The 71861-nt window shown below is 33.3% G+C and overlaps 6 protein-coding genes and 1 long non-coding RNA gene across 12 annotated transcripts in view; 3 read left to right on the top strand and 4 right to left on the bottom strand.

Moving 5' to 3' along the window:
- LOC115723078 (cyclin-T1-4) overlaps nucleotides 1–825 on the top strand; it is a 6612-nt gene extending 5787 nt beyond the window's left edge. The window contains exons 6-7 of the mRNA XM_030652488.2: nucleotides 87–232; nucleotides 446–825. Coding sequence (XP_030508348.2) covers nucleotides 87–232; nucleotides 446–477 — 178 coding nt within the window. The 3' untranslated portion in view covers nucleotides 478–825. The remainder of the gene's footprint in view (nucleotides 1–86; nucleotides 233–445) is intronic.
- Nucleotides 826–19305: 18480 nt separating this feature from the next.
- Nucleotides 19306–20373, bottom strand: LOC115707845 (uncharacterized). Its single transcript, XR_004009781.2, has 2 exons — nucleotides 19807–20373; nucleotides 19306–19718 (listed from the first exon to the last, which is right to left on the bottom strand). It is a non-coding gene; the product is annotated as an uncharacterized LOC115707845 (long non-coding RNA).
- Nucleotides 20374–20470: 97 nt separating this feature from the next.
- Nucleotides 20471–29416, top strand: LOC115722312 (long chain acyl-CoA synthetase 6, peroxisomal). Its single transcript, XM_030651495.2, has 23 exons — nucleotides 20471–20968; nucleotides 22610–22670; nucleotides 22772–22849; nucleotides 22953–23024; nucleotides 23105–23186; nucleotides 23432–23537; nucleotides 23621–23697; nucleotides 24114–24158; nucleotides 24260–24346; nucleotides 24442–24531; nucleotides 25628–25707; nucleotides 25816–25909; nucleotides 26208–26296; nucleotides 26383–26471; nucleotides 26735–26864; nucleotides 26968–27086; nucleotides 27514–27637; nucleotides 27718–27804; nucleotides 28289–28392; nucleotides 28481–28566; nucleotides 28668–28754; nucleotides 28879–28965; nucleotides 29050–29416. Exons 1-23 carry the CDS (start codon nucleotides 20854–20856, stop codon nucleotides 29146–29148), a joined length of 2088 nt encoding a protein of 695 aa, XP_030507355.2. The 5' UTR covers nucleotides 20471–20853; the 3' UTR covers nucleotides 29149–29416.
- Nucleotides 29417–31407: 1991 nt separating this feature from the next.
- Nucleotides 31408–32956, bottom strand: LOC115722313 (large ribosomal subunit protein eL34). The gene is made up of 5 exons (XM_030651496.2): nucleotides 32719–32956; nucleotides 32479–32580; nucleotides 32257–32336; nucleotides 31759–31868; nucleotides 31408–31673 (listed from the first exon to the last, which is right to left on the bottom strand). The coding sequence occupies exons 2-5, from the start codon at nucleotides 32555–32557 to the stop codon at nucleotides 31583–31585; spliced, it is 360 nt and encodes a 119-aa protein (XP_030507356.1). The 5' UTR covers nucleotides 32558–32580; nucleotides 32719–32956; the 3' UTR covers nucleotides 31408–31582.
- Nucleotides 32957–33340: 384 nt separating this feature from the next.
- LOC115722311 (chloride channel protein CLC-d) lies at nucleotides 33341–40683 on the top strand. 6 transcript variants are annotated; one of them, XM_030651492.2, is made up of 23 exons: nucleotides 33341–33514; nucleotides 33634–33706; nucleotides 34149–34370; nucleotides 34470–34516; nucleotides 34615–34713; nucleotides 34924–34998; nucleotides 35165–35253; nucleotides 35478–35618; nucleotides 35700–35770; nucleotides 35883–35962; nucleotides 36153–36302; nucleotides 36603–36662; nucleotides 36764–36838; nucleotides 36934–37085; nucleotides 37170–37305; nucleotides 37390–37518; nucleotides 38089–38166; nucleotides 38248–38303; nucleotides 38410–38493; nucleotides 38577–38733; nucleotides 38829–38930; nucleotides 39047–39093; nucleotides 40242–40683. In XM_030651492.2, exons 1-23 carry the CDS (start codon nucleotides 33341–33343, stop codon nucleotides 40333–40335), a joined length of 2391 nt encoding a protein of 796 aa, XP_030507352.2. In that variant the 3' UTR covers nucleotides 40336–40683. The 6 variants fall into 6 exon arrangements, with proteins under 6 accessions (XP_030507352.2, XP_060959512.1, XP_030507351.2 ...); XM_061103529.1 differs by having other exon boundaries at nucleotides 39047–39088; XM_030651494.2 differs by having other exon boundaries at nucleotides 33396–33536.
- Nucleotides 40684–49520: 8837 nt separating this feature from the next.
- Nucleotides 49521–51326, bottom strand: LOC115722933 (mavicyanin). Its single transcript, XM_030652320.2, has 2 exons — nucleotides 50953–51326; nucleotides 49521–50033 (listed from the first exon to the last, which is right to left on the bottom strand). Exons 1-2 carry the CDS (start codon nucleotides 51113–51115, stop codon nucleotides 49651–49653), a joined length of 546 nt encoding a protein of 181 aa, XP_030508180.2. The 5' UTR covers nucleotides 51116–51326; the 3' UTR covers nucleotides 49521–49650.
- An 18363-nt stretch (nucleotides 51327–69689) lies between these two features.
- LOC115722344 (sugar transport protein MST4) overlaps nucleotides 69690–71861 on the bottom strand; it is a 4533-nt gene continuing 2361 nt past the window's right edge. The window contains exons 3-5 of the mRNA XM_030651537.2: nucleotides 71671–71795; nucleotides 70803–71094; nucleotides 69690–70700 (exon numbers count right to left, since the gene is read on the bottom strand). Of these exons, the coding sequence (XP_030507397.1) occupies nucleotides 70014–70700; nucleotides 70803–71094; nucleotides 71671–71795 (1104 nt within the window). The 3' untranslated portion in view covers nucleotides 69690–70013. The remainder of the gene's footprint in view (nucleotides 70701–70802; nucleotides 71095–71670; nucleotides 71796–71861) is intronic.

Below are 71861 nucleotides of genomic sequence, written 5' to 3' on the forward strand. Positions count from 1 at the left end.
ATTGCTCTGGATGGTTTGATTTAATTGGCTGTGTCTATGTATCTTTCTGCTTCTTGAGCAAATTAGCTGACATTAAGTATTTTTAGGCTTCGTAGCTCACTGTGGCTTCAGTTCAAACCACATCACATTGCTGCTGGAGCCACTTACCTTGCTGCCAAGTTTCTGAATATGGATCTAGGTACTTATCGGAATATCTGGCAAGAATTCCAAGCAACTCCAGCCATTCTTCAAGGTATGCTTAAAATTTATTTTCTAAACTTATCTTGAGTACACCTTTGTGTCCATATATGCTCATTGATCGGAAAAGAGAAATAAAGAGAAAATATAGCACCATATTGAATGTGTTGGAATTTTCTAGGTAGTGTTTTGTATGAGCACACATTTTAAGCTTTTTTGTTGTTTGCTTAGCATCTGATTAGCATAGCATGTGTGAATGTTGTTGCAGATGTGACGCGGCAATTAATGGAGCTCTTCTAAAATATAAACTGAATATAATTTTCTTACTAGATTTTATGGTCGTGGTATACAAGTGTTTTTCTTTTTGTTTTTTTTGGGGGGGTGGAGCAAGTAATCTATGAATGAAGTACTCTACTTGGAGAGGGCTATGAAAGTGTATTAAGAACTTTAAAGAGTATCATCCTGTGAGGAGGTTATCTACTAGTAGTAGAGTGACAAAAGTGAAAGTAAAATGTTGTCCTTTTATCTCCGCTATTTGTGTACAACTTATTATTTGTGAAATGTGAAAGTTCCTGCAAAATGGGACTGGCCTAATTGTACTTGTCCAATATTCACTCAAATACCATAAACAGATTCTTGGCTTTTTAAGCACTACTAATAGTATACTAGCCTAGTACTTCATTTTCAAAATTAGCATATTAGTATTCACATTATTAACAATAAATAGAAAGTACAACTGTAATAGAGTAATTTGCGGCGATAATATCTAAGTTTATCTTCTAGTTGCAGATTAATATTTAAGTGCCAAGTCACCATTTACATGTCATTGATTGGTCTACATCATTTAATTTATATTTTGTTTTTAAAAATTAATTTAAACATTTAAAAATTATTTTAAAATTAAAAAGTTATTTAAAAAATCTTTTAAATATATAAAAAATTCAAAATAGTTTATTAACATAATTACAATAAAATGATTTATTAAACTACTTGAATGTTTATTTAACTTCATCCATCATCTCAACAGAATAAAAAAAAAATCCATCAGCAATTTGAATTCTTTTTTGAGCCTAGAAACTTTCTAAGCAATACTCTATGAATTCCATCTTCAATCCTCTTTCCTAACTCCTTCCAACATGAAAGTAAGACAAAAATCAAAAATCAAGAACACAAACCCATCTCTTCCTCCCTTACAACTCCAACCCAGAAACTTAAGAACAAACACCCAGAGAAATTTTCTGGGTTCAAAATAACATTCAGATCTGCAGTGAGAGAAGGTAATTTAGAGAGAGAAAGAGTTACCATCCGATCAAAAGGGTTATGGTTTCATAATCCCATCATTTACAGATTTGTACCTAAGAAAAGGAGAAGATGAATACCAAAAGACAATGAAGGTCATGCGTAGATGAAGAGAGACGTCCAACTGTGCTTACGGTGGCAGAAAGGTCTGGCTGGTGCTGGTTTCCGTCCACCATTGATGTCGACGAAGAGAAGGGAGATTAGCAGAGGAAGACGAGCAAGAGAAGGAAAAAGGATCTCTCAAGCTAGTGGTGAGCTTTATTTTTTTTTTGACGAAATTCGAAGATGGCTCGATCAGATCTGAAAGTGGTTGTTGTGATTGAAGAGAGAGAGGAAGAAGAAACTGAAGGAGAGAGAAAGGGTGAGGTTGAATAATTTTAGGGTTTACTTTTAATTTTTTGTAGAATTTAATGATTTTTTAAAATTATGATTTTTTTTATTTATTTAAAAAAAATCTTATTGAATTAAATAAAAAAATGAGTTGGACCAATTATGATGTGCCACGTAGGTACTGATTGGTCACTTAACGGTCAGGTACCTACGGATGCAACAAAAGTGTAACAGAATGTATTTTTACCGCCAAAAAAATTACTTAGGTATTAATCTGCAACTAGAAGATAAACTTAGGTATTATCGCCGCAAATTACTCAATACAATATTATTTTTTTGAGGAGTGTTAACGTCAACCTCCTATTACAATCTTTTAGTTAACTTCTGTACTTGAAAAAATACGTCGAAAAATATTTTTTAATCTTTTTTTCATGACTGTTATGGTGAGATATAGGTTTAGAGATATTACTTTGCACCTTCTCCAAATAGCATCAACAGATGGAAGCAAACATGAACACCTCTTTAGTGTCCACCCCATGAGCATTGAGACCCAAAGAAATTTGACCCAATCCCAACATTGAGTTCTATTATCCTTAATAGGAATAAGACCTCATTAGGAGGCTCTACAAATATGACTAGCAAACTTACGAAACAAAAAGATGTGTTTAGCCATTTCCATTTTAGATCCACACATTGGGAAAATTACATCATCAACATGAAATCTTGTCCCAATCACAACACTAGTTGGCAGTGCATTACACAGGATACACCATCACAACACTTTAAGTCGCTTCGGGATATTAGAGTTCCACAATTTATTCCTAAGTGTCAAAGAGACTGTCGATAATGGTGCATGCTCCGAGGCTTGGAGGAAATAGGCAGACTTAGTGTTGAATATCCCATTATGCTCTTTGGTCCACATCCACTCATCCTTTCCCAGGGCCCCTCGACTTACCCCCTTTCAGAATAGACAATACATTATCATATGTGAAGAAAGTGTGAAGCTTATTAATGTTATAGTGCCCATTTCCATCAATAAGGTCAACTACAACTCTAAATCCATCTCTAGGGAACCCCCTTAGGGTTGGTCATTTCACCTCACCAAAAGGGATCCATGGATCTTTCGAAAAGTCTATAGAGAACCATCACTTATGACCTTACAAGCACCTTTAAGGATAATGTCTTTTGACATGAGAACGTTCTTTAAAAACCAGGAGTTTGAACTCTTAGAATCATCACTGAAGAAATATAAATTCTTAAAATATTTCGCTCTCAAAATTCGATAACAGAGAGAATTATTTTGAGTGAGGATTGACCATCCCCACTTAGCCATAAAGGCACGATTCGTCTCTTTTGATTTTTAAAATCCTAGCCCACCCCTTGACTTAGGAAGACACAACTTATCCCACACCATAAGATAGAGACCACGATTTCCCTTTTCATCTCTCCATCAAAAATCTAGCCCATCAATGCGGGAGGCCATCCGCTTGGATAACTTGGTGATTTGCATGGAATAAACATGTAGCGAAATGCCAACTGATTTAATGAGAGTGGCCTTCCCTGCCTTGGAGAGAGATTTTGCCTTCCACCCTTGAAGCTTATTCGCTAAGCATTCAACCACAAAATTGAAATCAACATCTTTTGCCTAGAATCGAAACAAAGGAAGCCCCAAATATTTGATATTCCTCTCTGGGCCCTTGATTCCAATAGCTTCTTGAGTAGCATGCTTCGTACCAATACTAGTATTTTTACTACAGAAAAGTGAAGTCTTTAGCTTATTCACTTGTTGCCCCGACCAGTTACAAAACGTTTCAAGACAGTCTCACATACCTTTAACTTCCTCAAGATTAGATTTTCCTATAAGGATGAGTTCATTCGCAAAAAATAGATGAAAAAGTTTGGGGCCACCTCTACTCAAATAGATACCACCATTGCTTCAAGTTTAGACAGGATTTCAACGACCTAAATAAATAAGGGGAGATGAGGTCCCCATGTCTAATGCCACACTTCGGAGTGATGGAGCCGCAAGGACTCCCATTGAGATGAATGTTGAGTGAGAGAGTAGTGATACATTGACAAATAACCACGTTGAATACTGTCATATATTTAAAAAAATAAAATTATCTAGATGTCAATAACACATGAAAAAAGTGCACTAATACACCCTATTTTTGGGACCCTATGTGCATGTTTGACATCATAACTAAAAAGCTCTTTTTTGTTTTTAAAAATAGAAAATTATTTTTTGAAAATAATTTGACTTGTTTGGCCTTGTTTTTTAAAAACAGTTTTCAGAAAACAAAGTTACAAAAAACAAGAATTTTGAAAACAACAAAATGTTGTTTTTTGTTTTAAAAACCAATTCACTTTTAGTCAATATTGTTTTTAAATAGAATAATTATCTTTTTTACCCCCTGTACTTATGATACTATACTATTATGCCCCTTAATCTATTCAGCTTGTTATAAATAGTCCTTGTATAATTTTATATGCATACATTTAGTCCTTCTGTTTATTTTGTTTAAAAATACTGTTTGTATTGATGATGTGGTATTATAACAAAGGATAGAGTAGTAATTTCATCTTTTTTTAGAGGGAAAATTGACTATGAGGTGGCATAATAACGGACAATGAAAGATGATTAAAAAATGATTTCATAACCTTTTAAAAAAATTTAATAAAAATAATTTTATTAAAATAATTCCAATCGTTTTTTAGCAGTTCAAATTAGAAAAAGGTGTAAAATTAGGATTCTACAGTATTTGAAGAGATGGATATCACTAGAAAGAACATGAGATTTTTGGAAAATTAAGGTAATGATATTCTATTTTTTGGGATGTTATTTTTCATTTTTTTTTTCCTGTGATTGTAATTTTTATGACTTGTAATTTATTTTCCTAATGGTATATAATTTTTCAACTACTATCTATGTATAATGCCACATTATTAATTTAACAGTCAACTTTAGTCAATTTTAACAAAATTAGATAGAAGGATTATACTATTCCAACTGATATATTTTAGGGGGTATTTTTAACTACACTTATAAATTAAGGGGCATCATAGTATAGTGTCATAAGTACAGGGACTAAAAAAGCTAATTATTCTTTTAAAAAACACTAACCAAACATTACTTGTTTTTAAAAACTTCAAAAACTATTTTTTTGTTCTCATTTCTAAAAATATTTTTTTGAAAATAAAAAAACAGAAAACAATACCAAACATACTCTATATATTTACTGACTCTATTTTTGAAACCTTATGAACAATCAAAACATCTTTTTTTTTCCTTCTTCAATCAGCATAAATCATAATATTTTTTTCCAAAAGTTACTAATGTGTAAATTATAGTAAACAATAACCAAAACCTACAAATTCTAACTAATACTAAAAAAAAAAAATAGAAAACATTGTCGAAAAATAGCAAGGTGGATATCAACCTTATGGTTTCTGTCCTTTAGTTTTTCTTATTTAAATTTAAATTGAGTATAATTATTAGGCACTATTAATATTCAATACCATCATGAGATGATACATTGCAAATGATCAATAATTTTTCATACTAATTATTAAATTAAAATGTATAAGATTGGATACTTAATTATATAATTATATAAATAATAATATGACATAAGTTATGATAAAATTTTGCATAATGTTTAAAATATCTAATCTATCTCACATTTTTATATAGCATAATATTGTAAAATATATTTGCACTAAGAAAATGAATGTGCTTTGTGTTTTGTAGCTTGGATAGGAATCTAAGTAGTATTTTCTTTTAAAGGGAATCCATGTGTATTTATATCTTTATATATTAAAAGTGCATATTTAACGGCAATTCTTAGTTTAACGATTATTTTTAACGGAGCTTTTTTTTTTAATAAAAACAGACGGAACATTAACAGGACGTTAACCATCTCTCCCTGCTCCTCGTTTGTTTGTTAGTTTCAAAATCCAAACTAATCTGTTGAGTTTTGCGATTTTTTGGTAAAGCGATTTAGTGATGAAGCCTAAACCCTAAAACGTTTTCAAAGTCCAACACGATTGAAAGCTCCATTAATTCTTGATGTGAATCTGCTGTAGAGAGGAAACATAGCCATGGCTACGTCCAAAACCTTAACCATTCTTCTCTAAATTTGCCATCGATTCCAATCCCAGAAGCCCGATAAAAAGGTTCGATTACAGCTGCAACAATCGATGCGACTGAACGAGCAGAGAGGTCTATGAAACAAACAACCCTATCAAAATGTGCGATCGATTCCACCTGTGACAATGGGTGTGACAGGACGGGTTGAACCCTTTTCGTTAGTAAGAATTGTAGGCTCATATGTGTTCAATCTCCCATTATTTCCAGACCCAAAATTTGTTTACTGAAAACGAAATCAAATTTCTACTTATGGTTTGATTTGGATTTGGGTAAAACCCACTATTCCTCTGCCTTCTCATCCCCATTTTCTTTGAATTTCACTCTTCCCAAAAAGAAGATCCCTCAAACACATTTCATCATTAGTGCTTCATCAGCTTCAAGAGATGTGAAGCCCCACAAGTCTTCGCATCTTTGAAATCCTTCCCATACATCTCAGGTAGAAAATCAAAATCAAAATCAACAGTAATAGTTCGATTGTAAGGTAATGAACTATGACCCTTTTCTTCATATAGATAGGTCATAATTTTTGGATTGACAATGGAGAGAATGTTAGCCTTTGTAGTGATGTTTAGTCAATGCTTTCTTTCACCCATTTAGGGTTACGTTGAAGTTAGATACAATAAGCCATTCTTCCAAAGTTGTTTCATTTTAAAAAGAAATTATTCATTTTTTTTGTTTGAAAAAAGGACTTTTTCACTTTGTTTTTTTTTAGAATTGAATTGTTTGATTTCTCACATGGTCTTCATATATATCAACCTTATTTCTACAATTTGGATTCATTTATTTTCCCAACTCTATCCCTAATCTTCACTGCATTTGATTTTCAGTCTTTGATTTCATTGATGCATATATATGGATAATTTTTTCTTCCTTGATTTTGTTATTAGAACCATGATTTTAGTGGTCTAGATGACAAGTGTCTTTGTTTCTACGTACATTCTAATTTGGTCAGTTTCTTTTTGATGTATGTTGATGCTACAATGAAGAAAATCAAAAGCTATCCAAAAAAATCAGATAGTTTTATTTACCTTTATTTTCCTTGATGGTGATTCTTTAAAAATTCTATTTCAAAAATTGCAGAATCTTTTTAGTTTTTCATTTTTCATTATCAAATGTTAAAAGTATTCAATGTAATTAATTATGTGGGAAAGAATGTGTGTTGATAATATGGGGTTTTGGAAGTTTTTTTCTAATCCCCATTCTCTTGCTTGTAAAGTATTTAAAGCAAGATATTTTTCAGATGGATCCTTAATTGATTTCTCAATCTCGTTGTACAGGGCACAATTAATGTCCTGCGAGCGGCGCTGGATGCCAAGTTGAAGCGCGTGGTTATCATGTCTTCAATATTAGCCATTGTAAGAAATTATTTATAAGTTGATACTTAGTGAAGAAAAGAAATGTTATTGTGTTGCTGCTCATAGAGTTTCTTAATTTTCTATTTATCTAGATTTCACAACTTATAAGTCATAGAGTTTTTTAATTTTCTGTTTATCTAGATTTCACAACCTATAAGACCCTATGCAGTGAATTTGTCAAAGATAATTTGCTGTCAATAATTTTCTTCTTGTGAATGGTTAACCGAAGGTAAGTTTGATGAGTTCTTAGTTTTTTTACATTATAAATGAGACAATTTGGTAGTTCAGTGATGCTTCTATTGATGTAAAATTATGCTCTAACTGGGTTTTTGTTCTCGAATGGGATAGTGCCATACTGCATATAAATATGATAGTCAAGTTAAATAAGTAAAATTCATCCCTCTGTACGTGTCCCATGTGCCCTCCAGATTACTTTTATTAATGTCTCTATCTATTCATAAAAATATTATCTCTACTCTTAGGTGTTTGAAACTGTGCACTACGCACATAACGTTCCATTTGGGTCTTGTTTGAGGTATGTACTTAACTTTTGACATTATTTTCTTATTAAGATTATATATGTGAAAAACTGTCAGACTTTTCATTTTGTGGACCTTCATTTGCTCTGTTAATATAGATGGAGATTTTCTGTTAAATTATGTACCCAATTAGTGAATAAATACCATATTATTTTATTATTTATGATATTGTAAATCTCAATCTATTATGCTGTCGTTATTTCACCTTTTTGATTTAATATCTTTTGACGTAAAGGGTCATCTTTGAAGATATTGAGAATAATAAAGAGTGAATAAGATAATGGGTATTATATAAGATTATAGAGTTTTAGGAAGTCTCTTTTCTTGATTTTATTTAAAATTATTTGATGTAATTTATTTCTTCTTATTAAGATTATATATTTTATTCATAATTTATTTCCAATTTTCTATTACATTTCATAATTCATAATGACAATGTTTTTTTATTTGGTAACTCGCGATTAATGGACAAAATTTTCTTCGCAGGACTTCTAACTGTGTGTATAGATGTGTTGGAGCCTGTAAAGCCGACACTATGAAATTATTGCCTAAGTGCATGTTTGGCATCATAACTAAAAAACTGTTTTTTGTTTTTAAAAACAGAAAATTGTTTTTAAAAACAATTTGGCTTGTTTGGCCTTGTTTTTTAAAAACAGTTTTCAGAAAACAAAGTTACAAAAAACAAGAATTTTAAAAACAACAAAATGTTGTTTTCTGTTTTAAAAACCAATCCACCTTTGGTCAATATTGTTTTTAAAAATCACTAACCAAACATGACTTGTGTTTTAAAAACTTTAAAAACTATTTTTTGTTCTCATTTCTAAAAACAATTTTTTAAAACAAAAAACAGAAAACAATACCAAACATGGTCTTAGTGTTTTAGGACATCTGGTATATTTGGATAATTGTATGTGTCCCTAGATTAATTAAGGTACAATAGTTGTGCATGTACATGATCATGTGTGCCTTTTTTTTTCAGTATGGTGTTTCACGATCAATATTGACATCTTATTCAAACTTTGATGTCCAGATTTTGTTTTTTTTTTTGCTGAATATATTGTTTAGAGCTTATTCATTTACTGTGTACCTTTATTTTTATAAACCATTTTATTTTTTCTCAGTTTCTGTTAAATTCCTTTTAATTTTTTGGGTAATTTTTGTTTCCACATTATATTTACCTAATTCTTCATTAGTCAGTCAAATGATCAATCAAAGATACTTAATTTGCTAATCAATTGCTCTACCCAAACCAAACAAATACATTTTATTCATGTAGCTGTACAAAAAATCTTTTGGAATTGATTCCATTATAACTTTGATTTGGGATTCAAACTGTTGAATCGTATAAAGATTAAGATAAAGTTTTACAATGTTTTGTTTTAGTTTTTCTAGATTATACTATCTTGTCTTTATTTAATAACTTTTTATCAAAATTAAGATAAAAACCTTAAATAAAACAAACATTACGTGGCTCGGCACGTAACATCTACCTAGTATATATATATATATGTATGTATATATAGGGCAAGATTATGGTAGGACCTAACAAAAGTTCCCTACCGGTAGGGAAACTTTTTTGATCATTGATTTTAGATCGTGTGGTTATTAAGATATAAGGTGTATACTCTTACAATAGGACTGTTTGTATACAATTAAAACTTTATACATATTATAATAATATTTAATTATATATTTATTTTAAAAAATAAAATAATATTAATAATTAAAAAATACAATTTTTTAATTTAAATTATTATTAATTTTTTTTAAGTTAACTCTCATATAAATCTTCACAGTTTTCGTACCAATATTACTGTTGCTTTAATTTTTTTTCTCACTCGATGTATTAAACTAGGGTTGTACATCAGTCGGTTTGGTCAGTTTATCCTATATATTTTCTAACCCAATCTAATATTCGGGTTGCTAAAATTTAAGTGCAACCCACCCAATTTAAAAAAAAAAAATTGTAAACTGACCAACGGTTTGGGCGGTTTGGTCGGGTTGACCAGCCCAAACCGACCAAACTTTTTTTTTTTTTTGGTTTCAGTCAATAAAAATAAAAAAGATAAATTAAAATATCAAATTTCACCAAAGCACAACACAATATATATGACTTTGAAACTAACAATCAAGTATATAACTTTATATTATTATATATTTAATTATGTTATATATAATAAAAACTAAAAAGTAAAAAACAAAATCCAATAAAGTCGGTTTGGTTTGGGCAGTTTACAATTTTTTTTACAGTCCTATATTAAACTAGTGTGTTCTCTTTTTTTTCTTTTTATATTTTTTTTTGGAAATTTTCCTTTTCTTTTATTTATCAATGTATTTTAGAGGTTTTTTTTATCAAGTCATTTTTTTTTATCAATTTTGACTGTTATATTACGTTGTTTTTTTTTTTTTATTATTATTATTATGACAAAGTGATTTGGATCACTCAAGAATTTACAATAAAAACATCAATAGTTGAAGTGTGAACCTCTATTTTTCTGTTATTTTATTGATTAATAGATTTTATGGGTATCTAGATTAGCATCTTTTTCTTCATCGTCAGAGTAGGTGTCGGTGTCGGAAAAATCGTTAGAGCTGTTGTTGGCACCAGAAAAGTTGTCGGAATTGGCATTGTCGCTAGAAAACTCACCGAAAAAATCACCAAGACTAAGTGAGTTTTTCGGTTATTTTTTCTAAGTGATTTTTCCGATGATTTTTTCAGGGACAATACCAATTCTGACGACTTTTTCGGCGCTAGCAGCAACTTCGGCGGCTTTTTCGACGCTGGCAACCACTCTGACAATTTTTCCGGCGCCAACAGCAAACTTCGGTAATTTTTGCGTCACCAATGACAATAAAACTGCCTAAACAAATAAAAATATTAAATATGAGCTTTGAAAACCTAATTTACATACATACGACATATCAAATACCATAAAATTACCTAAAAATTGAAAAATGTCATATAAATTGGTCAAACTTAAAAGTGTCATATTTAAGTAAATAACTTTTAAAATCTCATAGTGAATATAATTTCCTCTTTTGTTATATAATAGTGTATAATATTGTTATTGGAATATTATATGAATTTTTAAAAATTTGTAAATAATTTATAGTATCATAAATGTAATGAATTGTTCTTATTGAAATATGAAGATTTTTTTTTTTTGAAGAAATCTGTAAATAATTTATAGTATCATAATTTGTAAAAATAATTTTGAAGAAATTTTTTAAAAGACCAATAAAAATAGAATCAACCCACCATGTAATTTATAGGTGTCTTTGATAAAGTAGTTTTATTTTTTGTTATTTTTTTTTAAAGAAACAATTGCGTGTAAAGGAGTACACTAATATGAGGTGGATGTTATAAATATTAATAATTATGTGGATGTCCAAATCTTTTATTTATTACCATGAATTGTAATCAACATTCCTCTTTTCCTTAGTTTCCCTTTTTCTTAGTTTCTTAATATCTCACTCTTGTATTTGTATAAATAGGGGTTCACCCCATTGGAATAAACAACTCAGAAATTCTCATTCACTTTCTCTTTCTCTCTTCATCTTCTTCTTCTTTCTTCTCATCTACTTTATATTATTTTATATTATTTTATAACACGTTATCAGCACGAGTCTCTGCCCAAGCTTCAAGCATGAATCTCTGCCTAAGACCCAATGTAAGTATTTTGTTAAAGTTCTTGAATTGTTTCAAAGTCACGATACACTAAATATATATTTATATATACTCATCTGACTGAAACAATTTCAAGAATCATTTGGTTTCCTTTTTCTTTTTATCTATATATCTATATATTATATATGTATGTATATGTTTTTATATATTTATTATTAATTTCATATATATATTATGTTCTTATCATTCATAATATTTACAATATATGTGTGCCTATGATATGATAGAGAAAATCTATATAAATTATACATATATCCAAAAGATTATGTATTATCGATAAAATATTGCATATATCCTAAAGATTATGCATCATCGATAAAATATTGCATATATCCTGAAGATTATGCATCATCGATAAAATATTGCATATATCCTGAAGATTATGCATCATCGATAAAAAATTGTATATATCCCGAAGATTATGCATCCTCGATAAAATATTGCATATATCCTGATGATTATGCGTCCTCAATAAAATCTTGCATATATCCTGAAGATTATGCAAACGTAATATTCATTATATAGTTGATGGATATATAATGAAAGAGATGAATACATATTTATATATATGTTCTTGTATTCTTTGAGGGCAATGAAAAGTAATCTAATATCGATATAGATTTTGACAAACATTTCCTGAAGTAAATGTTTTATATTTGTCAAAAAAAAAATGACTGTATTTATGTGAATACAACTAAAGAATCATTAAAAATGATTATTATTGATGCAATTTTATAGTGGGTTTTGAATATCCAAAAAGAATATTAAGAAAATTGCATTGAAACATCAAAGTATAAGAATAACAATGAGCATGACTAATGTTATTTAAATACATGAGGCATGTATTTATTGTTCAGTATTCCCTGAAGTGAATGATACGAATTGAGGTCAATTACTTTTAAAGATTCCTCGTATTAGTCATGTTATTATACATTGTTATTACTTGCAATGTTGGAAATTATTGAATCTGACATATATTAAAGATTAAATTTTGCATACATCTTGGAGACTATGCAAAAAAAAAAAAAATTGCATTCATATATTCTTTGAAATATCGTAAAAGAAATTGTTGAATAATTTCTTATATTTTTATGGATGAACAAGTAATAAATTTTTAAGAAATTTATAATAATGTTCTACTTGTTCAACGTCATTCCCCGAAGTGAATGTAATGATTTTAAATAATCAATGGCATTATTTGCTACTCAAATATTTCCAGAAGAAATTGGAAACAACCAAAAGATGAAATACCACACACAATCAAAGTGCATGAAATCTATATATCATGTGTGGGATTGAATAATAGTAGTCGCGTACCTGTAGTACGGACACACTTATAATCAAGATAAAAGTATATTTGATTATTGAATAAGTGTGAATTGTACAAATTGATTGTACATTTAGAATATTTAAATATCATTCCCTAAAGAGAATGAATAGACATGAAATTCTATTTCAAAGAATATAGATTTCACATATATTGGCAATGCCAAAAGCAAATTAATATATACATATTTTATTATTTTTTGAAATCAATAGTTTCAAACTATTGTTAGTACATGATATGTATATATATAGTTACTATATAATTCAGTTTGCATATTCCCAAAAGTGGATATATAATTTACTAATATTTGTTAGTGATCCAATATAATCAAAGTGATAAAGAATCACAAAATGATTATTTGAAAAGCTTCCTGAAGAAGTCTTACATACAATTGCTATTTGGAGTAGTAAAATATATTTGTATGTACCTAGATGTATAACTTTTATTTAGTTATAAAAGTGATAAGAAATAACTTATTATATGTACTGGTTGTACATTTAAATATATAATATATCAAGTCATGATAATTAGACTGATGAATAGTCTATTAATAAATTAGACGACTTGTTAAAAAGATACCAGGAAAAATGAATGATATATTATGGTTATATCTATTTGACCATTACAATAACATGATGAAGTTGTCATGTATCTTTTAAATTATACACATCATTGAATTGATGATAGTGATTCCTGAAGAAATATAAAGTTTGATAAACATAATAGTGACTCCTGAAGAGTGTATATGTTTTGGAGAATAATATAATTATATTATTCGTGTATATAAAAATGAAACTTTTTATGATTACTTATATGTTGTAGTGATTTTACATTACCTTGTGAAAGTTTCATTGAAATACAAATTATAGTGAACCTGAAGTTCATGAATTGAATTATTTTGACATGATCAATCATATGCAATAAATTGTCAAAGAATTTGACTAAATTTTGTTGAAGAACCAGAAGATTCTTCTCATTGTTATTTATAAGGCTCAAAAGAAGAATGTGCATATATTTCTACATAGAAAATATTTAAATTATATTTTCTTAACAATCTTGAGCCATTGTTAGATTTTTATTGCATAGTTTCTTATCGATGTGATAAGATTATATAATCATGCATTTACAAAATGTGTAAATTTATGTATTTCTAATTATACACGTATGACTCATTCTTAGAAATGAATTAAGTTCATAAGGATTGAACTTGAAACTGAAGTTTATTGAACCTGAAGTTCAATGTCATATAGTATATATGAGTTTAAACAAATATTGATTCATTGTGATATACTGAAATCCCTACAGGTATATTAATATTATTAGATATCACAATTTTTAAAATTTCTCTCGATCAGGGGGAGAGAAGCAGTTGGGATCGATGATAATTTTTGAAAAATGATCCTTGCACAAAGTATATAAGAACAATATAGTTCAAAATGATATATACCAACTGCAAATCAATATTATTCAAAGTTGAGATAGAATGAGTTGAAAACGCCTGAAGCGTAAATGAACAATGTAGAAATTATTAATAAATGTTCATTTGATTTGCCCTGAAGTTGTTAAATCTAGAGGTACTCATGGAGATACCTTAATGTTATAAAGTATTAAAATGATAACCGTGATGAAAACGGTACTCGAAAAGACTCCCAAGAGAAGTTAGACATAACACATTTGATCATAATTGAATCCCTGAAGTGATTCTATATAGGTACCTATAAATGATAAACATATTTGAAAAATATGTAATTTAAAGAGATCTCTATAAGTTATGTCAATATGGGAGGAAATTATCATTTATTGAAATTTTTGTCGACAATAAATATTGAATGTTTGCATATGCAATAAACTAACATGAGATAGCAAGGATCATGGTATTAGATTTGTCGAGAATCATCGACATACATTTTAATTTTTGGCCAAAATATTATGACGCAATCCAGGCAAATTTACTCACATAAAGTGAAGTAAGACCTGTAGGGTGTGCAAATAAATATTTCTAATGAGAAATTTGCATATATGTATTTGTACATAATGAATTGTTGTACAAAGTTTGCATAGACATGAGATTGATTGAAGTAAGGCTTAAATATTGAGAAAATATAATCATGATTTGATTATAGCCTGGAATATATTTTATGAGGATTTATAAGCGTCACATAAATGTTGCAACAAAAGGTTATTTATTTGGAGCTCCTAATATAGTGAGAATTTGAAATAAGCCTTATCTAAAAATTCTAGAAGAATTTAATACATGTCTTAAGTGATATAAATTCAAAGTCGCGCGCACTATATGACAAAGATCTTTGTATGAAATAAAGACATGTAAGTAAATTATTATTTGAAAAATACCTATGGTTGTCTATGCAATATAAATACGTAAATTATACGTTGTGATAGACTCTTGAAGAGTTTTTGATTAATTGAAGAACAAACTTTTATTTCTTTTGTATATCGAGAAATATTAAATGTATAAAGTTTGTTCATTAGTATTGAAGTCCTGAAGTACTTCATATGTATTAAGAATTATAGATATATGATCATTTGATATGAAAATTAAGATCATACAACAAGATGGAACAAATATATGGTATTGGAGTACCATCATTGTCACAAATGAAATTTATATTATCATTAATGTGTTATGTTCATATCTACTTGAAATTTTAAATTTTCGTATGAACAAAATTGTGTACACACATGAATGATACAATTAGTTGGATAAAGACTAATGTTCCACGAACCCCTCATCTATAATTTAGAAAGTCCATACATACTCTGGAAGAGTTATAGAAAATATATGATCAAAGATTATATATGGTGATATTTTAAAAGCGATAACAATAATCTTATGAGATATATTATCACCAAAAGAATTATGGATCATATGTGCTTGAGGGGGAGACATATTCATGTTGCACTCTTTTTCCCTTAGTTCAGGTTTTGTCCCAATGGGTTTTCCTGACAAGGTTTTTAACGAGGCAACTTGCAAATAATTATGAATATGAAATATATATTATACTCTTTTCCCTAGCTCAGATTTTGTCCCACTGGGTTTTTCTGGCAAGGTTTTTAACGAGGCAACTATAAATCATGTTAACATACTTGCATTTTATGAAGCAAGTAGAGAATGTGTGTGAGTGAGATCATTGACATAGCATATTCGGGAAACATATGGATTGCACTCAATAAAGAAGTATCAACCCAAGCAATTCTCTATGGATAATACTGCTTGCATTGTTCAACTAAAAGGAGGTACATTGAAGGAGATAGAGTTAGAACACATTTCACGAAATTCTCCTTTATACGCTTCAAGAAAATGCATATTAGTGTTCAACATATTCAATCAAGTGTCAATCTTACAAACTTATTCAAAAAGTTATTACCAACATCAACATTTGAGAAGACGGCAGACAAGATCGAAATTCGTCGATTAGAAGATCTCCACAAATGCCTAAATGAGGGGGAGTTAGTTTACACTATACTCTTTTTCCTTTGATCAAGTTTTCAGCAAGATTTTTAATAAGGCAGTTATATTATGGACATCCAAGGGGGAGTGTTATAAATATTAATAATTATGTGGATGTCCAAATCTTTTATTTATTACCATGAATTGTAATCAACATTCCTCTTTTCCTTAGTTTCCCTTTTTCTTAGTTTCTTAATATCTCACTCTTGTATTTGTATAAATAGGGGTTCACCCCATTGGAATAAACAACTCAGAAATTCTCATTCACTTTCTCTTTCTCTCTTCATCTTCTTCTTCTTTCTTCTCATCTACTTTATATTATTTTATATTATTTTATAACAGTGGACAATTTTTTTTTTTTTTAATTCTGATTAGTTAATTTAACTCCCATATGGCATGAGGTAGAAAGAAGGGGGCTTAGACGAGATTTCCACTATATATATATATTAGTGCAAATATATTTTATAATATATTAATTAATATGTAATACACTTGTTGATCAATATTTTTGGTAACTCAATAAACAAAAGGAAATGAGAGAAATTGAAGAAGGGAAAATAAAATAGTACACATAAGTAAACATTTTTGTATTTTTGCGGTGCGATTGTAGTTTGCATTTTTGTCAAATGTGCGATGCAATGCAATTTACAATTTGAATCAATAATCGCAGTTTTAACCACACTGCATTAAATATTACAAAAATATTAATTTTTACAATATAACTTTTTTTTTTTTTATCATATATGGACAACTCATATATTTACAAAGTCAAATCATATAATTAAATTTAAGGAAACATTTATATAAATTATTCTCTTATTATTTATTATTACTTCTAATATTATTATTAATATATATAATATATAATATATAGGAAGAAGTTTCAAATGGTTACATTTTTATTTTAACCATTATGATTACATTTTTTTTAAGCCATTGGATTACTATTAAATGATTGTGATTAATTTAAAAATTAAATAAAAATAAATAATAAATAACTTGTAACCTGAAAGTAAACTAATAATTTATTTCTTTATAAAACTTTAATTAAGATTAATTATATTTTAAAATTAAATTAAATAAATTATTATTTAATTATTTGTAATTTATTACTATATAAGAATCTTAGCAATTTATTTTTTTACACATAAATTATTTAAAATTTTGTAGCAAAACTTTTTATAATTTAAAATTATACACATATAATTTCCATAATTTAAAGTTTATTATACTTGTTGAAGAATTTTTTAGAAAAAAAATGGCTACACTTGTTATCGATTGAATAGCTTGAGGCCTCATACTTAGTTCATCTAATTGTAACAAAATAATTAATTATTTAAAAATTTATTATAAGAAGAGAATTTATTTTGTGTAAAAAGAAGTTTAATTTTTGTAAAAATAAATTTTACTGAAAATATTATAATTAAATGGCTTAATTGTTAAAAAATTAGAGTAAGGATTTAAATATATATATATAAAAAAATTATTTATAAATATTAATTGCTAAAAGAGGTCTTGTTAAATATTTAATTAATTATTTTAAGAAAATAGTTAATTATAATGAATTAATTCTAAAAAAAGAATATTTACCTATTGGTAACCTGCTATTACAGGTCAAAGAAAAATGTAACCATGATAGTTATAATAAAAATGTAACCATTGAATAATCACCCATAATATATAATATATAATATATATATATCATTATATAATTTTGTAGAGATAATTCAATACAATAATTTGGTTAATGTATATGTTATGACGTTAAAAGTTTAATAAGATTTTTTTTGGTATTGTTTAAACTTTACAAAATTAAATTTTAAGTTTTTATTATAATGTTCGATAATGAAAATAGTGTAAATTGTCTAAATTGCACTACATTTTTACAGTTTGGTTTTCACGGTTTTAAGGTTTTGTAGTGTGGTTACGGTTTGAGAAATTATAAAAACTGCATATATAGTTTGGTTTTATAAAAATGGCCAAGACCCACACTACTTGCACTGCAAAAACCCCAACAAAATATTACCTTAATCTAGAGTTATTATGACAAGTATGTCTATTTTCTTTATCTAAATTTATTAAAAATTATCTTCAAGTTCAAGTTATATTATTATATAAAAAAAATGATAAAAAATTAAGCTCAAAATACTATTTTATATCGTTTTTAAAAAAATACACGATCCAATTATAAAATAAAAGATTTAGGTGCCGTTTGGTAACATTTTTGTTTTATAATTTTTTAATCACAAAATAAAAGTAAAATTTTTATTTTTAATTTTTTTTTGAAAAGTAAAAATGCGTTATGTAATCACTTTTATTTTTCAATCTTAAAAATAGAAAACAAAATATGTTCTCTAAGGTTCATTTTCATTTTCATTTCTTAATTTTATTTAAGTCGGGTGTAGGTCTGGAGTAAGATTTAGGTTCGGATCAAAGGCCGGGTTCAATACTAGGGCCGTGGGGGGATTTGGATCCAGATCTAGTTGGAGTCTAAAATATTAATTAAAAAAAAAACTGTTAAAAAAATATTGAAAGTTACTTTCTTTTTTATTATTTTAAGAAATTTAATTCTTAATTAAAAAATTAAAAAATAAAATTAGTTTACAGAATATATTTTTAAAAAATATTATCATTATTTTAATTTTAAAATTAAAAAACTGATTAAAATTTTCTTACCAAACACCAGCATGATTAATAATTTTTGTTTTTTTTACGTGTTCTGTCCGTTTTTATATATTTGATTTTCTTTTAGGGATAATTGCGGTAAAAGTCCCCAAAAACTTGAGGTTGATGCCGATTAGTCCTCAACCTCAAAAATTGGCGGTGAAAATACCTAAGGTCACAATTTTTGTTTGTCCGTTGGTCCCTCTTTCTAACAGATCCGTTAAATCAAAATAAATACCACGTGTCAATTTTTTATTAGTCCAAATAATAATTTTAATTAAAAAATTTAAAAAACTAAAAAAAATTATTTTAAAATCATAAAATAACTTTTTTTTTTCCTTTTCTCTTTTATTTTCTTTTTTCTCTTCGTCTTCTTCACACAATTCATACCCATGCCGATCCCCAGCCACCACCCCCATTCCCAGCCACGGTCACCAACTACCACCGTCGACATCAAAGACAATCAGAAAACAAAACAAAACCCTGTTTGCTACACTCACGAACCAAATCTCCAACAAAAACTTAAATCTATTTTTTTTACTCAGACCACCACCATTGTTTTGATAAAATAATAAAGAAAAATCAAATATATATATATATATACACAGATGAGAATAAATAAGAGAGACAGTTGGATCTAATTAGAGCACCACCACTAGAGTTCTCCATTAAACTTGAAAATGGAGCTCCTTCACAATCAAATCGTAAGATTCTAAGGATCTAACACCAAAAAAAAAAAAAAATTCCTGCTTGTTATATAAATTCTCAACAAAAAAAATGGGAGTTACAAGAGGAATGAGACACTAACCCATTGATTGCTCTTGATATTGAACTTGTAGAAAGTGACATGAGCATCAGTGATCACAATCTCTTCGATGAACAGGTCGATCTTTGAAGCACAATGAGATTGAGGGCTTTGGTGCAATGTTGGGCGAGATTAGACATTAATTTCCCCATCTGAGATATTTTTTTACTTTACAATAAAAAAAATTAGAAACCCTAATTTTTGGAAATGAATTTTCTTGGTGAATTTTGGTGGTGAGGGTCGTGGCTGAGATGGGCATGGGGTGAGGGTCATGGCTGGGATTGGGAATTGTGTGAAGAAGATGCCCAGTCGACGGCAGTGGGCAGTGGACGACTGGGAAGCAGCTTCGGATCTCGACGGCGGGCGGGCTGGAGCTATGGACAGTGGTCCATTCTCTCGGAGTGTGGCTGGAAGAAAAAGACGAGGTGAGGAGGGGGTCGGGTTAGAGGAAGAAGACGACGAAGAATAAGAAGAAAAATGAAAAAAAGAAAAACAACAAATAAAATAAAATAAATTATAATTTTAAAATATTTTTGTAATTTTTATTTTATTTTAATTTTTTTAATTAAATTATTATTTAAACCAATTAAAAATTGACACGTGGCATTTTATTTGTGTTTAACGGATCAGTTAAGTTAGGGACCAACAGACAAACAAAAATTGGGACCTTAGGTATTTTCACCGCCAATTTTTGAGGTTGAGGACTAATCGGCATCAACCTCAAGTTTTTGGGGACTATTGCCGCAATTATCCCTTTCTTTTACTTAGCGATATTCCAAAATCTTTTTATTTATGATGTCTCTGTCTGGGTTTCGTCTGATGTTTTTTCTTTTAAAGTAAAAAAATAAATATAAAACCACGTCATTTTCTTCTCAAGTCGTTTAGCGTTGGGTAGCGTGCCTTCTCCTAATCTCAATCTTATTTTTCTTCTCTTATCAATATCCTGTCTTTCTCCCCATTTATTTTCCCCCGAAACAAACCTTAACACATTCAGATTTGATCGCATTCCTTACTCGAACCACACCTTATTAATCCTCGAATCTACCTTCCATGGATTCGATGGCGCCTCAGCGACGTGCAAAAGCAATTACCGATCATTTAATTCCTTCCGGAGAGTCTTCCTCCATTCTCCAGCTTAACGCTACCTCCGGCGAGTTTGTTTCCGGTACGTTTATGTTTGTATGTATAGGTTCAATTTTTTTTGATCGCATATGTTTTCGGCTGATAAAGGAGTAGCTGTGTTACTGTTCATATGGTACTTCGTTTAGAACCTATTCAAAGCAATACCGTACTCCTATTTTGCTTCTTCTATTGTCTGTGGCCTTTTCTTTTCATCAATTACGATCGTTTACGGCTTCGATTATGCTTCTTGATATGATTTAGTAAAAGTTGCTTGTAATTTGTCATTTTCGATTGTTCAGATGTCGAAAGATAAAGATATATAATTTTACTTTTCTAATGGAATAAAAAGAAGTAAATTAATTAAATAAATTACGATGCTGTTAATTTGACCAGTGTGCAATTGAACTTTTTTTTTCCTTCCTATTATCATTATTTGTGATGTGATCATGTGAAGAAATGGTAGAGCTGCATTCCCGCATTCCTTTTTCATATTCTGGAACGTGGGGAGCAGGGTGGGCAACATACAATTCAAAACCAATCCAATCTAATTACAAAAAAAAATTAAATGTATAATTAGATATTAAAAGTTGGATTCTAATTAGATTAGATTAGATAAGTTATTAGATGTTATTTTTAAAATACAATTAAAAATTAATCTATTTCAGTTACATTTATATATATTAAAAAATATTTATATTTATTTATGTATAATAAAAATAAGTATTTTAATTATATTTTTAGTGGATTTTTTTTTGTATTGAATTTGTAATATTTGTTTTTGTGATGTTTTCTCCTATTTTATTACTTGCTAAATGTGTTGTTTTATTTATTTTAAATTTTTAATTATATTTTTTTATGGGGTATCAAATTTAAATAAAGGGAGATATTTAGTTTTTACTTATTTTTCTTCACATTTTTAAGTTAATATTAAAAATTAAGTGTGTAATTTGATATTTAATTAAAAAACAGATCCAATTTAATTAGTTTTTGGATTGGATAGGATTTTTAGGTCTAATTGGATCTAAGTGTATGATGATTTTTCAAATTCAATTACTAGTTGGATTAGACCTAATGAGGAGAAAAAAGTTGGATTGGATTGGATGTCCAACCTTACCTTCCATTCATATCCACTTGCCATATGGTACTTTACGTTTGTCTTTGATGTTTAAGGCACCATTTATCAAAACTCTTGGCATAGATATTTATTTGAATAGGATAAGTCCTTAGATTTTGTTTTGTTTGTTTTTATGTCACAACGCAGACCCCCAGTTATAATGTAATTATGTTAAACAAGTTTTTTCCTCACAATCTCCCTTATTGGGGATTCATCTAATTTCAAAGCTGTATTTTGTCTGGGACTTGATTGAGTTAAGACAAAAAAAAAATGTTTCTTGGACATTGGTGTTTGTCTAAAGTTACTGAAACTTGTTGCTTGAGATTATTATTATTAATATTTGGGCAAAATGTTTATAGCTGAATTTTGATTTTGAGGTTGGAGAAGTCAACTTGCTTTATTGTACTGCAATTGTTTAAGTTATTTGCTACTTTAATGCATTGTCTAGGAATATATTCAGATTGATTTTCAGTTTCTTTGATCTGATATGCGTGATAGGGTGAGAGGCAATCAGTTTGTTATGTAATTTTAATCATAGTAATTATCGGTGCTGGTTTTCGTTTTTCACAGAACAAGGCTACAGTGTTGTTCTTCCAGAAAAATTGCAAACAGGAAAGTGGAATGTGTACAGGTTGGCCTATCCCGCTGTTGCTCCCTTTGCTATAATTAAGAAGCTCCATGGCCGTAACGTAAACTTCTCTTTTTTTTGCCAATTTTATTTTCTTGATGTAGATCGGCTCGTTCACCTTTGAAGCTTGTCAGTAGATTTCAAGATCATCCTGAAATTGGTACACTACATGACAATTTTGTGTGAGCATCCTCAATTTTTTTGGCAAGAAAGTTGCTTTATGTGCTCCGGTATTCAATCATTTAATGATTTAGCTGAATAATACTTTTAAACTTCTGCATCCAGGCACGCAATTGATACTTTTCGAGATTACAAGTATCTGGGAACACGGATTCGGGTTGATGGAACAGTTGGAGAGTGAGTTACTTATATAATTTTGGTTCTGAAGTTTTATTCGTATATTTGTAATTATTTTCATTCACTTTTCATCATTCAAGGTACAAATGGATGACATATGGAGAAGTAGGCACTGCTCGGACTGCAATTGGTTCTGGCCTAGTATATCATGGGATTTCAAAGGTAAATTTTTTAAGTATATATTATTGACAATTTGCACACAGTAACGAAACTTTACCATTGTAAGTATCTAATAATCTGGGTTCTCTTTTCTATTTTGGCTTTGTCAATTTACTGTTTTTGATTTTCCTCTATTAACATTTACATTTGATAGGAAAATTGGTTTTAATGTCAATTCTCTCCATGTTGTTTGATTATTGTTCATATTATATACATATTATTTTCTGTCTTACGTTTTTTAAATACAGGGGTCAAGCATCGGGTTGTATTTTATCAATAGACCGGAGTGGCTTATTGTTGATCATGCATGCTCCGCATATTCTTACATATCAGTTCCTTTATATGATACTCTTGGTTTGTCTCTTGCTATTTGCTTAGTGAATTCTTATTGCTTGGTCTAGTCAATATATTTACAAGTTCATTTTATTAATTTTCAGGGCCTGATGCTGTCAAGTATATAGTAAATCATGCTGCTGTTCAAGCTATATTTTGTGTGCCTCAAACATTGAATAGTGTGAGTCATACTACTTTTTATCGGGGCTGCAGTGTGGCACCATCCTGCTACTAATTTTATTGGGTCTGTTGATATATTTGCGTCAATCTATTTTCTAGTCATACAAATCTTTGTGAAGTAACGTTTATAGCCATTAGTACTTTATATTGAGTTTAATTGTCATAGTTTAAAAAACTTAAATGAGAATATTGCATATTGACCCAGGTGTGCATTAGGAACAGACTAGCAGAAGGTTTAGATTGTTACTATAATATTATCACATGGTTTTGGGAGAAACGCATAATTAACTTTTATCATGAACTGGTTAGCTTGAAAAACGAAAACCAGTTTAAATTTAAGATCTGACCTTTCTTCTTATCACTATTTAATAATTGCTCTCAAGCTCCAATGACATGGCCTATTCGTGGTATTTACAGATATTGAGCTTCTTGTCAGATATTCCATCTGTGCGACTAGTTGTGGTATGATAAATGTCTCTTGTACTTATTTTAATTGTATTGTTAACTTAATGTTGATCAAACCGCTTGTTTTACTATCTTCCTTGGATATTTCTTTTGTAAAGGTTGTTGGAGGAATAGATGATCAAATTCCATCACTCCCCTCATCAACCGGGGTTCAGGTTTTATCATATTCAAAGTTGCTTAGTCAGGTAATTTGATTCTCTTTGATTCGGTGGAGATATTCTTAAAATTCTTTTAATAATTAATTGAATTGTTTGTTTCTCTGTGTATATTTTCCTTTTAGGGGCGCACTAACCCTCAGCCTTTTTGTCCCCCAAAACCTGATGATGTAGCAACCATTTGCTACACTAGTGGCACAACTGGGACCCCAAAGGTAGGACTAAAATTTATTTATTTATTTGGTCATTTGGTGTCTATTTGTGTGTTGCCATGAATATTAAGACAAAGAACTACCTCTTGGCCCCACATCTTTTGATGAAATTAGTCGTATACCTCTCAAATTTGAAATTTAGCCAAGGTAACATAATTTTTTCTGATGTAATGGTTTAGCTAACATGTCTTTTTTTGTTCTATTTTAAAGAAATAAGAAAAAAAAAAACACGTTTACATTTAAAGAAATGAACATTATAATAAATAATTCTTTCATTAAGTAACCAACCAAATTCCAGGAAAAAAAAAAGTAACCAACCAAATTCAAATTAGTAATATAGCGAACAAAATGATTTACTGCAAAATTTTAGCCACTATAAAACAAAGTCTCTAGATTATTATTTATTTATTCATCATAGTTCTTCACTGGTACTCACCATTAGAAAACTCAGCTTTATATAATTTGAGATGCAATAACTCTTGGATACTTTTATCATCTTGATTGAGAATTCTTTTTTATCAGTCTCAATTTTAATGGCAGAGTGTTATCCACACTTTTATGTTTTATCCAAAGATAGGGATATTATATTCTTTCTACCTTCCTATTTAGTAAGTCTTGACATTTGATCGGCAAAAGTTATATGTGTTTTTATGACATCAAATTAGAGCAAATTGATTTTACATATTACAGTGGATACTAAATAAAATTATCATTCTTACTAGCTTAATACAACTAAAAACTCGAAGTAACTAATATAAAAGCAATTGATTAAATTGTTTCAAGATATTCAAAACAACTAATAATAATGTAATATAAATTTTTTAATCTTACGATATATGTAATTGGATTGGATTGTTTTTAATTCTATTTTGACATTGTCATCCAATAACCGATCTCAATCCAATTAAAATCTAAATTTTCAAATCTAATCCAATTGGATTTCCAATTTTCGGAATTAGATTGGATTGTATTGCATCAGTGTAATTAGATTAGTTTGGATCTTGCCCACTCCTAGGTAATACAGTACTTTGACCTAAATTCTTGAATCTAAACAGTGTGATTTTGTTATCAAATTCCCCCTTACATGAACTATTGCCAGGGAGCTGTATTAACTCATGAGAATCTGATTGCGAATGTTGCTGGTGCAAGTATTGGTGTCAAATTTTACCCCTCAGATGTGTTAGTACTTATACATTACTTATCTCTCCAAGTTATTTCTCTCATGTTCTGTGTAATTGCTTTTGCCTGTCTCTTTGCTGAGCCTGAAACCATCTTCTATATTATCAGCTACATTTCATATCTTCCTTTGGCACACATCTATGAGCGCGTCAACCAGGTTATGACAGCATATTTTGGAGTTGCTGTTGGATTCTATCAGGGGGTATGATTCTCATTTACTTCTCTTATTTTAGATCTGTGGTTGGTTTTCTCTCTCTTCTTTCTTGTACCTGATTTTTCTAGACAATTATATGATTCTGTTGTTGCTGATTGGTATTCTGAGATATAATTACTTTGCTACTCCGAGTGTATGTGTATTTAACAAAATTATTTTAGATGGTTATCTTTTTAAACATTTGCATCCTTATATCTATCTTTTATTCAGTTTCAGCAATTTTATCCTTTAATTTTGCTTTGTTGAGACAACATTACAGCCACTTTATTTGGACCATCATATGCAGGACAACATGAAATTAATGGATGATATGGCTGCTCTGCGACCTACAATCTTTTGCAGTGTTCCTAGGCTATATAATAGAATATATGCAGGGTAAAAATAGTCAATTTTTATGTGAATTTAATTATACAGTCAATGCAAATAATATTATTATTGAAAATGTTATTATGGTTTTGCAGCATAACAAATGCTGTAAAGTCATCTGGCACACTGAAGCAAAAGCTGTTCAATGCTGCCTATAATGCAAAGAAGCAAGCTTTATTGAATGGTAAAGTGATCTAAGCTATACTCTGCAGCACTAGAGCTAGCAATCAACTTTTTTCTCTGAAACATCTGTGCATTATAGAATCTTTCTCATATGATCTTATTACATAAGAGACTTGATCAACATTTTATAATAAACATTTGTAATAAATGTTACAAGTGCTCTTATATGTTTAAGTTTTGCTAATCTTAAATATTAGTTTGCCCGCTCTTTGGATTGTGGATTTCTTTTGTCTTGTATGATGATTGAGCATTGGATTGTTTCAGGAAAAACTCCATCTCCTATGTGGGACAGATTGGTATTCAATAAGATAAAAGATAAGCTTGGAGGACGAGTTCGTTTCATGGTATCGGGTGCCTCTCCTTTGTCTCCTGATGTCATGGACTTCCTGAAAATGTGAGTTTGCTCCGTTTGCTTTCTTTTTGTGAGTTTTCTTAAATTTGGTTTTACGTACTTCTTTTCCAAAAAATAAATTCCTTACTTAAATGTGCCTTCGCAGCTGCTTTGGTGGTCGTGTAGCTGAAGGGTATGGAATGACTGAAACTTCTTGTGTTATAAGTTCTATGGATGAGGGTGACAGTCTGTCTGGTCATGTTGGTTCTCCTAATCCAGCTTGTGGTGAGTTATGACATAAGCTAAAGAATTCACAGAGACATGCCTATAACAAATTTAATTGATACGTTCAGTATCTTACACCAAATTTATGATACGTTCAGTATCTGTCAATTGGCAAGATGTGAAGTTTATGCAGACCCTTTGACCTTGAAGCCATCATTTCATACTTACCCTCAATTAGAAATCTCTCTTTTTCACAGCCATCATATCTTATTGTGATATTCTCTTATGACCAGCTTTGTTGGATGATCTGTTCCATCATGTATGTGTCTTGCCTTCACACATGCATGTTTCAGATTTGTCTCATCCACCTAGATAGAGGATGTAATTGGAATTACATAATGCTGAACAATCAATGATGCCTTTGTAACGTTTTGTGTGTGTGGGTGTTTTTTTTTTTCTCACTAAATCGTTTTCCGTCCTATTTCAGAAATAAAACTTGTTGATGTTCCAGAAATGAATTACACAACTGCGGATGAGCCATATCCTCGAGGTGAAATCTGTGTCAGGGGTCCAATTATTTTCCGTGGCTATCACAAAGATGAAGAGCAGACGTAACGATGTTACTTGTCTTTTCATTCTCTGTTGTCTATTAACTTTTGAATTTGTCTGACAAGATTATTCGTCTGAACAGGAGAGAAGTTATTGATGAAGATGGGTGGCTTCATACTGGAGACATTGGATTGTGGTTTTCAGGAGGTCGTCTAAAAATTATTGATAGGTGAGATCTTATAATCCTCAGTAATTTGTGCTCCAATGATTGGTTGTTTTGACGAAATATACAATAAGAAGTGTTATACTTGTTCCTGAAACCATCTACAGTCAACTACACACTAGAGATCTGGATAATGTGTATTATCCAAACTTGTGGGAGCCTTTGTCATTTCATAGTGGCATAAAGGACTTTCTAAAACTGTTAAAGTTTTTTTAAAAACAAAAACCATTCCACCTTTCCAAATCACCACTCCACCACCCTTTGAAAGCAAAATAAAGTTTTTTATACATGGAGTTACAAACTTAGGCTCAAATGAAGTTTGGTTACAGAACTTTTCAGACTCAATCTGATGTGAATCTGATTATATAACTTCTCAGGGGTTCTTGTGATTCAAGCATTTGTCTAATTATTATTTTTTTTTTAAAAAAATGAAAAATATTTAGCTTAAATACAAGCATTGCACCACTTATTATGTTGTTTACCATTTTAGGAAAAAGAACATTTTCAAGCTGGCACAGGGAGAGTATATTGCTCCAGAAAAAATTGAGAACGTATATGCAAAGTGCAAATTCGTTGCCCAATGCTTTGTGCATGGTAAGTTGTAATCTATATTCTATACATTCCCTCTTTCCTCAAGCTTTGTACAACACTGTTGTTAAGTTCTTTGCTTTGATCTTGGCAGGTGACAGCTTAAATTCATCTCTAGTAGCAGTTGTCTCCGTAGACCCAGATGTATTACAAGAATGGGCAGCTTCAGAAGGCATTAAGGTAAGAGGAGAATGGTGTCTTGGTTTGTACATAAGCATTGTCATTAACTGCGAAAAATCATCGTGTCTTATTTATGTTTCTTTGACAATCTGTGAACGCAGTTTGAAAACATACAGCAGCTATGCAATGATCCAAGAGCAAAGGCTGCCGTCTTGGCTGATATGGATTCTCTTGGAAGAGAAGCTCAGGTAAGTCATTGGATCAAAACTTGTGTCTAGCATTGGATCAAAACTTGTGTCTAGCCGTCAATTCGAGTGCTCATTTCTTTTTCTACCTCGGCCTTTGTCTAAATTCAATTTTTTTTTAATGCAGCTAAGAGGTTTTGAGTTCGCAAAAGCTGTGACACTTGTGCCCGAACCATTTACATTGGAGAATGGTCTGCTCACTCCAACATTCAAGGCAAGTGTTCATCTTCAAAATGCTGGGAACGAAAATCCCGTTAGTTAATCTAATATTTTAACTTTGTTTTTTCAACTTGTTTAGGTCAAGAGACCTCAAGCAAAGGAATATTTCGCAAAAGCTATTTCGGACATGTACGCTGAGCTCGCAACTTCTGATCCATCTCCTCAGAGCAAGTTGTGAAGTGTAAACTAAACTTAATAATAATAAGCAGTTACTTGTAAATGCTTGTAAGCTGAAAAGGAAAAAATGAGTAGACAAATGAAGCAGCTAAAGCAGTTCAAAGATAAGTTTCATTGTGTCAGATGAAACTGGGAATGGATAACATCTCCCCATCTTACTGTATTGTTTTTAGAATTATTTTTTGGTTTCCAAATAAAATTGTGATGTAACAAGTTAATTCTGTTACTTATTCCTAATATAATTAATAAAATAGCTTATTTTTTTGAAATTATTATATGAAAAATATAAATTGACACTTTATTTATAAAAATATTCTTATAAAGTGTAGACAACATTTATATTTTTTATGTGCTTTTAATTGCCAAAATACCTCTTACACTATCACTTACACAATCAGACGATAATTGTTGGGTGGTTGGTCGAAGGTTGCATCAGACGAAGGTTTTAATCAAACGAAGGTTGCTGGGTGGTTGGCCGAAGGTTGCATCAGACAAATGTTTCAATTAGACAAAGATTACTGGGTGGTTGATCGAAGGTTGCATTAGACGAAGTTTGCTGGTGGTTGACCAAAGGTTGCATCAGACGAAGATTTTAATCTCAGGAAGCATGGATCGTGGGTCGCTGTTGAAATTGTAATGCAAAAGTTATATCTATTGCGAGCCAACTTATGTGCAACTTAATTGTAACTAAAAATATATAAAAATATGAAACTGTATATGTAAAAAACTATTTGTCAGTATTTTTTTTACTACTGATCGATAATTACTTATACCTTAATAGTAATATGTGGAGAAATAACTGTTAGCAAAATGTTTATGTGACTGTTGTGAAATATTAAAAATTAGAACAGTGTTTCTATGTACGCAACTCTATTTACATGTCTTTTCATGATTTAATATGAACAAATTCACCATTAGAAATTTGAAAAACACGAAAATACACGAGGATAAATATTTTACTATAGTATTGATATTATACTTGAATTGGATTGTTTGAGAATTCTGATTTAACTTTTTGAGATATACATTTAATAAATCTGAAAATTAAAGTCAAAAACATTAATTTTATGCAAATTAAACTAGAATTCGAGTTGAATTTTAGTTTCATTTTTTTTTTTTGAAAAGAACTAATGTTCATTAATTAGTAAAATTGATGGGAATCACCGGGGGAATACCCTCCCCTTGATACAAAATTGCCAAATCACTATTAAGTCTTGCGCGTTTGGCTACACCATCAGCCACACTATTAAAACAACGATTAATAAAACAGAAACAAACGCTAGTAAAACTATTAGATAAGTTCAGAATTGAGTAAAAAACTGTAGCTACTCTCCAATCCGGGATAACTCTGGTGGTTAAAGCACTAATAGCCACTTTTGAATCTGAGAAAATCTGCACTTCAATCCATCCATCCTCAATAGCCATGTTGAGAGCATGCAAAATAGCCATTAACTCTGCTTCCAACGCCGAATGTGTCTGCAACTTTTGAGCACTAACAAACCAGAAACCAGTATTCGAATCCACTCTCATTGCAGCAATGCCCGCATCCCCTTGAAACCAAGAGGCATCAGTGAAAATATAGTTCCCAATTCCTTCATTCAATCGAGGAATGATCGCTCTATGTTGCTTATCAGATCGAATGTCAGACTGATCTTTGTTTCCGTTGAATTTTAGTTTCATGGTTGCCCAAAAAACATGAATTCTAAGTTCAAGGTGTGTAAGTGGTATTTGTGTAATTTTTTTTATTTGGACTATATATTTATTTATTTACCCAACTAGAGGTATTTTTATAATATTATTATATTTTTTGGTTAAAACTGAAAAAAACCCTAAATAAAAAGTACAACGTCATTTTACTTTCAATACAATAATGTAAAGCTCATTACATTACATGGATACAACATTTGTATATTAAGTAGTGTAACATTAATTGCAATGAAAAGCATTACAAAAGATTCAAAGACAACAATGGAATGCAACTTTTGATTCCACTACAACCTTCACTCCCTCAAACCAAACATGCACTAAAGAAAACTTGCTCACAAAATACGTAGATCAGCATACAAAAGGTGCAAAATACCAAATATAGTGAAACAACAAACTGCAAGGGTAATTTTGTGATTTGTGAAAGAAAAACCATCAAAAGACTTCAAAAAACCATAGTTGCAAAATGCAAATCTAAAGTGACAAATATAGTGACACTGATACCAGATCGTTAAGAATTTGACAAACTATAGATTAAAAAACCTGGAAATCAAACTACTAGAAATACCATGTTTCAAAAGATTGACTGTCTGCAAATTTGCACTAACAAGAGTACTCAACTAACTGAGGTAGCAAACAGAATACAGTAAAACCATTTAAACATCTTGTTCCATATTGAATACTCGAGACTTAAAAGGAAGTCAAAATTTCGCTCAATAACATTATATCACTCATTTAGCTGCCAATTTTTCCTTTGCCTTTTGAATCTTCAAAACCTTCTTCACAATCTTTTGCTCTTCCACCAAGAAAGCACGAATGATCCTGCACAACATGAATTTCTTAAGAGAACATTCAACTTGGACATAACAAATGGGAGGACCGTGACTAGTCATTAACAGTTACATACCTCTCCCTAACAGCACTTCCAGAAAGAACGCCACCATAGGCACGGTTCACAGTCCTACGGTTCCTCGACAATCTAGAGCGCTTGTATTCAGTTGGTCTCAGGTGAGGGATCTGCAACAACTCATAAATTAGACATTAACAAGTTGTGGAAGGGAAAGGCCTTAACCCAAAAAAGATGGCACATAAACTAAACACTAGAACAAGTAATACGATAAACAAGCTAAAATGGCAGACTTCAAATGCGAGCAATGGCACACACGAGTCAAAAACCAAATTCCAAGTTCTTCATCTTGGTTCCTAGAACACAAATGCTACCCTATGAAAATGTGTTCTTTTATCAAGTAAACTCTAGATATTAAGGTTGTAATCATATGTATAGACGTGAAATCTAATATAACGATTGATAATTAATATGTACATTCGCATTATGCATGACCTAAAATCAAATCCATATTAAAGCTCAATTTCACAGGTACTTTATAAAGAAAAATCATCATACCCCTTGAATTCTCTTGCCAGTAATAGGACATTTTGGGCCACTTGCTCTCTTCTTGGTGGTCTGGTAGACCAACTTCCCACCTAATGATGGAAAATGTACAAAATAAGCAAAACCCAGAAACAAAAAAACGACATCTTCCCACAAATTCAACAATGATTTCGATAACGAAATGGTAGAAACTTGAAAAGGTTAAGATTAGTGGGTGTGTGTGAAAAAACAAACCTGGGGTTTTGACGATTCGGTGCTGGTTCGATTTGGTGGCGTAGCTGTGTCGCGAGCGATAAGTGAGACGCTGCACCATTTTCGATTACTTGGTAAAAAACTCTGCGATTCAAGACAGCAAAAGAAGAAGAACAAAATAGACAAGAAAGAAAATAAGTAGGGTTTTCAACTTTATCAAAAACATTCTAAAAACAAAACCCATATATACATATTCTACCATAGAGAGTATGAGATAGATACCTTGAGCTCCGAAAGAGAAGAAGAGACGGAAAGAAGTTCGTCTTCAGTTTCCACTCTGTAATGTATGAGAAATAAGATGAAACCCTAATTTGATGATACAGTAATTTGTGTTATTGGGCTTTTGGATTGGGCTTATGTTTGGGCTATTGTAATGGGCCTATCTCCCAAGACCAACACGCCTTTCAAAACAAATTAGAATTGGACTGGAAAAAGATCACGATCTGACTTTCAATTGAGAGGACTCAACAACTGTCAACTGAGTCTGCCCGCATTTGATAATAGCCCAATTCCTCTGCTTTGAAAAGAGGGACTTTTTTGTGAGTCTTCTCATCATTTATTGATTCATTACAGTGACAGAGCTCAGAGCTTAAGCTCTTTGATGTTCGATACTCAAATCGGACCAGTTTAGGAGCGTGTTTTGGGAACCAATTCGGATTCTGATTCTTGATTTCGCCACTTCCGAGATTAATATTTTGCGGATCAGATGCTGTACGGACCAACTTCCGTATCGCCAACGGTTTCCATTTTGTGTTGGAAGAAGTCCCGAGCTTCGCCGATTCCTTTTAGAGTTTCGGTGGATTGATTGAGGATTTTTGTTAGGGGTTTTCTATTAGAATTCGGGATGTTGTCGAATCATTTGCAGAATGGGATGGAGACAGCCAAGCTGGCGTGGTCTAGACTTCCGAACGCGGAGGAAGGGCAAACCGACGCTCTTGGCATCGCAAAGAGCGATGTGAACAGTGTCGAGAGCCTTGACTATGAAGTTATCGAGAATTACGCTTACTGGGAAGAGCAGGTCCCGTTTCTGGGGTTTCTTGGTTCGAGTTCAATTATGCCTATTTTTTTATAGCCTTTTTGTGGGTTTGCGGCCCTGTTGATTCTTAACTTTTCTGGCGTGTTTTGGGTTCTGTGTAGGCTCAAAGAGGAAAACTTTTTGTGGGATATTATGTGGTAGTGAAATGGTTCTTTGCACTGCTTATTGGCATCGGTATGTCGATGAATTTTGCTTTTTTTATTTTTTTTTCCTTCGTGAACCTTAATTTTGGGGCGTTATCTCTATACATTCTATGATATAGCTTTTCATGACACTCTTCTAGTTTTGAATCTTTGCATTAGTTACTTTTTGTATGAGTAGTCGTCTGGAGGTTGAAGCAGAGGATATGTGTTCCTTCGAGTATAACCAACCAGATTATATAAACGAATTGTAACTAGTATATTTTGACAGTAAGTGTAAAGAAGAACGATGTATTAGTTTGTTTCATTGGTCAGAGATAATTGACCTTCAACTACTATGATTATGTCATTGTTTATTATTAGAAACATAATGATCTTCGATTGTTCTAGTTCTGTATTTCATTTTCTTTTCCTGCTGGAGGAAGCGATCGTATTGGTGTTTAATCATGTATTTGATTTCCATTGATTGCCTTCAGGTACTGGACTAGCCGCTGTTTTCATCAACATTTCCGTTGAGAACTTTGCAGGCTGGAAGTTTGCTCTGACATTTGCTATAATACAAAAATCATATGTAGCTGGATTTGTGGTGTACATATTAATCAACTTGGCTCTAGTATTGTCCTCTGTATATATCATTACACAGTTTGCACCAGCAGCTGCTGGATCTGGTATTCCAGAAATCAAGGGTTATCTGAATGGTATGTTAGATTTTCTTTTCTTTCCCCTGTAATATGTTCATTGTTTCCATTTTCCTGTTCATTATCTAATTAATATCTTATTTGGTTAAAATTTATCAGGGGTTGATACTCACGGTATCCTGCTTTTCAGAACCTTAATTGGAAAGGTTCGACGATCCTTTCGCTATTAAGTCGTGCTTATTTTGACTTCTATGTTTTCAGTATTTTTATTGGTTTGTTTTTTCTTCCTTCTGGTGATACACAGATATTTGGAAGTATTGGGTCAGTTGGAGGTGGTCTAGCTCTTGGGAAAGAAGGTCCTCTTGTTCATACGGGTGCTTGTATTGCTTCTTTGCTTGGACAAGTAAGCACATATTCTGGAAATGCACTGTGTGTAAATTTTCTTTGTTATCTGTTTTGATTTTTGTAATCAAACTGAAGAACCACTTTTGAATGCATGGCTAACATACATGCTAGGAAGGCTTATGCATGTTAAAACAAAAAATATTAATGCCAACATTTTCTACGCATTCCACTACAAACTAAAGTTTTTCTACATATGATCCTATCTCAGGGTGGATCTACAAAATATCATGTAAGTTCCAGGTGGCTACAAGTATTTAAAAGCGATCGGGATCGCAGAGATCTTGTAAGTTCCTTTTGTTGTCAAGTTAATTTTACAAAAATTTTGTACCTAATTAGCGTGTTTCTTTTGTATGACTTAAATAGTGAAATATTTCAAATTAATAAATTATTGAGATGAATCTCTCCATATCATACTCATTCTAATTCTAGATTTTGTGACTTTTGAAAAGGTAACTTGTGGGTGTGCAGCAGGAGTTGCTGCTGCTTTTAGAGCTCCTGTTGGTGGTGTATTATTTGCATTGGAAGAAGTAACATCATGGTAATGCCAATTCTGTTTCCTGACTTTTGTAAGGACTGGAATATCTGCATGGGTTGTCTTGTGCTGTTAATGTAATCATTCATGGATGCGTTTTGACGTGCTTGCTTGTTTCGAAAGTTGTGATTGTGAAAATGTTATGTTTTGCAATTTCAATGTTAAACTTGTAATCCTGATAAGTTAAAATATGCTGGTGCCTTAACAGTTCTGTTTTTTTTTTCTTGAAGGTGGAGGAGTCCACTTATGTGGCGTGTCTTCTTCACTTCTGCCATTGTAGCTGTTGTGGTGCGTACTGCAATGGGGTGGTGTAAAAGTGGAAAATGTGGACATTTTGGTTCAGGTGGCTTCATAATATGGGACACTTCCGAGTTAGGTTCTTTACTCTCTTCAGATACTTACATTACTGTGTCTGTTCAGCTTGTTCTAATTTTAACTTGCCTTATTTTCAGTGGCCAAGACGACTACTATATTAGGGAGCTATTGCCAATGGCAGTTATTGGTGTGATTGGAGGGTTATTAGGTATTTCTTCATTTCCTTTTGCCTGGATGTGTTACATGCTGCTTTTTATGGGTTACATTTTCTTCTGTTTTTCCCCTTTTTTCACAGGTTTGATATATCTTTTATTTTTCAGGAGCTTTGTTTAATCAGTTAACATTTTACATTGCTGGCTGGCGTCGAAATTATTTGCACAAGAAAGGGAACAGAGTCAAGGTAATCTTTGGACTGTAATATAAAGGCAGACTCATGTGTCTCCATCACTATTATTTGGTCCAATTTCACTCAACCATACAAGAAAGTGTTTAAATTATGACAGTAATCTGTGATGGGATCCCTAACTTACACTTGCTTATGTTCTCACTCTCATTTGTTAACCTTACCTTTAATTTTTGTTTTGATGCAGATATATGAAGCCTGCCTTGTATCTGTAATAACTTCTCTTATTTCCTTTGGTTTGCCACTTTTAAGAAAATGCAGTGCGTGCCCTGAGTCGGATTCTGATAATGGAATTGAGTGCCCAAGGCCTCCAGGAATGTATGGGAACTATGTAAACGTAAGATCCCTGTTCATGGTGTTTCTGTTTAAAATTTTAGAATCACTTATTTTGCTATTTGCTTTTTCTGCCTACCAACTTCTGTTCCCCGTTTCTATTAAATATATAGATTCTGTGAGATTATTGTTTCTTCTCGGCACAAGAAGGTTTTGTAATTAGTATATTCTGTCTTCTACATCTTTGACATGGTTATGAAGACCAAAATCAACCTAAGTTACATGTCTCTGATATTTAGGGGCTGTTAGGGTTTTAGGGCATGTGAGTGATATTTTGAAGCTTACTGAATCTATATATTTTCAGTTCTACTGCAGTAAGGACAAGGAGTACAATGATCTGGCAACTCTTTTCTTTAATACTCAGGTTCTTTTCTACTGACTGAAGTCTTTATTTTGGAACATAACATTATAGTTTTATGGTGTCTTTATGATTTCTACTCAATTGTATCTGCTTTGTTGTGACAGGATGATGCCATTAGGAATTTGTTCAGTGCAAAAACAATTCACGAGTTCAGTGCTCAAAGTCTATTGACCTTTCTGGTAATTCATTTTTCCTTGAGCTTTTTACAGGCTATACAGCAGCAATTTGTGAGTTTTGGTACATTTTGGGTAATTTTTTTGCAACTGTATTGCAGGTTATGTTTTATAGTTTAGCAGTTATAACATACGGCACTGCTGTTCCAGCTGGTCAATTCGTACCTGGGATTATGATTGGTTCAACATATGGACGTCTTGTTGGCATGTTTGTAGTTAACTTTTATGCGAAGTTGAACATTGAAGAGGGGACGTGAGTCAGTTGTTTAGCTTTGTGATTATGCTGCATTAACTTTCCTATCTTTGAACTAATGTGGAATACTTGGTGGACCTGCAGATACGCTCTTCTTGGAGCTGCTGCTTTTCTTGGGGGATCAATGCGGATGACAGTGTCTTTATGCGTCATTATGGTTGAAATCACAAATAACTTGAAACTTCTAGTTCCTATCATGCTTGTTCTTCTAATTTCAAAGGTCTACTTCCTTTTATCTTTTTATGTTTTAATACATACTATATTTGTGAGGGAATGAGAAAATAATTTATATTTTTATCTGCAGGCTGTTGGTGATGCTTTTAATGAAGGTTTCTATGAAGAACAGGCACGATTAAGGAATATTCCATTACTAGAATCGAGACCTAAATACCAGATGCGGAAAATGACAGCAAAGGAAGCCTGTGGAAGAGGGGTAAATGTCTTTTTAAGCCTTCGTCATTTATAATATGACAGCCTATAGATAGTAATGAGTATTAGTATGAATATAGACCTTGGATGTTTGGTATATCATTCTTTTTAAATGTGGACATTATGAATCAGACATTGCATTATTTGTGTGTATGTAAGCTTTCAAGAACCTTTATACTAATCCAAATTAAATTCGCCGGATGTCTGTGCTGTGTTAACGTTTGGTGATTACATTGATTTTGATTGTTGTGGTTTTTTCTTTCTTTTTATATATATATATTGTTAATGAAAGTCTGCTGCTAATGATAAATGTGAAAACTCAAATTAAAGTGCTCCTAATTGATAGAGCTCTCCATCTTTTATATTGACTTCTCATGGGCACTTCACATGGAACATGGAGATTCTTCTGGTGCTAGAATTTTTTCTTTTGTGACAAACAAACTCATAAGGCTTGTCAAAACACATGAATGTTTACAATTGTCGTATGCGTTTGATATGTACGAGATTGTGCTGAAACTTCATTTCTGAAGCGGTGAAGCCATCTGAAATTAACTGTATAATGTTTCTTTTGAAGGTGGTCTCCTTCCCTCGAGTTGTTAAGGTTGCAGATGTAGTTTCTATTTTACATAGCAACAAACACAATGGCTTCCCAGTATGCATGCTCTTTCCCTATATCTTTATCGTCAATATTTGGCGGCATTTGGAGGTTAATGCTTATTTTTACCCTATACAGGTGATTGACCATACCAGAAATGGAGAAACACTTGTCATTGGACTCATGCTTCGAACGTGCGATATATTCTCTCTCTCTCTCTCTCTCTCTCTCTCTCTCTCTCTCTCATTATTAAAACACAATTTTCAAGAAGAAACAATGTTAACTTTGTTCATGTTGCAGTCACTTGTTGGTACTTCTACAGTCTAAGGCTGATTTTCAGCATAGTCCTTTGCCTAGTGATTCAAGAGGATCTAGGTTTATCAGGTAATGAAAAGCATCAAAGTTTGGTTTGAAGTCTGGCATTCCACTTGTGCTACAAGATTTTGATGGATTTCTGTGTATTCCAGGCATTCTCTCAACGAATTTGTGAAACCTGCTTCTAGCAAAGGAATATCTATAGATGATGTGCATCTTAGTTCAGATGACTTGGAAATGTACATAGATCTTGCCCCTTTTTTGAACCCCTCTCCATACATTGTCCCTGAGGATATGTCATTGACGAAGGTAGCCATGTCATCTATTTTCCTCTGTACTTTGTTTTTATTTTCTTGTTGTATGCAAATAATATTACGAATAATTGTTGCATCTTGGTGGTGCAGGTATATAATCTTTTCCGTCAGCTAGGTTTGAGACATATATTTGTTGTTCCTCGTCCATCTCGTGTAATTGGTTTGATTACCAGAAAAGACCTATTGATTGAGGTATTGCAATTCCTTTCCCTTAGCTGTGCATTTCTACATCAAAGAAACATCATTTTTTTAAAATAAACAAATAAATAAAGTGAAACTTCATTGATCTTTGGTTGTCTGTCTTTCAGGAAAATGTAGATTCAGCCACCTTGGAGCTCCAATCGACTAGTGTAAGGTCTCTATGATGCCTTTTTTTTTTCTACTCACACGTAGACTGAAAATAATTGTTTTTGGATTGGACCGTCTTAGTATGATTTTGAAATTCTTTTAGGTGGCGTTTAGTTGGGAGGAATGAAAATATAAGAATAAGAATGAAAATGGAAATGGGAATAGGAATATGGATGGAATGGAATAAAATTTAAAATACATAAAAAAATTGATAAAAAAAATTATTAAATTTTTTCAAATCTTGCATTGGAATGGTCTTTTCTTCCATTTCAAAATGGAATAGTCATTCCACGGAAAGGCTATTTCATTGGAATGATATTCCAATACTTAGGGGTCGTTTGGAACGTCGTAATAGGTCGATTGTATTGTATTATATTGAATTAGATTATATATCATATTTTTATGTAATACTATGTTAAAGTGTTGGAATGTCATTCCAATAGAATGGCCTTTCCACTATTTTGGTGGAATGACAATTCCATTTTGAAATGGAAGGAAAGATCATTCCAATGCATGATGAGAAAAAATTCAATAATTTTTTTATCAATTTTTTTTATGCATTTTAAATTTTATTCCATTCCTATTCCTATTTCCATTCTCATTTTCATTCTTATGTTTTCATTCCTTCCAACCATACGCACCTAAAATGCAACAAAACAAAGGAATGGAATGAAGATTATTTCTTTTTTATTCTATTCCATTTTATTACTTCTAACCAAACGCAACCTAAGTTTTATGTTTCAGCTAATATATTCTTACTTTAAAATTTGATTTGAGAATTAAGATGGACACATCAAGTAATTCTTTCACATGAAGTTTTTTATTCCTGTGACTATCAGCCTTATCAAAGGGAGTAGAACTATTAGATAAATATACGCAGAACTCATGAAGGGTATACTTAGTGGAAGAAAATACTGATGAGTTGAGGCGTTAGCTATAGAAAATGGTCTTCTTGTTCTGATGATATGGTTTACAACTTCATAATTTCTATGTTTTTTTTTTGTCTTTGATGTGATTTATGTTTTTGCCCTTAGGCATCAAAATCTGTTGTTTGACCATATATATAATTCATTTAGTTTTTGAATTTGAGTTCATACATTGGCCAAAATCACTCAATTCATCTTTTTAATCCACGTTGTAACCTGTTTGTACCAGACCTCAGCATCGCGATAGAAGTTCAGCCGTAAGGAATGAAGAAGCGGAGCGCCCACTTCTCAACGGTCTTCTGGTCCAACATATGTCAGACTGAACTACCTTTGAATCTTCCCTGATGACTGTACTTCTCACTGCTTGTTTCTTAGTTCTTTCTTCCCACTTTCTCTTTGCTCATCTTCTTTTATCTTAGGCATTTAGGGTAGTTATTCATTAATGATTGGTCTCCTTGCATGGAGGGGTTTCTTTAGACCCAAGCGTCTGAAGTTTGTATCATATAGAAATGTAGTCATAGAAGTTGAAAAACTAACAATAGCAGAATTCTAATAATTAGGTTATATCAAAGACAACATAAACCTGGCTGAGTCGATTGCCTAGGTTTGCAATTTATTGGAATTATTATACATTCAAAAGGCTTGGAAGTGATTAAAGTGCTTCGTTTTTAGTTGATGCCTTCATTAGACTTGGTTTACAGTCCCCGGTATAATGTTGACTTGAAAAGAATAAACGAATAAATAAAAATAAAAAAAAAATCTAGTAATAAATATACTTTAATCACTTTACTTTTTATTTCCCCTATTTTTTTTTAATTGGTTTGTTAAATTTTAATTGCCTATATATGTAATGATCAAGAGGGTTGTTAAAGAGCTTAAATTATTTGTCTAAACCCTAAAGGAAAGAAAAATAGAGGGAAAGAAAAATTATGAAAGATAGAAAATAGAGAAGAAAGAAAAGAAAATGTGTATCCCTTCTATTGTTTGGTAAGTAGGGAAGAAAGAAAATAGTGGTAAAAGTAAAATTACTATTCGATAATTTCATATTTATTTTTTTAAATGAATTTGAAGGGTAAATAAGTGTTTATCCAAAATTTTGGTTTGATGGCGTGGACACTATTTTTGACACGTGACACGAAAGAAATAATATTGGGGGTCCCACATCTTAGGATAGTGTAGTGTTACCTGCACACTAGAGGCACTTAAGTAAGTACCAAGATCCATCGAAGTCGTTTTTGAATGCTATCCTTTAACAAAAAGGTTACCATGACCCTAAAACAATGAACTATAAAGTTGAGGATGTCAACATGGACATCCCAGGGCTTAACTTGGGACCAGCATCAGTGCAGGGCGCCCATGTTGACATCCTGTGCGCCATCTCGCATCAGTTTCGGTTGCCAACAACTTCCTAGGGGCAATTTGCTTAGCCATTTTCTTAAGATACATGAGAGACATGCCCTAGCCAAGTTTCAGACTTTCGAGATAAGTTTATGAGAAACGCCACTCGGGCACCAAGAAGCCCTAATGGGCAACTAGGTAGACGTCTAGTCAATATGGGCGCACCATGGCTCGGGTTTAGGTTTTTAGGGACATCCTTGGACCATGATTCCTCAAATCTATCAAAGAACAATTCTAGGATATGATATTTCATCAACGACATCTCGAAGGAGCCCATCCACAACTATTGGCGCCCAGGTTGACATTCCAACTTGGGCACCAATTTTATTTCACCAAGAAATGCCCGTGCAAATTTGACAAAATTGAAATTCGTGGAGCATTTTTCACCAAAAAGAAGATTGGACATCAACGAGATTAATTTGAGAGATGTTGCCCCCACTTGAGTGCCCAGCTCATGCCCCGAGGCCACTATGGGTGCCCAGGTTGATGTATCTCAACTTAAGGCACTCTGGAACTCTTATTTTTGTCCACGAGGAAGAAAGATGTGCTTTTGGGAAGCAAATGAAGCCATCTGAGCCCCAGATGAAAAGACGAGCGCCCAGGGTGACAACACCCCAGTCACTAGGTGCCCAGGTTGACGTGGCCTCACTTCTGGTGGTTCCATCCATCCGATTGTTATTCCGTCTCGGGCATTCTTCTTAGTTTGCTCCAAAAAGAAAATATGAGATTTGAAATCAAGAGAAAATATTGTTCGAGTAGTGAGTTAGGGCCCAAGCATCACCAGGCGGCAGTGTGCAAGCACGATGGCGCACATTGGCGCTCAGGTTGACATTGGCCTGAGGCTCGGTGTTATGTCCTTCAAATAGCAGTTTTGCTCCAGAAATTGGTCTTATTTTGTCCCCAAAATAATTTATGGATGTTTTCGCAACTCAATATCATATGTGCATGTGTCATGCGCAAGTCTACCGACATCCATGTGCACTAGCAGTACCCAGGTGTCACTTAGTTGTCACTAGTGATTCACCGGGCATCACTTGTGCATATCAAGTAAAATTGCTAAGAGAACTTCCCCAAGGTCAAAGAATGAACTGAGGATAGCTATCACATCATTCAAGCATCTCAAAATATGACTAAAGTCCAAGAAACCAAGTTCTAGGCGCCCAAGTTGACGTTTATGTGAACCTGGTTGCCCAAAAGTCAGCCTGATCTCTCAGTCACTTTTCATCAGTGCACATTGCTCAGTAAAATGACCATAAAAATCTCTCAATTTTATCCAAATAACGCGATTCAAGTGGACAATTAAAGCTTTTTCCAAGATGGATCCAAGTGTCTCACACCCCTGCCGCAATTCTGATGATTTAGGTATCAAAATTAACTCACGAGATAGTGTTGGATTTCTCAGCTAATTTTGTGCAAATTTTTCTATTATTCTATTGTAATTAATTGGACCTAAAGACAACTCCTTTGGCTCATTACTCACACTTTCCATTCTCTCTACAAGGTTAGAGCTTCTCTATCTCCACACTTTATCTCTCTAGTAATTGTGAAGGGAAGTTAGCCTAATCATTTTTTTGTGAGTTCTCTTGTAAGACAATTAACTTTTGCGATAATAAAAGCTATAAGTAGACGCAGTTCCATAACCATTCCAATATGGGGAGTGAACTACTATAAATTATGGTGTTTTCTCTTTAGTTCTTATTTTTTCTATTTGCCGTTATCGCTTATCAGACGATACGGAGTTGACCATTTTTTAGTGTCAATACTTTGGCTCTTTTATTGAAAGTACCACTCGAGTCCCTTGGTTGCCTTTAGGTTTTTAGTGTTCGAGTATATGCTTCATTTTGAAAGGAATTCATAAGTACGAGAACATAAGAGCTTCTGGAAAAGTGGTGACAACTAGGTCCACCAGTGTTGGTTGTGATGCTTCAGTTGGCGGGACTTCAGACAGTAGGTTAGGAGCACCTGGCTCGAGACCCCAAGCATTATGCCGACATGAGCTGGCAACGACACTAATGGTACTGTGCCACCACGTGAGCCGCGTATGAACCTCAACGAGGAGCCTGTGAGCCTCAAAAAGGAACACGCGGAGCATGGCAGGGAGTTGGAGCTTGACCCTGAGGTCGAGAAATTGGAAGAGGCTATAGCTAACTTGTAACAGTAGTCAAGCCTAGGAGAGGCTGACGAGCTCAACCCCTTGGTTGAGAAATCAGAGGAAATTGTTGCTAACTTGCAACAACATTTGAGCCTAGAAGATGCTAACAAGCTCAACCCCGAGGTTGAGCAACTGCAGGAGGTTGTTTCTAACTTGCAACAACATTTGCAAGAGTCACTGGAAAAGCATCGGGAGGAGTTTCAACGTTGGTTCCAGGAGCAATGGACTAGCGTTGAGACTCAACGAGCCTCTCAAGAGGAGAGGAGAGTCATTTTGGCCTATTCGATACGTAATATGTATCGAGCTGGCACCATGTCGGCAATCCCGATAGTCATGCTTGAAAGTTAGTGTGACAGTTAGTAGTCTCGTGATCCATAAGGAGAAATACCAAGTAAGCTGTGCAATCCAACATCGCTTAGGGAAGGTCAAGTGTGATGATTTTGAGACTGCGTAGGTAATGGACTACACAGTTGAAGAGGGCATAAATGGATTGATTGGTACTACCTATATTAACAAGGTGCATCTTATTTTTTGGTAGCCCATCACGAAAGAACTCCACAGTTAAGTGTGCTTGACTTGGGGTAATTTTAGGATGGGTGACCTCCTAGGAAAATTGTTTTTCCAGGAAGGGTGCAAGTGAGGACAAAGCATGCTGGAAATGCACATGTTATCTTCTAGGGTCAGTCGTCATTCCAGGAAGCAACTAGAGTGACGTACTCGTGTATAAGGGATGTTACAAATGGTATTAGAGTCTTGACCCAACTGGAAGTGTGGTCGACGAGGAAGTCATACCCCGTAAGGGGGTGATTGTGATAATCAGTAGTCCCGTGATCTGTAAGGGGAAATACCCGGGTAAGCTGTGAAATCCCACATCTCCTCGGAAAGGTTAAGTGTGATGATTCTGAGACTGTGTAGGTATGGGACTACACAATTGAAGAGGGCTTAAATAGATTGATTGGTACTACCTATATCAACAAGGTACATCTTATTTCTCATTAGCCCATCACGAAATAACTCCATAGTTAAGCATGCTTGACCTGAGGTAATTTCAGGATGTGTGACCTCCTGGGAAGTTTTCCCGGGAAGTGTGTGAGTGAGGACAAAGCATGCTAGAAATACTTGTGTTGTTTTCTAACGTCAATCATCATTCCAGGAAGCAACCAGAGTGACGTACTTGGTATAACAGCCATAATTCCGTGGGTGTAAGGGCTCAGTGGAGGCTTGAAGCGGGGACGTTACAGTTAGCATTGTACTAGAACGAAATACTAATTTGGCGGACAAATGTTTACCCAAAAATTTGGCTAGATGAAGTGGATACTATTTTTTACACGTGGAACGAAGGAAACAATATCTGGGGCCCGCATCCCAAGATAGGGCAGTGTTATTACCTACAAACTTAGGGCACCTAGGTAAGCATCAAGATCCAGGAAAGTCATTTCTGACTGCTCTCCTTCAACACAAAGGTTGCCATGACCCTAAAACAATGAACCATAAAGTTGAGGATGTCATGTGGACATCTTAGAGCTCAACCTTGGAATAACATCAGTGTTAGGTGCTCAGGTTGACATCCTGTGCACCGTCTCACATCAATTTTGGTTCTTAGCAACTTCCTAGGGGTAATCTGCTTAACCATTGTCCTAAGATACATGAAAGACATGCCCCATCCAAGTTTTAAACTTTGGAGATAAGTCTACGAGAAATGGCACTCGTGCACCAAGAAGCCCTAATGGGCACCAAGTTGACATGATATTTCATCAACGACATCTCGAAGGAGCTCGTCCACAACTTTGGGCATCCAGGTTGACATTCCAACTTGGGCATCGATTTTGTTTCATTGGATAATGCTCGTGCAAATTTGACGAAACTGAAATTTGTGGAGCACTTTTTCACCAAAAATAAGATTGAACATCAATGAGATCAATTTTAGAGATGTTGCCCCACCTGGGCCCCAGTGCATGCCTTGAGGCCACTATGGGCGCCAAAGTTGGTGTATCTCAACCTAAGGCACTCCGAGACTTCTTTTTAGAGAAGTTTTTTATTGGGCATTTCGCTTATTTTTGTTCACGAGGAAGATACAAGTGGTTTCGAGAAGCAACAGATGCCATCTAGGTCCCAAATGAAAAGTTGTGTGCCTAGGGTGATAACACCCCAGCCACTAGGCGCCCAGGTTGACATAGCCTCACTTCCGGTGGTTCCGTCGATCCGATTGCGATTCCATCTTGTTTTGCTCCAAAAAAATTATGAGAGTTGGAATTAGGAGAAAATATCATTGTAGTGAGTTAGCCCCTAGGAATCACCGGGCGCTAGTGTGTAAGCACACCGGGCGCCCAAGTTGACATTGGCCTAGGGCTTGGTGTTCTTTCCTTTAAACAACAGTTTCACTCCAAAAATTGGTCTTATTTTGTCCCCAAAATATGATTTGAATGCTTTGCAAGTCAATATCTCATGTACATGTGTCACGCGCAAGTCCGTCGACACCCATGTGCACTAGTGATCATCCAGGTGTCACCTAGTTGTCACTAGTGATTCATGGGCATCACCCGTGCATATCAAGTAAAATTGTCAGGAAAACTTCCCCAAGGTCAAAGAATGAAATAAGAATATCGCATCATTCAGTCATCTCAAAATATGCCTAAAGCCCAAGAAATCAAGTTATGGGTGCCCAAGTTGACGTTTATGTCAACTTGGGCGCCCAAAAGTGAGCCTAATCTCACAGTCACTTTTAATAATGCACACGGCTCAGTAAAATAGCTATAACTCTCTTAAGTTTTTATCCAAATAACGCGATTCAAGTGGCCAATTAAAGTTATTTTCAAGATGGATCCAAGTTTGTCTCACACTTCCACTGAAATTTTGATAATTTGGGCCTCAAAATTAACTCACAAGATAGTGTTGGATTTTCTAGCAAATTTTGTGCGATTTTTTCTATTATTTTATTTTAATTTAATTGGACCCCATTCCTATAAAAGGAGAGCTCCCTTAGCTCATTATTCACATTTTCTATTCTCTCTACAAGGTCATAGCTTCTCTCTCTTTACACTTTCTCTCTCTAAAAATTGTGAAGTGAAGCTAGACTAATTGGTAATTTTTTCTTGAAATTCTCTTGCAGAGCAATTAGCTTTTTGTGATAATAAAAGCTCTAAGTAAACGTAGCTTCATTACCATCGCGATATGAGAAGTGAACTATTATAAATTGTGGTGTTCCCTCTTTAGTTCTTACTTCTTCTATTTGCCGCTATCGCTTATCAGACGATACAGAGTTGACCATTTTTTAGCATCAACAAAGTAATTATGCATTAAATATATTAAAAAAAATTTATTTGCACCTCAAAAACTCATAAGTGTACCCTATTTTAATAATTTTTATTTTACATAAAATATATATCTTTAATTATATTAGTTTTTTTTTTTAATTTTTTTCTTCCAACTCATATTCTTGAAAAATATATCGATCAAACAAAAATAAATTATATTTTAAATATTATAACAAAAAATTATATAAAATTTTATTATAAAAAAATAAAAAAAAAGTTATACATGATCTAAAAAATTATGTAAACAAAATTAAAATAAGTACTGAAAATAATATCAATTAATGTGAGATTTTTTTTTTTTTAAAAAAAGAGTAAGAGTATTTATTAAAAATTATTTTAAACTTATTCTTTTTTTTTAAAAAAAAAAAAAAATTTAAGGTGTACTTATCATAAGAAAAATTGTCATTCATAAGAAAATATTAAAGGAGTTCTATGGGGAGAAATAAAATAGCAGCTTTGGGTTACTTAAAGGAAAAGTTAAGGAAACGACTCCAAGCTTGTGGCACTAAATTTCTTTCCAGAGCAGGTAAGGAGATTCTTATTAAAACAGTGGCTCAAGCCCTTCCTAGCTATGCCATGAGTGTCTTTTTACTTCCCCTTGAGATCATTAGAGACATAGAAAGCATGATGGCAAAGTATTGGTGGCAGTCCTCTAGTAATTTTCCTTCAAGTATCCATTGGATGTCCTGGAAGCGCCTTTGTGGTCACAAAAGTAAGGGTGGTATGGGTTTTCGCAACCTTCGGGATTTTAATCTTTCTCTTTTGGGCAAACAAGGGTGGCGGCTTATGGCAAATCAGGATTCTCTTGTTTCCCGTGTGTTTATAGCCAGATATTTTCCCCATGGTTCATTTCTCACGGCTACTCTTGGTCCGAATCCAAGCTTCGTTTGGCGTAGTATTTTGGAAGCTCAGTCACTAGTGAAACAAGGCTCGAGATGGGTTATTGGTAATGGAAAAAATATTTCTGTTTTGGGGGAACCGTGGCTGCCTGATGAAGAAAACCCTCTGATTATTTCTAACCATCCTAGTCTCAATAATGCTAAAGTTTGTAACTTGCTCTCTATGGACGGTTCTGGGCGGGAAATTGATATCTTAGAGGACTTGTTGGTGCATCGTGACGTCCAACTAGTACAGAGTATTCCCTTTCAATCTCGGCCTGGTGAGGATGTTCTTACTTGGTTGAAAGACTCTTCTGGGATTTACACAGTTAGGAGCGCTTACAAGTTACTTCATCAACTTAGTGGTGACTTCACTCTTGATGTCTCGGCTGAAGACAAGTTTTGGAAAAAGTTATGGCAACTTAAAACTCCTCCGAAAATGAAAAATCTGGTGTGGCGTGCGGCTAAAGGTTGCCTTCCTACAATGTCTCAACTGTTGTCAAAAAAGTGAACGTTACTTCGGCCTGTCCTATTTGCAGTATGGATGCCGAAACCACTCTTCATGCCCTTGTTTCTTGTCTAGTTGCTGCTGCTGTATGGAACCGTGTGGGGATAGGAACTTTGTTGCATCAGCAAATGTCCTTCCTTGACTGGTGTATGGAGCGGTTTACAATGTTGAATACAAACTAGTCTTGCGTGCTTGTGGTGGTCTGTTGGGCACTTTGGAATGCTAGGAATGACAAGGTCTGGCAAAACAAGTCTATAGGAGTCGAGAGCATTGTTGTTTCGGCTACAAACTACCTTAATCAATGTCGTATTGCTCAAAAATCAAGCAATGAATTGCTTTTCTCTGGGTACATCCCGGGGGACGGGGCTGAGCAATGGAATGCCCCAATGGACAATAGTATTAAGGTTAATGTCGACACAGCGGTGTTTAGTGATTCCTCATCTTATGGGGTTGGCTTTGTGGCAAGAGATTGTGGTGGCTTCCTGGTGGAAGGTGGTATAAAGCTTTTCCATGGTTCAACTACGCCGGAAGTGGCTGAAGCTATTGGTATTCGAGAGGCCTTAAGTTGGATCAAATACCATCCGTGGACCAATGTCACCTTGGAAACCGACTGTCTCTCGGTTGTCCAAGCTATGTGAAGCTCTATGTCCATGGTTTCAATGTTTGGCAAAGCGATTAGCAAATGTAAAATTTTATTTCATGATTTGCGTAATGTTTCTTTTTATTTTGTAAAGCGATTAGCAAATATAGTTGCTCACTCTTTTGCTAGAGCTGCTATATCCCATCCTGATCGTCGTTTCAACTTTGACAATGTTCCTGTTGAGTTGTTGCCTTGTTTGGTAACTGAATTAATTGTTTAATAAAATGATGATTTTATTTTTTTTTTTTTTATAAAAAAACAAGGTGTACTTATCATATTATAAAAGCGTTTTCTCAAATTGGATTGGATTGAAAATTTTTGGTGGGAGGTACTTACTTTTTTTTTTTTTTTTCTTTCACTGTTCTCTTCTACTCATTTTTCCTTCCAACCAAACGTACACTTTTTTTTTACTTTTCTCGAAATTTTCCTTTCCTCTCAATTTTCTCCTCTACCAAACATAGGGTTAAAGTTGTGAGGAAAAGGTAAAGCACATACTGTTGTTAAAGAAAATGAAGCACATTTTATTATTTCCTTTTTACCTCATTTTCATATATCAAAATATTATTATATGCTGTTGCTATCGTGTGCCAAATCAAAGAAATTTAAGAAATTTGTCAATTTTGAGATCAAAGATTCAAGATTGTGTTACCACTATTATTAAAGAAACTTATTTAAAATATTGTACAATAAGTACAATTGAGAACAAACTCTTTAGCCAAAAAACATTAAAAAAAAAATAATGGTAAAATTAAGCAAGAATCATAGATGAGCCAAAGACTACAAAAAGCACAGCACCAGCCAAACCAAGCAAAACAGAATGACTCTTCTTAGAATTAGCCACATTGGAAGCCGGAGCAGGTGCCTTGACGGCTGGAGCGGGAGGCGAGACCGAAACCAAAGGAGTGGGAGCAACGTCGGCAGAGGGTGTTCGAGGAACATTGATGTCAACCTTCTGGCCGCCTTGACAGTGGCCCGGAACACCACACATGTAGAAATGGTGGCCTCGAGTGGTGATGGTGATGCTGTCATTTCCTGTGGTGTACGTTTCCAAAGGTAGTGACGCATTACATGTCTTGTACATTGCATGTGTTACTCTCATTACGTTGTGAAATTGAGCATTGTATTCGAATTCTGAATCAACAAAAAATAAGTAAGTTCATCACTGAAAAGATTAAACTAAATACCCAATACTTATATATATCTAACATTAATACAATTATTAGCTAGTTTCTTGAAGAAGTTTTTGGTAACTTATTTTGAAAGCAAGTTTTTTAGGACGAAGGCGTGCAAAGTGCTGAGTTTATTATTATATCCATATTGCAAGTAAATGGCCGACCACAGCACTTAAAAACACAACAAAAGGACTAGTCTTTTTATTCTTTATTATTTTAATGTGTCTAAACGTGTATGCTTGCCATGTGGGGATAACGACAAAAGCTGCTATATTTTACCCAATTGTAATAACTTTCTTTCTTCATTTTTTTTAAATAAGAAAAATACAGTTATTAGTTATACAAGCCATAACTTCTGGGGAGAGTCTCCTAAACCTAAAACAGAACAAAACAGAGATCATCATTCCATTTTTTTTGTTTGGCTTCCATTGCCAATTATTTGTAGCCACATTTCCTTATTCTTTCTTCCTTTTCATTTTTTTTTTCAACAAGAGACTAATTCTATTCTAGACCCCATTTTTGGATAAGGATGGAGATAATAAGTGGTTTCTCTTTTAGTTTTATGGGCGGTTGCTATTTTTCCTTTTCTTTTCTTTTCTTTTTGCTTTGTATTTGTACTTAACTAGGGACTACAAGACATTATGCTAAAGAATTAATGATAGAGAACAAACAAACAATTATACCTTTAAAAACAAACAAACTCACACAACAGTGACACCACATAATTTAAACAACAAAATTTGTTTCTTTTTTTTCCTTTTTAAAAGAAAATAAGAAAAGTTTTGATGATGGGTTACTAAACAAATAAGTAATTAATTTGTACACCTTAATTTAAAATGAGAAGATGAAGATTAATATGAAGAGAGAGAGAAACTCACTTATAATATCACCAACTTGGAAGTTCTTAGTAGCAGACCATAGTTTGTAATCGACATTACCAATGGTGGTCCAGCCAGAAGAGTCTCCAACCTTGTAAACTGCAGCCATAGAAAGCTTCAAGACAAGGATTAAAACAGCCAAAACCCTCACCACAAAAGCCATGGCTACTAACTAATACTACAACAAAGTACAGACACTGAAGACAATTAATATAGTTTAATTGAGTTTTGTTTTGAGGTGTGGTTGATGAGGACTTGAGACAATGGAAAGGCTTGTCTTCTGGTGCTTATAAAGCTTTTGGAGTTAACCAATAAGTTTGGGGACAACAAAGGCAATTGAAATGGGAAGATCAGAAAGGAGAAGAAGGTAAAATTATGATGTGGAGTGGATGGAGTGGACCCCATGTTCTTTTCTTCAATATATTGCACTTAAATTAGTGGTCTTCTTCCTACTTGATGGTGTTGTTATAATTAATACAAAAACAACAAAAAAGACATATGTGTTTGTCAAGCTACTTAAGCTTGCTCTTTTAGCAATTAATATATGTATATTTGTGGTAGTCTTGGAGAAGAAAGTGCTTGTTTTTCAAATTAGATCTTATTAACTTTTGTTTCTAATTAAGTCTGATTATATGCTAGAATACCTTCAAAATATATCAATATGTTAATATATAAGTAAGTAATTAAAATAGTATCACAACAACAAAAAAAAAAAGATGGTCTAGTGTATAGGCTATGAAAATACATTTTTAAAAAAATAGATGGTTAAATAGTATTTTTAAAATACATTTTTGTTGTGGTCATAGACATAGTTTAGTGGTTCTACAATTTTTATACATGAAGTCTTAAGTTCGAATCTCCGACCCCAATATATATAAAAAAAATACATTTTCCTTTGTTTAAATAAATTTTATTCAAATTTATTTGAGTTATTCAAGAAAAAAATAATAGTAACACAACAAATATGTAGAATGTAAGGCATTATGCATAGGAACTACAAATTTCAAATTAGTATTTTGAATTCGTTTCATGCATTTACAATATTGGGGAGATAGATGGTTTAGTGTTTCGGCTAGGGATGGAAATTTGATTTAATTTAATATTTTTTTGTTGTATCATTCAATTTAATTAGTAATTCGATTTAGGAAATCATCGTCCGATCCGATTTGATTAGATTTCAAAATCCAATCTAATCCAATTACTAATTAAATTTGATTGATTTTATAATTAGATATCCAATTACACACACCAAATTATTTATATAAACTTAAGATGAAGAAAATTACATAAAATCTAATTGATATTGAAAATGATTTAAGGGAAAAGGAAAATACTATTAGGTATTTTTCTAGAGATTTATGACTGTACACGTGTTTGGAAAAACTACAGTAAGCCAAGCGTACTGCGTACATGCTATTCTTTTAAGTTTAAGGTGGAATTAAATTATTTTTTAGAAAGACTAATTGATTAAATATATTAGTAAATAAAGAAACAACTTCAAAAAATATAATTAATTATTTTTTAAAATATTTTTATTATATGTAAATAATATTTTTAATATATATTAACTGTAATTAGATTAAATTAATTTTTAATTAAATTTTAAGATTAACATTCAATAACGATCAAATCTAATTAGACATTCAACTTTGAATATCCAATTCAATCTAATTATTGGATATCTAATTTTTTATAATTGAATTAGATTAGATTGGATTAGTTTAATTTAATTGGATCGGATTGAATCTTATCCAACCCTGCTATGAAAATTTTCAATACAGAGAGTAACGAGGTTTTATTAAATTTGGTTAGAATATCAAGTGTGAGGTTAAACATTCACATCCATTTCTTTCTTTCTCTCTTTTTATTTTATTTTTATTTTTATTATCTGGAGTATGATACAGCTATCAAAATGGTGAACAATGTCTATGATTTCAGGGTATCAAATATCAACAACAAGAAAAAGATTTATATACATATATATATATATATATATATATGGGTGACTATTAAATGATTACATTTTTATTGTAATTATATGGTTACATTTTTCTTTGACCTGTAATAGCAGGTTACTAATAGGTAGACATTTCTTTTTTAGAATTAATTAATTATAATTAATTATTTTCTTAAAATAATTAATTAAATATTTAACAAGACCTCTTTTAGCAATTAATATTTATATTTAAATCCTTACTCTAATTATTTTAATAATTAAGCCATTTAATTATAATATTTACAATAAAATTTATATTTTTACAAAAATAAACTTCTTTTGACAAAAATTAAAATTCTCTTCTTATAATAAATTTTTAAATAATTAATTATTTTTAAATGATATTTAATTATTTTGTTACAATTAGATGAACTAAGTATGAGGCCTCAAACTAGTCAATCGATAACAAGTGCAGCCATTTTTTTTTCTAAAAAATCCTTCAACTTATTTCACTTTTTACTTTTTAAATATTTAAATAAAAAAATTAAATAATTAAGTGCAATAATTTAAAATTAAGATTACAAGTATAATAAAATTTAAATTATGAAATTATATGTGTATAATTTTAAATTATAAAAAGTTTTGCTATAAAATTTTAAATAATTTAAGTGCAAAAAAATAAATTGCTAAAAGATCCTTATATAGTAATAAATTGCAAAAAATAATTAATAATTATAATTAATTTAATTTTAAAATATAATTAATCTTAATTAAAATTTTATAAGGAAATAAATTATTAGTTTAGTTTCAGGTTACAAGTTATTTATTATTTATTTTTATTTAATTTTTAAATTAATCACAATCATTTAATAGTAATCCAATGGTTTAAAAAAATATAACCATGATGGTTACAATAAAAATGTAACCATTAAAACATCTTCCATATATATATATTTTCTTCTCTTTATTTTCATCAATATTTATATTACTAGGTTTATAAAATGATCTTAACCAGATAATAAAAATCCATCTTTACATTTTGTTTGGGATCACAAAAGGGTTGATCAAATCAAAGGAGTACTTGTAAGGAAAGAATGTTTTGGCAGCGTTAGTTTGGTCAAGTGGAATTTGTTGTGAGCTCATATTCAACTCAAGAATATAGCTAGGAACCTCATGATTGCAATTTTTTTTATTTTTGTTTATTAAATAACTTTGATATATATATATATATATATAAATATTATTTGTTCTTATATATATATTGGTGAATGTCATGATTGAAATCGCCTACCATACTTTAGATATAATTTCGTTTTTGTGGAGTTATGTTTTTGCTTTGTACATCAGATAAGCGATGCCTTGTTTCATACATTTTCCCTATGTATGTATGTATTAACATATTATGTTATATACACTATAAGGGAAATTTGACTTTTTATGCATTTTATAAGGGATAATTGGTTAGGAGAACCAATAATTAGGGTAATTTTAAAAATAGGATACTTTTACCAAAAACCCTAAAATACCCTCATAATTTCTAATCCTTTCTATCTCCTTCTCAAACAAACTCTCTCTACCCACTTCGCCTGAACCGAACCGCGCGACCCCCACCTCCCACCACGAGACGACCCCCACCTGCGACCGAGACGACTGCCACCTCCGACCGAGACGCCTCCGACGGAGACCCACAGAACCACTCCGATCGAGACCGCACGGTACCGACTATACTTTGGTCGGATCCAAGAAAAACATACTCGTCAAGACCATCGGACCCAAGGTCAAGACCATCGGACCCAAGGACAAGACCATCGGACCCATCGGTCCGAGCATCGGACCAATCGATTTTTGGGGGGGGCCATCGGACCCATCGGTCCGATGCTATTAAAATCGATTTTTGGGACCATCGGACCCCATCAGTCCGAGCATCGGACCTATCGGACCCCTGGTATTTTTTTTTTGGTTTTTGGTTGAGGCTCACGGGTTGAGAGAGAGGAAGAGAGAGGGGGCTGGGTCCGAGAGAGGGGGGCTGGGTCCTTCGTCGGAGGTGGTGGGTGGTCCTCGGTGGTCGTCGGAGGTGGTGGAGGTGAGTCGTGCGTTTGGGTGGTCCTCACGGGTTGAGAGAGGGGAAGAGAGAGGGGGTGCGCCGTGGGTATTGTGGGTCGGTGGTGGTGCTTCGATGATGGTGCGTGGTGGGTCGGTGGGAGAGCGCCGTGGGCCAGTGTGTGGCCGTCGTTTGGGGTTCAGCTGGGGTTGGGAGGGCTGGGTTGGGACGGTTGAACAGAGAGAATAGAGGAAAGGGTGTGTGATTTTCAGAGGGGTAATTTTGGGATTTAGGTAAAGTGGGCATATTCTAACAATTACCAATAGTTTAAGTTTTCCTAACCAATTAACCCTTAAATCATGCATAAAAAATCAAATTTCCCTTAGATAATTATCCGAATTCGTTATGACACTTATTTTAGGGATTTGTTCATTTATAAATATTTAAAGTATATATATATTTTTTATTTATACGGTAGATTGGTGTTGACCTCAAATTTGATCAACTGACAACGGAATCATATATATGACTAAAATTTTTACGTGTACACAAATAGAATAAGCAATCGAAAAAGACACTATTTTTATAGAGGTTTAACCCCTTAGTTAGCAGGTAATGATCTATTTCCCTTTTAGTTGTATTTATTAGAGATAATACCACTCAGATCACAAGTATTGGGGATTCTAGAGTGACTCTCTTAAGATTACGATAGTGAGAATAAGAGGCCAATCTCAAGTAAATGACATGAGAGAGACTTAGTCTCTTCTACACTGATAATGGCATGTAGAAGAGAAGGTGAGCTAGGGTTTTGAGTGTTTGAACTCTATGACTTATGAGGGTAATACCAGTACAATGAATTCTTTTGAGATGTTGCAGGAACATAGTGAACCAAAGGAAAATGAACTTTCAGATGCACAAGGGGCAATTCGAGTTAAGACAAGAGGAGGGAGAGTGCTTCCCATTCAAAATGGATAAAATACTAGCTTGGAATGTCCGAGGAGCCAACAACCATCATAAGCAAAGTTTGATCAAGTAATCGATTCACTCTCAAAATGTGGGGCTTGTTGGTCTCCTTGAGACAAGAGTCAAGGCTCCAAAACTTGGAACCTTGTACTCTAATGTTTTTAATGGATGGTATTTAATTGTAACATTGCATGGCATAGAGGGGGAATAATGGTAGTTGCTTGGAACCCTAATACTTTTTGCATCAACATAATCAAGTGTACAAGTCAATCAATACATTTAAGTAACCACTTTGGATGGTATGAATTTTCTTATTACATTTGCTTATGCCTTTAATGATGAGGAGGGTAGAAAGGATTTATGGCATGGTTTGATGACTATTTCTACTCAAGATCCTTGGGTAGTATTGGGAGACTTCAATGATGTTTTGGAGCAAGAAGAAAGAATTGGAAATAGAGTAAAAAGCCTCAACTCTCATGCATTTAAGGACTGCATTTCATGCTACCAGTTGGAAGACATCAAGTGCAGTGGCAAGTTTTTTACTTGGTGTGACAATCAACAAGGGGGAGATCAGATTTATTCCAAATTGGATAGGGTAATGGCTAATGCAAAATGGATGGAAACATGGCTAGGTGCTGAAGCTATATTCCTAAATGAAGGAGCTTTTGATCATTCTCCAATGCTAGTGATCTTTCACTAGCTAGCTCGCAATGGGAAAAAGCCTTTTCGTTACTTTAAGATGTGGATTTCACACCCAGAATACACAACCCGACTACAACAAACATGGCATCAGCAGTTTTTTGGTACAAAAATGTACCAAATTGTTGCCAAACTTAAAGCCTTGAAATTGGTTTTTAAGAAGATTAATCAAGAGGGCTTCACTGACTTACAATCAACAACCATTCAAGCAGCAAAGACCCTGGATATTTGCCAAGACAAGCTACTCCTGGATCCCTCAAAACAGATTTTGCAACAGGAAGAACTGGGAGCCAGGAAAAACTTTACACAGGCACATAAGAACTACCAGCTATTTCTTCACCAAAAGGCGAAAACTAGTTGGATACGAGATGTGGATTATAACACGGCAATATTTCATGCAAGCCTCAATGCTAGAATCAACCAAAATAGAATACTATCAATTCTGGATGCACATGGAACCAGAGTAGATGACTCGAACAAGATCACTGAAGTATTTCTTGCTTACTATAAACAGTTGCTTGGTACAAGGATGACAAATAGAAGAAAGGTAATAGCTCAAGTTCTTAATAATGGGCCCAGTGTTTCACTGCAACAAAGTTTATCCCTTCTGGCTCCAATTACAGATGAAGAGATCAAGAATGCCATGTTTGCTATTCTTGGAACTAAAGCACCTGGCCCAGATGGCTACTCCAATTTTTTCTTTCAAGACAACTGGGAATTGCTTGGAAGAGATTTTTATGAAGCAGTGAGATCTTTTCTTCATTTTGGCAAGATTCTCAAGGAGATCAACTCCACGACCCTCACTATCATCCCTAAAGTGAAGTGTCCCAATACACCAAGTGAATATAGACCAATTATTTGTTGCAATGTGATCTATAAAGTAGCCACTAAGATTCTTTGCTCCAGGCTCAAAGATATCCTACCAGATATTGTGGCTCGAAATCAGGGTGGATTTTTCAAAGGAAGGTTCATTGCTCACAACATCATGATATGCCAAGACTTGGTGAGGCATTATGGGAGAAGGTCATCAAAGGCTAATTTCATGATCAAACTTGACTTGCAAAAAGCTTATGACATGGTTGAATGAGATTTCATTGAAGAGGTTCTAAGGGGGCTACTTTTTCCTGAAAAGTTCTTTACTCTTGTAATGAATTGTGTCAGAACTCCAAAATTCTCTCTTTTTTTCAATGGATCCCTTCATGGGTTCTTTGAATCAAAGAGAGGATTAAGACAAGGTGACCCCCTATCACCTCTATTATTTTTCATTGGCATCGAATACTTGTCCCGAATTCTGAAAAAAGTAGGAAACAAAGGTGATTTTGCTTTCCATGAGAGGTGTGATGCCTTGAAACTCAATCACCTTAGTTTCACTGATGATGTGCTGCTTTCCTGTAGAAGTGATTATAAAAGCATCATTCTTTTACTACAAGGTTTGAAGCTTTTCTAAGCTACATCAAGTTTGCAACCCAACAAAGCAAAGTCTACAATTTATTGCAGCAATATATGACTAATTCAGATGTTACTAGGATATTGGAGGCATCGGGCTTTTCAAAGCAACAAACACCATTCAGATACCTTGGTATCCCCATTTGTAGCAAGAGGATTTCGAAACAAGAATGCACGGTGTTGACAGAAAAGATGATAGTAACAATTCGATCTTGGAGCACTAGAAACATTTCATTTGTTGGAAGGGTTGTTCTCATTAACTCAGTTATAACAACAATACACTCTTATTGGTGCCAGATTCTCAAGCTTCCAAAGAAGGTAATCTGTGAGCTTGAATCTATTTGTAGAGCTTTCCTTTGGAAAGGCCAATATATGATGCAGGGAGCAAGATTAGTGGCATGGGAAAATGTATGCCAGCCAAAGATTGCAGGAGGCTCGGGCATTAAGAGAACAGCTGAATGGAATTCAGCAGCACTTTTTAGGTATGTATGGGCCTTAGCAAACAAGGAGGATAATCTTTGGGTTAAATGGGTACATGCAGTCTATACTAAAGAAGAGAATTGGTGGGATCATCAAGCTCCAACTCAAGGAAGTTGGTATTGGAAGCAAATAGTTGCAGCCAAGAACCAAGTCAAATGTATCACGGATGTGCATTAGTTTGCTCAAAAATAATACAAGAATTCATTAGGCTACAACATGATTTATCCTGTTCAGAATAGAGTTGCATGGAGTAATGAGGTTTGGGGGAGATTTAACACACGCAAACATAGTTTTATACTTTGGTTGGCTGTGCAAAATCGTCTCAAAACTAAGGAGAGATTGCAGCGATTCTGGCTGCTTGATGACCTGGTTTGCAGCCTGTGTATGATGCAGGCTAAGACACATGACCATTTGTTTTTCAGATGTCCCTTCTCTGAATACTGCTTACAACAGGTTAAAACTTAGCTGTCATGGGGGGCACAAACTAATGATCTTTCTCAGCTACTCAAATGGATACACAAGGCAAAAATCAGCAAGTTTAGAAGAAATATGTCGGCAGCAGTTGCTGCTCATTTGGTTTATTCCATTTGGTCATTTGGCATGCTAGAAATGACCAAATTTGGAATAGTCATATAGAAAGTAAAGATGTAATTGTACAAAGAATCAAAAATAGTGTTAAACATAGAATAGAATTGTTTTGGCCAACAAGATAGAGATTGTTGGGAATATTTTACCAGGATCTAGATTTACTACCATGTATGTTTCATTAACATCCTAATATGAATTCTAAAACAATGAAATAAACACATAAGAGTTTAAGAAAACCTTATATTGGGTGCAGCGGAATATAATGACTTCTCCCGTTCATATCTCTAGCCCTTGATTTCTTTCTGTAGCAGAACATAATCAAGATCTGAACTTGGATCTCTTTCTCTCCTTCTTGTTGATTGGATTCTACACAATCTTCCACACTATGATTGAGATACCACTTGATGTGTGTGGGCACTACTCTATCACTCAAGGTTCGAAATTGAAGAGAAGAAGAAGAAGAGAAAAGGGGCGGCTATGAATAGAATAGGAGGCTAGGTTTTTCTCTGAAAGAAACAATGCAAGTCATAGTTTCCTGAAGCCATCACTTTCTATTTATAGAATGCCATCTAGGTTTAGGGTTAGAATTGTATGGCATTAAAATAATGAAAAATATAAATGGTAAAATTTAATCATAGTGGCCGACCATATAAGGATAATGGGCCTCACTTTGTAATTTTGCCATTTTGTTATTTTCAATCCCATTTTCTCAAAAATGCCAATTTTCCAATTTAACCACTTAAATGCCAATTCTAATTATTTAATAACTTAAAAATAATTATTAAATAATATTGTCATTTAATATATTTATTAATTTAGACATATAAAGTCTCTTAATTAATAAATAAACCTAAAATCTCTTTTCTTTACAATTTCACCCTTGCTTAGTGAAAATTCATAAAGTAGACATAGTCTAAATTTAGAATTATAATTGATTAATTAAAATCAATTAACTCAGTCTTACAAGCAGTATGGTCTCAACTAGTATGGGGACCATGGGCCTATATAACCGAGCTTCCAATAAGTCGAACCGAATTTACCAAGTAAATTCCCTAACTTATTAATTCCTTATTGAATCCACACTTAGAACTTGGAATTGCACTCTCAGTCATATAGAACGCTCTATATGTTCCACGATATAGATACGCTATAAATTATCCATTGTTATAATCCTAATTTGATCAATGACCCTCTAATAAATGATCTACATTGAATAGGAACTAAATTACCGTTACACATTCAATGTATTTTATCCTTAAAACACTTGGCTCCGTACAAATGATATTTCAGCGAAGTGAAATGAGATCTCCACCATTTATCTCTATTTAGCCAAGCTCGAAGGATATCATCGTTTCACTTCTAAATTCCTATAGAAGTTATAGACTCCATATTTATGTTAGCGCTCCCACTCAATTATACTATCATGTTCCCAAAATGTACGTATCACTCTGACCCAAAAGTAGGCTTAACTAACAAATCAAAGAACATGTATAATACTCTTGAGATCGAACCTAACCATATCAGGATTAAGATCATTTGATCTAGGATCAATAAGTGATATTGAATTGAATAGATATTACGGTAAATTTTAATATATCTAATCAAAGTTTAATATCGGTCCCTTCCGATGTATACTCCATACATCCGATGCTGGTAAACTTTGCCAATGCCCTGAAAATGACATAACACTTATCTAAGGTGTAAGAATACCTATCGCTGATTATCATGTCAGTCTAAATCCAGTGAACTGACAAATCAGGGAATAAACTTTCGAACATATAATTAAGATTATATTCCACTGTGCTGACAACACTATAATCATTAACAAATTCATATATTCTGGACTTGAGATCTTTAACATAAAGATGCTCTTCATTGTAATTGATTGTACAAAGTGTTGTGGATTAATAATAAACTTGTTGATATATCGAAAAAAAAATATATGCATGCTATTTGTGATTTGTATGCTACCAACACTAGTATAGTAGCGGTACGTAGTGCATGTAGTACAGTGGTCGTACCTTAATTAAAAAACATTCTTACTCATCTAATAAGCCTTGAGGATAGGTGTATGGGTGCCTAGCTAGAAACAAGTCGGGATATATGTTGTGTTATATGCTTTTCTTACTGAGTCTGTTGACTCACAGATATTACTTTCGTGTGTAGGTAAAGGAAAGGCCAAGGCTGAACAACATTGAGTTCTAAGCTTAGGGAATGATTGTACATGTCGAGACAGTGTGACCTAGATTATTCGGTCTCGAGACAACTTGCGCTTCATTTTGTAGTCGTTGTACGACATGTCTATAAAAGCTCGTTTGAATATGAAGGTAAAGTTTAAACAACGGGATCCCGGTATTATGTGTATATGTTTATAAAAGTGTAAAAACTAAATCAAAGTTTTAATTTATCACGAATTTTGAGAAAACCCTTTGATTTGCAAAGGTGTGCACTGCATTTAGAAAGTCAGTGTAGCGTGCCTAAGTATTAGGCAATTCAATTTTGGTATCAGAGCCGCCAGGTTGTCTACCGAAGATCGTCAAGACATGTACAATCATCGTCAGAGAAAATCTCGACTCACAGTTCAGTAAGCCTTTACTTGTTTAGTAAGTTTTGTGATTAGAAAAGCATGTTAGGAAGCATAATAGATTATGATTATTTATTTGAATGCATTGCTTTAAAATCCATAAGTGTGGTACATAGAGCATATGTGATTGTTGTCTAACCTATCTGATTTATGGGTTCGCAGGCTAAGTCTTATAATATGGACGCCCAACAAAATACAAGGAGTTAAGATAGCGTGGTTGAGACTGGAGGCAGTTGGGGAGGTCAAAATCCCTCGAATCCCTGTGGATGCGGCAGAGGCTGTGGGAGGTTCTAAAGGGGTGGTCATGAAAATCCACCACCAGCTCCTCAGGACTGGGAACAAAGATTTGGAGAAATGCAAGCCCAGATTAATCAACAAGAAGAAGAGATTCAGAGGCTGAGACAACAGGATCCTCCTGCAATGCCAACATGGAAAGTTCCAGCCGCTTTGGTTCTAGTAGTGCCAGCAAAATAACCTATTGCTGATAATCGTATGGAGCCTTTGTATGAGAGGTTCCGTAAGAAAGCGCCTATAATTTTTCTAGGAGGACCGAATGTTATGAAGGTCGAGTAGTGGCTTACTGTAATAGAAAGAATTTTGAATTTTATGGGTGTTGTTGGGAATGATCGAGTGACTTGCGCCACCTTCCAGTTCCAAGAAGATGCACTCGTGTGGTGGGAGTTAGTATCCCTCACCCAAGACGTCACTACAATGACTTGGGAAGAGTTTTGGGAACTTTTCAATGCCAAATATTATAATGGAGTGGTCTAGGGGTGAAAATCGGTCGGTTATGGTCGGTTTTTAAAATTTTATAACCGACCGGTCGGTTACGGTTTTTATTTTACGAAAACCGTAACCGACCGTTTAGAAATTATAACCGTATAAAACTGACCGTACGGTTTTTGGCGGTTTTCGGTTTGGCGGTTTTAGGCGGTTTTGGGCAGTTTTTGGCGGTTTTTGGCGGTTTTGACGGTTTTTTGGTTAAACTATTTTTTTATTTCAAGAACCGAAACCGACCGCCGTGTCAAAAAAACCGAAACCGAAACCGACCGCCAAATTCGGTGATGACGTGGAACCGAAAATTCGGTTACGGTCTGGTCGGTTTGATGGTCGGTTTCGGTTTTTCGGTTTTTATGAACACCCCTAGAGTGGTCCATAGTGCTAAGCAGAAAGAGTTCACTGACTTGGTTTAGGGAGAAAGTATGTCAGTAACGGAATACACAACAAAGTTTAACCGTTTAGCCAAGTTGGCTTCGGGTATAGTACCCACAGACTTCAGTAAGAAAGAAAAATACCTTGCGAGTTTAAATGTGAAGATAAAACATGATCTAGTAATTAATACAAGTGATACAACAACCTATGCTGAAATGGTTGAGAAGGCTCTACAAGCTGAGTGTAGTGAAATTTCTTCAAGAGCCGCAGATACTCCAAGTGTTGATGGGACCACCACTCTTCCTACTTTTTGATATGGTAAGGACGGTGGTGATTCCACTACTGATCAGAAGAGGAAAACCTTCTCGACATCTGGTGGTTTGGGTCAGAACAAAAGGTTCCGAAAGAACCAAGGTAGAGGTGGATGCTAGGGTTACTCTTATCTTGAGTGTCCTCGCTGTAAGAATCACCATCCCGGAGAATGCAATCAAAAGACATGCTTCCAATGTGGCATGGTTGGGCATTTTAAGAAAGACTGCCCTCTAACAAAAAGAGAAGAACAGAAGCAAAAAGTAAAGCCCAGACCTACTCGGGTCTTTGTCATTACTTAAGCTGATGTTGCAGCCAGCCCTTCTGTGGTAACAGGTCAGCTTTTTTTTTTCAACGACTCTTGTTTTTCTGTTTTGTTTGACTTTGGGGCTATATATTCATATATGGCGTTGAGAGTAATTAACCAATTGGGTAGGCCTTGTGATTTCATTGAAATAGGGTTTGGAATAGGGTTTGGAACCCTATTGCCTAGCAGAGAATTGGCTATCTCTAAAAGGTGGATTAGGTCTATGTCAGTTAGGATTGAAAATAGGGAGTTGAGTGTTGACCTAGTAGAGTTGGAATTAACAGAGTTTGATATTATACTTGGGATGGATTTTTGTCCAAGTATTCAGCCAGTATTGACTGCAAACGAAAGATGATAACTTTCTAGTCGGAGGGTGAAGATCCATTTGTTTATGTTGGATCGCCTCAAGGTTCTTGGATCCCAATAATCTCAATTTTAAAGGCTAATAATTTATTACAAAATTGATGTGTAGGATTTTTAGCGGTTATCATTAACTCCAGTAGACCTAAAACATTTGGGCCTGAAAATGTCAGAGTTGTAAAAGAATTTCTTAATGTTTTTCCTGAGGAGTTACTGGGATTATTGCCATAGTAAAAGATAAATTTTATAATTGATCTAGCACCTGGGGCATACTCTGTTTATAAGGCACCATACATGATGGTTGCAGCAGAACTTAAGGAGCTAAAAATACAACTTCATGGAATGCTAGATTTAGTGTTTACCCAACCCAGTGCATCGCCCTGGGAAGCTCTGGTTTTGTTTGTGAAAAAGAATGATGGATCTTTTTGGATGTGTATTGATTATCGAGAACTCAATAAGCTGACAAGCAAGAACAAGTATCCATTGCCCAGGATTGATGATTTATTTGACCAACTTCAGGGTAAGATCGTGTTCTCTAAGATTGACTTGCGTTTCGATTATCATCAGCTGAGAATTCGATATGAAGACATTTTGAAGATAGCCTTTCAGACCAGGTATGGACATTACGAGTTCTTGGTAATGTCATTCAGATTGACAAATGCTCCAGCTGCTTTTATGGATCTCATGAATAGAGCGTTCAAGGATTTTCTCAATAGCTGTGTTATAGTGTTTATCGATGACATCCTTGTATACTCTCAGATGGAAGAAGAGCATGAGCAACATCTCTGAATAGTTTTAAAACGACTCATAGACCATAAGTTGTATGCAAAATTTAAAAAGTGTGAATTTTAGTTGTTAAAAGTGTCCTTTTTAGGGAATATTGTCGGAAAAAAATAGAATCATGGCTGATATGGGAAAGATTGAGTCAGTTAAAAATTGGCCGAGGCCAAGAACATTTATTGAGGTACGAAGTTTTCTCAGATTGGCAGGGTATTATTGATGTTTTTTCGAACGTTTTTTCTAAGATTTCAATGCCACTACAGAATTGACTAAGAAGAACCAGCGATTTGTATGGTCTGGCAAGTGTAAAACAAGTTTCCACGAGTTGAAGCAACTATTGGTCACACCATCGGTGTTAGCTTTGCCATCAGATCAAGAGAAGCTTGTTGTTTATTGTGACGCATCCAGATAGGATCTAGGATGTGTTCTGATGCAGGCTGACAGGGTTATAGCCTATGCCTCCCGTCAGTTGAAAGAATATGAACATCATTATTTAACACATGATTTAGAGCTTGCTGCTATTGTATTTGCTCTAAAAATATGGTGACATTATTTGTATGGAGAAAAGTGTGAGATCTACACAGACCACAAGAGCCTCAAATATTTCTTCACTCAGATTGATTTGCATATGAGGCAGAGGCAGTGGTTGGAATTAGTCAAAAATTATGACTATGAGATTCTATATCAACCAGGGAAAGCCAATGTAGTGGCAGACACTTTGAGCAGAAAAGGTCCATGGAAAGTTTTTAGTACCGTAATGATAACACCTCAGTGGGCCTCATATATGGTTAAGGTTGGAATTGAGTTCGTGGTTGGAAAATTACATAACCTGACGCTTCAAAATTTGTATTTTTACCTCCTAAAATTTGACCAATACAAAATTTTACTCCCCTTTATTGAAAAGAAATTAATTTTAAAAATTATAATGTTTTATTGATTCTTACAAAATTAATAAAAATTATGAAAAAACCTAATAAAAAAATATTAAGTTTACTTAAAAAAATTGAAATTATTTCTAAAAAAAATATTTACAAATTTTATTTTACTTATAAACACGTACTTAAAAGGAAGACTAAAATTATTAAAAATTCAATAATTAATTTAAACAAACTAATATTTTTTGAAGAAAAAATCAAGCTTATGTATATTTATAAACTCATATCTTAAAAATAATTAAAAATTTAATAAAAATATAAAATTATTTTGAAAAAAAATTAGAAATTAAACTAAAATAAATATTATGTTTACTAAAACAAATCTCAATTTTCGGAGAAAAAAAAATAGACTTAAACTTGTTCTTGTAAAATTTAGTTTTTACAAAAATTTAATTTTTCATATATTTTTAATAAAAAATAAATAATTTTTTAAGTCGCTTTATTAGTTTTAATATTTTAATTTTCATAATTATTCATACTGATTTCTTTTAAGATCTAAATTAATTTTTTTGGATTTACTAAAAAAATTATTAAATCTTTCTCATTTTTATTTTGAGGGGTTACGATTTGATAGTTGTCTAAGTTTAGAGACCGGACAAAGTTGCTAATATAGAAAAACATGTCAGCATTTAAACGGAATAATAGGACGGAACCTAATAGAGAGATTTATTTTTTTTTTTTTGTAATATTTCGTATATAAACAAATATTATAAAATATTATGTTTTATATATATAATATATGATGTACATTATAGTACTAGGTATCCTATTTATTTATGAATTTGTTTTTAAATAATTTAGGGTATTGAAAAATATGATTTAAATATTTATTTATTTTCTTTGAGATAAAATATCATTTTTATTGAATAAATTAGCATTCTAAACACAAAAGATGTAAGAGTTCACCAGAAATAGAAATATCAGAAATGCTACGATCAGATTGATACTGTAACGCCCTGTCCAACAGGGACGCCACGTGTGTGCACTTTATTTAAAATACCAATAATTATATAAGATGTAATTATACTAAAAGTGTGGGTAATTAAATTTTTGATAGTTAAAACTCAACCTTTAAACTATTTAACAAAAGATAAGTAACATGATTTATGGGGTCCCCCTGTTTTCAAAATATTTACAAACTGGTTTCAAAGTATTTTACAACATAAGCTTTATATTTTCCAAAATACAATCAAAATAGAGCATCCTGTAAACTAGGCTGCCTACGGCTGGTATGTACATTGCTGCTGCGACCATAAACTCATGGTTGCTCGACTTTAGCCTTTCCTTTACCTGCACCATAAAGCACCAGTGAGTCACAGAGACTCAGCAAGAAAGTGATCAAAACAATAATTGAAAGAAAATGATTATCAACTTAATCTCATGCCATTATGCATACCCACTATTTGATAATAATAAGCATTCCCTTAAACATCTCACATTCCTGGTACTTAATAAAGTACCACTTTTTACCACTCGTTACATACGAGCTGAATATGTCACTATCGTTGCCCGATAAAGCAAACGATAAGTAAGAAACCTAACCGCGGTTTCAAGAGTAATTACTCATAACGGTAATAACCGTTTCCAACCCTAGGTCATAACCTAGGCTTAATAAGCTTTAATCAACATCATGATAATAATTAAGGTCACCTCCATTCATTCATCGATTTTTAACCACATACGGTGCTTACCACTTTTCTTACCTTAATTCAGGAGTCAAGAATATGGCCGACCTGGGTGGAAAAACAAGCTAGGCAATCCCGGTCCTATGTCACGACAATTGAAACACAATAAATACCTTAACATAATATTCCGGATTAAAACCCTAATTTAAAACCGATTAGACTTAGCCTTTACCATCTATATAATAATTTAAATAACTCAAAATTATTCAAAGGCAGGTACTAGGTTCAACCCCGAGCTAAACACGGATCAGAGAAAAACCCGAGAATTTTTCCTCGTCAGAATCGGCCGACGGTTGCCTGGAGCATGAATCCAACCTGGCCGAATTTGGCTGTCGCTGCATCAAAAAATTCGGTTTTTCTCCTCCAAATTTCGAACCAAAACCATTTCGTATCTAATTTGCACTCTGCACAGTTCAATATACCAAATACAACATATTCAACACATCATTTAATCACAATTCACCATTTAACTCAAAATCAACATCTCACTTGACAATTTGCATTTAAACATCACTTTCAACATCTATTTAATTGAACAGCCCTTAATCTCACTCAATCTTTATTCAAACAAGTTTCAAATCAACCCTAAGAACCTACCCTAACCTCAAACTTTTATACCTCAGATTTAAAGAAAACCTTACCAAAACCTAACTAAACTCAAGGAAATCAATTATGGAAGAGTAGAAGGATCATACCTCCACTTAGCTAGCCTTCTGTGGTTAGGATTAGCTCAAGAAATTGAAGAAAATAAATGAGTTTTCCCCGGTTTCCAAATAGCCTTCCAAAGATCTACAAGAGAAGAAGAAAAGAAGGAAGCTTGAAGTTGTGATTATTTTGCTTTCGCCTTTGGAAGCAACTTAAATAAGGTTGCACTCTCTTTTTTTTTTTTTTTTTTTACTAACAATCAGCCCACAAGGAGTCAAAGGTCAAAAGTCAAGCATAGAGAAAAAAATGACTAACTTACCCTTAAAAAAAAAAAACTTAAACTAAAATTATAACCTAGGGGCATTTTGGTAATTTTAATAATTTCCCAATCCGACATTCTAATAAAATTCTAACTTAAATCCGGGATATTCTTAAAATAATTCTTTCATTAATGTCGTGACATTGCTAACCACATAGCTAAATTTCCACAATTACCGGGCCCAAAATAACGTATTTCATTAATTAATTGCTCAACAATTACCTAAGTAAGATCATAATCCTACTTCATTTCCTAAGTAATTACATATTTAATAAAATATGTCCATTTAAATATTATTTATTTTCTGGGATATTACAGATACTGAGAATGTCTAGCAACATAATGTGCTACTCGGTTTGCTGATCGTCTAATGAAAAATAAATTAACATTTGGGAGGGTAGATAACAAAAGTTGGCAGTCATTGCCTGGTTGCTTCGAATAGCTTGTACAGAAACAAGATTGTCTGTCTCAATTTACATGTTGCTAATTATTGGTTCTTACCCAAATGAGAGCTTCTTTAATCCACATGGCTTCAATGACTTCAGCTGCATATCTTCCACCATGGCAACCGGTCCGTGCTGCAACAAGGTGACCAAGATGGTTTCGGGCAACAATTTTGAAACCATACTTATTGTCGCTATCAAAGAGTGTTGCATCTACATTAATCTTGATTGTATTTTCTACGGGTTTAATCCATGACTCAGCGCCATCACTGATGTTTTCCATACAGATTGATGACAACGAAATTTTATCCTGAGCTTTATTCCAGTGATCAAGAGCTACTTGTGCAGAAGTAAGCACCTCATTAACAGATGAGTGTTTCTTTTTCCAAACAACCTTGTTCCTAGCCTTCCAGATTGCCTAGCTATACATGGCAATAAGACAAATCATATCAGCTTCAGCTTGCTTAAAGATGGTCTCCAACCAATTGCCGAAAGAACCGCCAGGATCAAAAACTACTGGAGTTGCACATTGGCTCCAGCTGTCAAATGCAAACGGGCAAGAGATGAGGACATGGTTGATGGTTTCAGGTTGTAAATTACAAACAGGACAAGTGACTGAAATATCGACATGCTTAATCACTAATTTGACACAAGTTGGTAATGTACCTGTAACAGCTCTCCACAAAAAAGTTTTTGACTTTTGGGGGAACCTTCAATTGTCATAGTTGCCGCTAGAAATGTGAGTTTGCAACTATCTCTTTGGTACGCTTTTGTTGTTGGAGCATGTTATAAGCATATTTAAATATTTATTAATATGTCGTAAAATAAACTTTTTAATTTTATCTTCAACATTATAAGGTATTCACAATTTTTCAAAAATAGGAAAAATACCTATTACAACATTATGAGGTCACGAATAATTCAAATAATTCAAATTGGCAGTACTTTGATCTAAAATATAAAACACAAAAATATAATACATTAATAGATGAAGGGCAGAAAAAGATACAATAAAAAACATTATTGAGCTTTAACTTGGTGAAAATCCATACCCAAAAAAAAAACTTGGTGCGAAATGAATATGTTATCATATCATTAATTCAAGCAAAAGAATTCTCTCACGAAATGAAAGAGATTCAAATCCAAATCTTAGGGCACAATTAAAATTAAGAGTTTTAAACAAAAAACAAATGAAGCCTTTGATTATATTTTGGCCTCGTATACAAAAAAACACCCCCATAAAAACAACACATAAAAATAAAATTGTACTTGACTACATATTATTAGTCATTTCCTAGTTATTCTTCCAAACTTTACTCCCATCCCCCCCAAAAAAAAATTATATAAAAAAATTTACATGGCATGCAGAGGCCTATACTCTACTCCATATCAATAAGCACCATTATTTATCTTGTCACCAACTTTGACAACATTATTATGATCATCATCATCATCCATAAACCTCTTCCACAACCAATGTTGCTTCCATACTCTCTCAGTCATTTCCTCAATGGGAATGTTCTTAGTCTCAGGCAACAAAAACAAGACAAAGAACGACATGACAAGAACCCATCCAGAAAAGAACAAGAAGATTCCAAACTTGAAATGACAGAGCATGGAGAGGAAAGCTTGAGCTATAACGAAGGTGAATAGCAAGTTGACACAAACTGTGACACTCTGTCCGGCCGACCGAGTCTCCAATGGGAATGTTTCACTGGGAATCAGCCACCCGAGCGGCCCCCAAGACCATGCGAATGATGACACGAAAGTACACACCATAACAACCACGAGAATTGCATAACCTTTCCCTAGATTGTCAGAGTTATCTGACAATTTAAGGCCTAATATAATGGCTATCACCACTTGGGATAAGAACATCTGAACACCAGCTTCCAACAACAGCATACGGCGTCCAACTTTGTCCACTGAGTAGATGGAAACGACGGTGGATAGGACATTAACTGCCCCTGTTATCACGGCTGAGTAGAGCGAAGCATCGCCGGCGAAGCCTAGTGTGTTGAACAGTACTGGCGCGTAGAACATGATTGCGTTGATACCAGTGAATTGTTGGAAGATCTGAACAAATAACAAAAGTAAAATATATGATATCTATCTCATACTAACTTACATACATTAATGTTATGTTATGAATGTCATGTTGATATTAATTGTTCTTACCTGAAGGGCTACAGCGATGATGAGTTGGGGACGGTTCTTGCGCTTGAGGAGATTTCTAAAAGGATGTTTTACTTCCTTAGCTATTCGGCTAGCCTCGACGAGTTCGTTGAATTCGGGCTCGACATTGTCAGTGCCTCTGATCTTTCTAAGTACTTCTTTACCTTTCTCTAAGTGACCACGTTCAATAAGACTGTTGGGAGTGTCCACAACTAAGAGGGCTCCAATGGTTAGTAGACATGCAGGGATACCGGCCAAACCCAATGACAATCTCCATCCCCAACCTCCTTTGATTCTGTTTCATTCAGACAAATGATCAAACAGTTGGTGAGCAAAGTAATCAACCAATATTTATAAAAACAAATGTTAATAAATTTCAACAATCATATTCTATAATAACTTCAGTTTTAAAGGTCAAACTGGGGGGTTTTACATGATGATTCCAATTGGTTTTTCCAATGCACATGGTTCAGTTAAGATTCTTGAACGTTACATCATATTATAGCCCAGGTGTTAGTTTAGTAACATTATTAATGTTAAATCCAAACTAAGTCTTATATAGCACAGTCTCCAAAGTGGAATCAATATTATATCCATTATAATTACAAAAAAAGTCAACAATCAAGCATGATTTTGGGGACTATGATACAATTAATAAAAGAGTCAACAATTCATTTTCAAAACAAATATTGACCAATAATAATTTTGTAATACACAACGAGGTATAACAATGGGCACGTGTGTGCATATTTGTAGTAATATTATTATTAATTAGTCCCACAATTTGAATAGTAATATTAATTTTCTGTGCGAACTGACTTAATATTATTGATGCACAATATAATTAAAGTGGGGAGTAAGTTTGACATACTTGGCAGTGCCGTAATTTACAAGATTTGCGAAGAGAATTCCAATGGTGACATTAAGTTGGAACAATATGTTTAGTCCACCACGAATTCTTGTGGGTGCAATCTCAGAAAGGAACACTGGTACAGCCTGTTAATATGTACATACAAAATGTATCCCATATTAGAAATTAATAAAGTCATATATATGAAAAAT

This window comes from Cannabis sativa, chromosome 9, assembly GCF_029168945.1.
Source record: "Cannabis sativa cultivar Pink pepper isolate KNU-18-1 chromosome 9, ASM2916894v1, whole genome shotgun sequence".
Classification (NCBI taxonomy): domain Eukaryota; kingdom Viridiplantae; phylum Streptophyta; class Magnoliopsida; order Rosales; family Cannabaceae; genus Cannabis; species Cannabis sativa.

Excerpts from the sequence above, each read along its gene's own strand:
- LOC115722933 (XM_030652320.2), bottom strand. The coding sequence starts at position 51,115 with ATGGCTTTTGTGGTGAGGGTTTTGGCTGTTTTAATCCTTGTCTTGAAG. Across the intron at positions 50,034-50,952 it reads CCAAGTTGGTGATATTATAA|AATTCGAATACAATGCTCAA; the intron begins GTGAGTTTCTCT and ends TTGTTGATTCAG.
- LOC115722311 (XM_030651491.2), top strand. The coding sequence starts at position 33,341 with ATGTTGTCGAATCATTTGCAGAATGGGATGGAGACAGCCAAGCTGGCG. Across the intron at positions 38,494-38,576 it reads AGAGGATCTAGGTTTATCAG|GCATTCTCTCAACGAATTTG; the intron begins GTAATGAAAAGC and ends TGTGTATTCCAG. Across the intron at positions 39,094-40,241 it reads CTCCAATCGACTAGTGTAAG|ACCTCAGCATCGCGATAGAA; the intron begins GTCTCTATGATG and ends TGTTTGTACCAG.
- LOC115722313 (XM_030651496.2), bottom strand. The coding sequence starts at position 32,557 with ATGGTGCAGCGTCTCACTTATCGCTCGCGACACAGCTACGCCACCAAA. Across the intron at positions 32,337-32,478 it reads CCGAATCGTCAAAACCCCAG|GTGGGAAGTTGGTCTACCAG; the intron begins GTTTGTTTTTTC and ends TTCCATCATTAG. Across the intron at positions 31,674-31,758 it reads GGAAGTGCTGTTAGGGAGAG|GATCATTCGTGCTTTCTTGG; the intron begins GTATGTAACTGT and ends CATGTTGTGCAG.
- LOC115722312 (XM_030651495.2), top strand. The coding sequence starts at position 20,854 with ATGGATTCGATGGCGCCTCAGCGACGTGCAAAAGCAATTACCGATCAT. Across the intron at positions 26,472-26,734 it reads GAAGCAAGCTTTATTGAATG|GAAAAACTCCATCTCCTATG; the intron begins GTAAAGTGATCT and ends GGATTGTTTCAG. Across the intron at positions 27,638-27,717 it reads CACAAAGATGAAGAGCAGAC|GAGAGAAGTTATTGATGAAG; the intron begins GTAACGATGTTA and ends TCGTCTGAACAG.